The following is a 72089-nucleotide window of genomic DNA, read 5'->3' on the forward strand; positions in this document are numbered from 1 at the left end:
TACCAACAGCCGTAGGGTTTTCTCCAACGCATACTATGCTTGGCCACAGAGAGAAAGAACTACTTTTGTCAGCCTTCTAAATTTATATTTGTCTCAAGAAAAGAATATTTATTAATCTTTCTGTACTTTAAAGGAGCAAATGGCAAACAGGTTTATTTAGCATCTAAGGTTAATTACCGTGCCAGTAAGGAACATGGGAACCTAAGAACTGCCAGATCAGATCAAAACAATGTGTTTTCTGGCCTCATTATTCTCTTAGAGTCTTATTCTAGTCTATTCAAAGAATCCTGTGAAAAAGCTCACATACAAGCAAATACAGTAAATACGGAAGTCTTCAAGGCAGGTTTTCTTCCTAACATTCAACTAGTCATTGACTTACGAAATTTTTAGGGAAAAAATTTTCATTTCTCATTTTATTTTCCTTTGAATTTAACTTGAACTCCTTTAGAACAAAGGAATAAAGCATTCAAACTTAAGATCATGGCACTTGTTTCAGTGTTTGTTTTTTAATGTGTTGCTGAATAAATATTAAACTATATGTACCTTAGATCATTTGTGGAAAACAACACTGTTAAGAAAGTGTTTGTCTATCAGCCTGTTCAATAGATATGTGCAACACATGCTGCTTCACCTTGTCAATATGAGACTGGAACTGAATTTTTGTCTATTTGTATTAAATAACATGTACATTGTTCACAGTCTGGGGACTTGTCAAGGAAATGCCATTTATCGGATTAATATTTTCATAGTCAGGTCCCCCTGTTCCTGTGCTAAAACTGTGATTAAATTCTTAAACCAAAATCAGCATAAGTATTAACAGGTTTTGCATTATGACTGTCTTAGTTTTATATGCATATAGGAAAAATTCTGCATAAATATAGCACTTACAGATTTGATGCAAGGTTAAGTTAGCTTTCATCACACATAATGTTATTGGAAACACATTTCCTCCAACAGATTTACATCTCTGCACATAAGACAGTTTTGACAGTTTAATGAAAGAACCAGTGTTACAAGTGAGGAGCACTTTTAGTGTGTCACATCAACACCTTTAAATTTCCTTTGAACTGGAAAAAATCTTGCACCAAAGTAATGTCTAGCACTGAACTTTTTGCTCTAGACCATAGGTTATTACTTTGTGCAGAGACTTCTGTGTTTGTAATGAAATTCATTTGCTCTCTACCAGTCAGAGGAAAAACAATTACCTTTGATGTGTACATATTGGTCAATAAATCTGCTTCTAACGCTTTCATTTCCTCTTCTGAATCTGGGAATAAACCAGAAACATATGTTTATTATTTCATCATAAATTATGAACATTTCAAATTAGCATACAGAATTTAGATATATCACTTAGTTTTGAAAACTAACTGAATAAAACCCAAACAAATGAACAAACATTTTTGATAAAAACACAGCAGAGCGATCTACTGTGAGGAGTCTTCAGGCAGCAATGACACTATGCTAAAATAGATACTATCTTTTTAAAGCATGATCAAACTTACTGAAGTGAATGAATCAATTCAGTAATCTCTCTTCAGTGCAGCCCTTTCAGTAAACAAAACTGCTGAAATACTCTTCATTCAAAACTCAGTATGGGTTTCATAATTGCTATTTGTCACCTCTATTTACTTTGAAGATTTTGTATATTTATTTTCAAATAATATCTACTTAAGTAGCAGCTAAGTATTTACGTGAATGGCAGTTGTGATTACAGTACAGGATTTAGTCTCAATTATTGTTGGTTAAATTAAAAATATATTTACTGATATGAGGGAATTAGCTTCATCAGTTTGTGATACAAGCTTTTGACAATGCATACACCAAAAGAAAGTATTCTAACTTCAGATTTTTTTTACTAGTTTAATTGACCTTTAATAGCTCAGCAGACTTGCAAGATCTGTGATTTAATGAATAGGTTATAAATTGCTTTAGAAAAACAGCCACAAACTTTTCTACCTTGTGCTGTACAGAAGCAGAAGGAAGATTTGGCCTTGAAAATGTAGAAACAATCACAGCGCAAAGATAATATACAAACAAATCAGATAAGGCTTCAGACAAAACAGAGTTCTACACGGCTTTTAGCTTTCCTGGAATATCAGCAGTCCAAAGCCAAATGATACACTTTCTTATACTTTAAACCAAACTAAATCATAATCAATTCCATATTCATAGAAGTCATGGAATCATAGAATGGTTAGGGTTGGAAAGGACCGTAAGATCATCTAGTTGCAACCCTACCCTACCAGGGTCAGGGATGCCTCACCCAAGACTTATGTCACCCAAGGCTTTGTCCAACCTGGCCTTGAACACTGCCAGGGATGGAGCATTTATCACTTCTTTGGGCAACCTGTTCCAGTGCCTTACCACTCTCACAGTAAAGAACTTCTTATACCTAACCTGAACTTCCCCTGTTTAAGCCCACAGAATCATTGGATAAATTCTGCCTATGCCTTCATTCTGATAGCACAGAAAGCCAACCATTATATTGCTCTTAAAAACCAATCATGATCAATCTTAATCTTAGCACCACGATGTTTCTTCTTTGGGGAATTTTTCCAAAGTTTCAGTTATTATTCACCTTCTTCTAATTTTAAGCCGAATTTATTTCTAATTACAAATTTATTAATGGTTTGTACGTAACTTCCTTCACCATAAGTGATGTCTTTCTAATTGCGATATTTACCCAACTCATGTATTTTTGGAGAGCAATCACAGCCCTTTCTCAGCTCAGATTTTTAGGGTGTGCTTATGCAGCGATTACCAGATAAATACAAGATCATTCTGCCTTTTAGAAAAAAAAAACATTCCCTGGAAAACCAATAAATACTTCACTGAATGGCTATGCACAGGGCTACTAAACTCTCACCTGTTCTCCTCTTTTGTAATAGCACTGTATTCCCTAGCTCATCAGAGTGGCCCTCCTCTGTATCTGCTCTGATCTGAAGACAGCAAAGCATAATACAGCTTGGATCAGAAGCATCAGTACTTAACTACCTTAATGCTTACCATTAGCTACAGGAAGTAGCTCTCATGCATTTTTTTACTTTTTTTTTTTTTATGGTTGAAAAAAATTAGTATCTCATAAAAAAAACAAACAAAAAGGTCAAGTCTTTTATCTCATTAGACATTTTCAATCACTGTGCTTCTGTTAAAAGGAAAATTAAATAGGTTACTTCTACTGCTCCCTAAGCTATTGCATTTTGTACTGTTGCACGGCTTCTCATTATTTAGATCATCAAAAACTTCTTGGCATTATGCTGACCTTCCTCTGTAGTGATGCTCCTGGTCACCGTTGCATTACCAGCACACCACATTCATTCACTTTTATTTTTTACACTGAAGTTGTTATTGAAAACATTAAATAAGGCTGGTTTGTAGATCAGTATTACAGCAAGCCATTAGCAACTAATCTCCACATTAATGCCTTTCAGTCCTTTCAGCACTACTGGTTGTCAGCATTACCTAATATCTTAACTGCTTTACCATCAGCAAAAGTTCTGCTGGCAACACAAGGTCACCTCAGCTGAATTTCAACTAGTGGTAGCAGCAGCTCCTGTGAATGGTGTCACACTGTGACAGCATCATGATTTGTGGTGTCCTGGGTCATACCAGCTGAGGACAATGAAAGTACTGGTCTGCTTAGCACCTGTTTTTTCATGTTCCATAGAGGATGGAAGGTACCTTCAATACACCATCAAGGTAGGAAGACAGCTGCAGATGTGGTAGATAAGAATTTAAAAACATTTCAGTTGAGAAAAGAACTCTGGAAGACATTATTTAAGAGGCTGGTCAAGATCCCTCGAGTGAAGAATAAAGCAAAGCTTGGAGGAGAAGGGAACACATTCAGGCAATTCAGGAGTGAAAGAGGCAGATAAGGAGTAAAGGCATAAAAAGAGCAGACTCTCAAGACTCTTAGAGAGAAATGTAAAAAAGTCTGGTTATTATTGCTCATATTAGAGGGAAAGACACGGTTTGATGTCCTCTTGAGTAACTTGTTATTGATAAGATATACAGCTTCTATTAATATGTTCTACAGGAATAGTTACATTTTACAGTTACACACTTTCCCCTAAAGGCAAACATTTTCAAAAGAAAATTAAAATGTATTATCATTTTCTTTATGACATAACTGTCCATATTTGTCAAAATTGATTTGGCCCTTCCACACAAGCTTCTCTATGGCATTTCTTATTTGAATATAAAATTTCATTTTCAAACAAATAAACCACTATGGCAATTACACCTACAATTTTGTTTCTGGGTGTTTTTATAAGCCTATTTTAATTTCACCTGTTTTGGTTTTTGGTTGGTTGGTTGTTTTTTTTGTTCGGTTTTTGGTTTTTTTTACCTGCTTAAAAAGCTTTAAACATGGGCAGAAAATAATATTAAGTCTTGTCACTAAAATCACCAGCTCTCTACAATATACAGAATGATTGTTTAAACTGTGATAAAATGTAGGTATTATGTGTGTTACACTTTTTTTTTTTTGCAGGGGAATACAAATTTCAAACTTTCATCTAATGTGCAGATTAGGAATTTAGAGTCCTCCTGACCACTGAGGCTGAAAAACCTAAGGTATTGTAAATTTACTCCTTAAATTTCATGGAGTTAGAAAATAAAGTAATTTGCAAGTTAGTTAAAATGGGATTTTAAAGCCCATTCTGCTTCATATCTGTGTGTGTGCACCTGTTTAATCCCACCATACCTATTTTTAGTTGTAAAGTCAGGGCATAAATGACACACTCTTAGCTGTGTCATTTTCCAAAGGAGCAGGCAATGTGTTTTAATGTATGGTTCTCTTATTTTTTTTTTTTTTTAAGGTTTCTAAAGCAATTGCTCTGAGATCAGAAATGCATTTACATTAACCTTCCTATTGTGTAATCTGCATCTGATTCATCATTTTTTGTCATAATTTCAGATCAGTTGCTAGCATTTTTTTCCCCAGGATACGAAAATTGTATTTCTGTTTCTGGAAGTTGACTAAAGTGCGTATATAGTTGGATTGGATTATGGTAGCTATTCATATGAGTTGCTGAAATTATAATTTCTAGGGCAGTTTGGAAATGCATGGTATTCAATAAATCGCAAATGAACCGACATAAGCGAGCAGATGGTCTAAACTGACTTATATTTCCCATGTCTAGTCTACCCATGGTACAGATGCTGTGAGGAGGAACGGTGTAGCTGAAGGGAGAAAGTATGACAGGTATATAAAAAAGCGATGCTGACCAGAGCCGGTTACCAGGGCCAGCTCCGTGGCGCCTAGAGGGCACAACCGCTGCAGCCCGAACCGATTTCACCTGCCTTTCCCAAGTCCCTGTGGAGACTGCGGAGCGGCTCAGTGCGCATCAGCCGGGGGGTCTTCGGAGGGCGAAGCGGGACGCTTACCTGAGCAGAAGCTGCAGGAGGCCAAGGCCAGCAGCATGACACACAACAGCTGGGTTCTCATCCTTGCGGCGCCGCCCTCTAGAAAGTAAAGTCCATAAATCCTGGGGAGAGACGAAGAGAGAGAGAAAGACAGACAGACAGACCGACAGACTGAACGACCGACCGACAGAGCAGCGCCGCTTCGCTCCGCGTCCTCTTGCACACGCGCTGGCGGGCGGCTGCAGGCACCAGACGGGGCACCCAGACCCTTTCCCAACTATATAAGCCGCGAGGTGATGTCACGACGATGCCGACATCTCCTCCTGATGAAGCTCCCTCCCTCCTCCACACCCCTCATGCCCCCCCGCCCCCATCTCTCCCGCTGCCCCTTCCCCGCCTCTCCGCTCCCGCTACCGCCGACGCCACTCACCGCCTGACGCATGCGGAGCCCCGCATCTCCAGCCGCGGGAGGCGGCTGGAACCGGCTTTTCCCGAAAGGGAGTTATCCTCTGATCTGGAAAAGCCCCGAAATAAGATATCATGAGTATTAGTGTTATTAAAAAAAAAAGTTACCGCCGACTGGTGGGACCCCTGACGCGCGCTGTGTCCGCGGTCCTCCTGCGGCCGCCGTCTGATGTGCTTTGTCTGTGATTTGTCTTAGCTTTCCCTGCAGCGAGGGCAGAAACGGGGAGAGAATGACACAGCGGGCTTGGGCATGGGTGTTAAACAGGGGTTGGGCAGGGGAGTGTGGGCCATGGTATAACTCTAGGCATGGGCAGAGGGATTACATCGGGCACGAGCAGCCGGGAAAAAAGACTACATAGAGAAGTCTGTATGTGAAAGAGCGATGGAGAAAGATAACGGGAAAGACACTTGGCAGAGATTTTTCATAGATGCAGAAGAGAATTCTGATACCCGGCAGGGCGAGACTTCTATTACTTGGTAAGAAAGCTTGCCAGAAGCCAGCAGCTAGGGTTTCAAGAGAGCAAGCGCTCCTGAGCAACATTTCTCCTGACATGCACTTTCTCGGCTGATTTTTACAATAAATACCTTTCCTTAAATGACCAGCAAAGAGCAGAGTTCGTGAACAGCACCCAGAGCTCAAGACCACGGAAAACACGCAGGGCACGGGGGGCGGGAGGCAGCTCGCAGGGGCGCGGAGTGGGCGCGCACTGCTGTGGCAGGGGGAGCGGGGTCCCCTGTTTCCCCATCGCACGCCCTCCGCACACACGGCTCTGCTGCCTTCTACATCTCATATCATGAGGCGTAAAAAAAACCAGCAGTGATCCGAAGTGGAGGGTCGGGCAGGGTAATCTTTGACGTCTGAGTGTATAAACGTAACGCTGAAGACTCGCTCGCATCAGCCTCCATCAAGCTACTGCTTTTACTGCCTTTTTTTACTGTCTTTTACTCAGATAACGGACAAATGCTCCATCTGTTGAACGCAGATACTACAATGCGGAATATTTTGATCTGCGTGAATACATTTGAGGACGGATACACATGCCACACAGAGCAGGAACGCATTCCGTGAATGGCAGAGTTTGTTGGCGTGGATGTTCTCTTCACTGCAGAAAGTTTCCTTTAAAACGCAAAGGGCAATGACGACCGCTGCTTTCCTCCCATACCCTCTGCTCACGTCCATGAGACTGAAAAGGTGCCGCAGAAACAGAAAAAACGCAGGTTTTTTTTCCAAAATCCTGGAACACTTGGTGAGAAAAGTTCAATCAATTGGATTCCCTTTTCCCTGAATCAACTTCGTCAAAATTTGAATTTGAATTTTGTTTTGGTTTATGATTAAATAAATGCAAAAGGAAATGAAGTTGAGTGTGTTCCGCTGGTGTTGGCTGTTTTAAGAACAGAGTTTTGCATACAGTTGGTAACACATTTTTCTGTCCTACTAAGAGACAAATTAGAAACAACCAAACAGACAAATAAACTAAGACCCCAAAACACATTTATCACATTGTATGGGCTGTGCTAGTCTGCCAGAAATTTTCAGCTATTACTCATCTGCCTTAGCACGGAGGTTAGATAGCCACTCACACTCCCCTCTAGTCCCATTTTCTATTATTTCCATGATATAGAAAGACCAATCTGCAGCTGATTTTGCCCAGTGGGTGTTCTGCAGTTCAGAAAGCTCTATGAATGAGAATCATATTTCATAGATATTTTCTAGTGCCTACTCTCTGTCACAGATTTCTTCAGTAGTGTAATTGCCCATATTCTTATATAACTGGAATTTATTGGAATGAAGTTTTATTTTTTCCTCAGGAAGAGAGTAATTGTAATTTTGCTACCATTAAAATCTGTGATTACTTAATTGTTGCTTTTTTTTCTTTATGCTGAGATACTAATAATTAGTGATTTCTAGAGGATGAAGGTATAGTAAGATATAGGCATAATCTTTGTAATAATTGCTGTGTTTTCTCCTTTTTCTGGAAAATGAAAAGGCAGAAACTTTAGTGTTAAAAATCTCTGTTTTCTTATCACTTTGAACCTTCTTGACATACTATCTTCAAGTCCCCTGATCAGGCACAGCTGAGCTTCAACAATTACATTTTTTTCTCAATAGAACTCTTCTCTTTCTCAGATGCTTCTTTCCTTACTTCTTCTACCTTTTTCCTGCATCTAGCTTCTACTGCTCCATTAAGAATTGCATATTAGGAATTTTAACCATTTCAACAATTAATTCCCTAAATCACCTTAACTTCCTCAAAACATCTTCTTATCACATTTTGCATTGGGATCCAGAGAAGCTTCTTAAGAAACTCACCCCCCACTCCACCCCGCTGTTTGAGGATCTGTCTCTCTCTTTTTAACTATTCCTTAACTAAAGAAAACATTTATAATTGTTCATTAGTGTCTGTCAGCTTGGGAAACAGTTTGTCTTTACTTGCCCTCAACATGTGATTTAAACAGCCTGTCCAGGACTATAAATCAGCTCCATTCACAACTGTGAGGCATCTGAAGACGATGAAACAATCAGGCAAATGGCAGATTCAAGAAAGAACAGATACAGAGACCTCAATTTACTTTGCCACTGGAACATAAAACTACCATCATAATATATGGATGACACCAACCACAAAAGCCATAATCACCAAGAAGGAGAAAACCATTCTGCTAATGATCCAGCAATAGAAGGTACTAGAGACTATAATAAAGAACAGTCATGTCCCATTTAGCAGTCTTATGCCTTGGAAACAGAAATATCCACATTAATCATGAATGAAAGGTCATCAAGGTGTTCAGTCCTGTCATTAAATAGATTTTTTGTGTATTTTTGTATTTTTTTGGCAAACATTGCAGTAGTTATACAAGTATGGAAACTGGAAGAGGAAGGGAAGTATGGAAACTAGAGGTGGTCAGCGAGACAAAATTTCACACAGCAAACTGGCTCAGGATGCTCACTCACAATCTCAAATTCAAATTTAGTTGTGATGAAGCTGCTTTGCACCTACAGTAGTTTGGCGATCAGCAGTTTAAATTAACAAACTGGGCAGAAAACTGGTGTCTCAAATCAATTTATATCATGTCAGGTCAAGAGATAAAAAGCTTAAACAAAGCAGCAGGTCAGACAGGGAAGGGTATTTAAAACACATTTAAAGCATAAAGCACAGTCAAATGCTGCAGATTGTATTTCCAAGACATTGTGAGCTTTCAGCATCTCTTTCTCTAAGCTTAAAATATGTCTAGGGATTTTTATTCTGTTTGGCCATGACAATGACGCTTAAAAATTGATGGTGCATTCAACTGCTGAAGGTCTTGGAGATCACCTGTGCTGCAGAGAATAACAGAAAAAAAATCAAAATCAAAAAAGGAGATGATGTTTATCATTCTGGATAATTCTTAAGCAAGTAAAACATTAAGCAACCACTCTGCTTCAAACCCAATCTCCTTTAGCTGTTCTGTGACTATTTTTCAGATTTGTGAGGTTGTGCACTTTAAGGAAACCTTGAGGAGTCAAGTGAATAAGAGCTTACTGCTGCAATAAAAACCCAAACACATTATTATCTGAATTAGAAATATTTCTTTATATGCAGCAAATCTATGCCATACTTCGTAAGCAGCTGCAAATCAGCAGAAACTTCTTAGACATCTAATGAGCTATTTATTTATGTTTTAAAGTTCCAGAGTTTGAAACTGTGAAAGTGACATTCTGTGTAGCCTATATATATGAGGTCTACATGCATGGCAGATCTTTATTTCTTTATGCATTAATATTAATAACATCTCATTACCCCAGGGGATTACGATTTTCAAAGCACAGAAAATTTTAAAGTAACATCTCACCAGACTGATCTGAAGTATCCTTTCTTCTTTTGAACTCTGCTTTGGTTTTTGGTTTGGTTTTGGGATTTTTTTTTTGTTTTTTTGTTTGTTTTTTCTCCATTGAAGCACAGCCCTTTCAGGACTTTGAGATTCTCTAACCCTTCTCATGAAAAAATAGATTCTATATTTCCATTATTATAAGGAAAACACAACATGTATGCAGCTACAGTTAAAACCACTAAAAATGTGAACCTTTTTATCTATACATAAAACTCTTGGGAAACTGTTTAGGGAAAGCAATTTTGGATAAAAACAGCCACAAGGGAAGAATCTTCCCTCCTACTGCTAATCTGCATTTTCCTTCTGTTTTGTTTTTTGGTTTTTTTTTTTTGGTTGGTTGGTTGGTTGGTTGTTTTTTTGCTATTACTAGAATCCTCCTGTCTGAGAAAGCAAACACTGCAGTTAGAAGTGCCACCACAGTGTGTCATGGGAGTTATGCTTTGGGCACCTCCTCCTTACCTTCACCTCTCAGCAACGCATTCTCAGGCCAGACTGCATAATTCCCATTTTTCTAATTATGTATTTTCCCCAAATACCCAAGTTAATCAATTTTTCATTTCTCTCCAGTGAGCTGTGAATATTTTAATTCAAGTTGCAGGTTATAATATACAATGGACATGGGTGAAAAACCCGATACAACTTTGTTGAAGATTGCATATTCATGTAATCTACTGTTCATCAGAGTGATCATGCTTTGAAATTCCACGTTAAAGAGATGAAATAGTTACAAGATGCAAAATTATTGTTTTGATAGTGTTACTCTTGGACTGATCAGATTATCTACAGTTCCTGAAAGAGCAAAATGAAATTGATCTGAATTCAGGGGGGTGACTGTCTTTTTCCCATGATATTCAGTTTTTGTCTGGAATTATTCTTCATTTTTCCCTGGAACATAGTAACTGAAGACATGCAGTATGCACTGTTATATTACACTGGTTTAAGTATGTACTGTAAGTAGGAACCGGACTCCACATTGTGAAACTCTTGAAATCAATCTATTTTGTCATTCATACTGCCTTCACAAATTTCTTAAAAAATTGTGCAGTTTCCCTGTACCCAAGGGACAGTTTCACTTTTACTGTTATTCTAGTTATTCAGAATCACACAGCCATGAAAAATTTTGAGTTAAAAATACTAAGGAATATTTCTTCTGTACACAGTAGAGATGCAACATGTTCTTATTACTGTAAATCAGTGAGATTATTCTGAGACCTTCATCTTGTCCAGACATGATTTTTTTTACCAGGAGTCCTTAAGAGGTTTCCTAACAACCAGTAACCTCTTTTTTAATTTTTTTTATTTAATAAAAGGGGGCTTCAAGAGTCAAGTTGTTCTACTGTGGAATCAGTACATTGTAGAATCAGAGAATCACAGAATAACCAAAAGGTTAAGGTTGGAAAAGACCTTAAGATCATCTAGTTCTAACCCCGCTGCCACTGGCAGGGGGCCTCCCCCTAGACCAGGTTGCTGAAGGTCCTGTCCAACCTGGCCTTGAACACTGCCAGGGGTGGAGCATTCACAGCCTTCCTGGGCAGCCCACTGTAGCACTTCACCACTCTCACAATGAAGAATTTCTTCCTTATGTCCAACCTAAATCTCCCCTGTTTAAGTCTGAACCCATTACCCCTTGTCCTAGAAGAAAAGACTAAGAATCACTCTGTTATATTGTAGAAGTGTTTCCCTTATTTGATTTGTTATTTTTCTTTCTGCAGAAAATTTCATTAAGCAGTGCAGAAACACTGGTTTAAAAATTATTCTTCATATGCAAGGTGCTTAGTTTGATCATTTATGAGTAGACCATTTAAAAATCATTATTAATTTGATTGTTTTTTATTTAGGAGTAAACCTCAGAAGCAAAATACGAATTCAAAGAGCTGTGGTTTCAGTACTGTTCCAGAATGCACATTCCAAATAACACACCCCTTTTGCAGCTTCCAGCCTTTTTACCTTTAGATGGAAAGCATCTGTATAATTTGCACATCTGTTTGCATGCATAGCATTTAAGAAATTCCTTGGAGATTGAAGCACAGGCATCCCAATAGAGACAGACAAAGTGGTAATAAGAATTCATGTTACAACAGCAAATACAGGCAACCAATCTTTTACAGCATAAGCAAAAACATAACTGACAAAGAAAGCACCCTTTTTGAAAAATAAAATAAGGCTTTGCATCTGAAGAATATTTTACATTTGCACAACACTTTTCAATTTCAGTGCTTTACAAGCATTAATTAACTATATCCATGTCTGAACTAGAATACAGCTTATAAATACACACTGCACTGAAAAAAAACCCTGTTTGTCATCTGTGGCAGCCTATGCCAGCCTTCTGTTTACTGGTAAGGCTTATCACAGGGAATGCTGAAGAGCTGCAGTCTTTACCTTTAAACCCTTATCAAAATCATCCAGAGCAGTGCATCTCCTGAACAGGTGTCATGACAGTAGTTCCACGTCTGTGGTCACCATCCATATCACAATGGCAATAAGCCTCGGTTTACTCACTCCCCTCTCTCTCCCCCCTCTTCCTCCCAACAGAAATAAGTTAGACCGACAAGAGAACAATAGTGATGTTACCACTGCAGTTAGATTCAGCGAGCACAGAGCACTCACACCCCAGATTAACACGGTGATGTCAGCCATACCTTGTGCTGTAGACATGATCTCAGCTTCAAACCACCCCCCTGGTGCATTGATTTGTGCTACTGGAGTCATGTTTAATTGAGACCCAGAGGGGACTGTTTTCTAATCACTTGATGATGTAGCCCCAATCCTGCAAACACCTCCATACATGCCTGATTTTAAGAAAATGAGTATCATGACTCAAATGCTAAAACTTAAGCTTGTCTGTATCTGCAAGTTTCGTGTACCCACACTGAGGAACATGAATTGTTGATTTAAACAGTAACACCTGGATTGCAGCTCTTGATTTTAGTGAGATACCTGTGGAATACTTTGGGCATCAACTCAAAATACTAGCAGTCAAAGACCACAGGTAGGTTTGAAAAGCATTACATTTACTGGTGGTGCCTTGTAACATTTCACATTGTTGATTTGGGTAAAACTGAAAATTTTGAAAATCAGGAATAAATATTTACAGCAAAAGAAACTTCAATTTCTTCCTCTTTTGTTTCTCATTGTCCTCAGTTTCTCCTGGATGTACAAAATGCTTCAGCTCTGTTCACTGGTAACTGTCAGGACAGCTTGATAGTCACTGTTAGGGCTAACAAGTGTCAAGGCTAACAAGTAAAGGACAGTTTTGCCTAGACATAGCTGCAATGGTCTCTCTCCTTAAGGCCATATCTTCATAAGCAAGATAAAACACTGGAAGTGAACCTCTCTGCCTCTATTTCAACAAATATGCCTTAAGGGAAAACGTCTACACAGACAAGGTCCCTCTGCTGTGCGAACAACCAGCTGAGATCTTAATGCAAAAAGAATATTGTTAGATAGAATCCCTAAAGAGCTAAAGGGTATTAGAAGGTGTGCAGGAGTTAAAAAACTTAGCAAAACCATGTTATCTATGGCAGGCATACAAAGGCAAAGCAAGTATATGTAGTTCCTATTCTCTACAATCTCAAGCCATAGAAGAAGGACGAGCACCACAGACCAGCGATTCAGTTCAAGTGGCAGATGCATTTGATTAACTCTCTTTCAGTGTTCTCAGATATTCAGCTCTTACTAGAATCATAGAACCATATAATTGTTTAGGTTGGAAAACAACTTTAAGATCATTGCATCCAACCATAAACCTAGCATTGCTAGGTCTGCCACTTGTCCTTAAGAGCCACATCTACACATCTTTTTAAAACCTCCAGGGATGGTGACTCAACCACTTCCCTGGACAGCTTGTTCCAGTGCTGGAAAATCCTTTCAGTGAAGATATTTTTCCCAATATCCAGTCTAAAGCTTCCCTGATGCAACTTGAGGCCTATCACTTGTTATGTGGGAGAAGAGACCAACCCCCACCTCACTCCAACCTCCTTTCAGGTAGTTGTAGAGAGCAATAAGGTCCCGCCTTGAACTTCTTCTTCTCCAGGCTAAACAATACCAGTTCCCTCAACTGCACGTCATAAAACTTGTGCTCTAGGTCCTTCACCAGCTTTGTTGCTCTTTGGACACACTACAGCACCTAAGTGACTTTCTTGTAGTAAGGGGGCCAAAAATAAATACAGTATTCAAAATGTAGCTTCACCAGTGCCAAGTATACTTAGTAGAGAACACAGGACAACACTAAGCAACTCCAAAGTTTCTCAGAAACATAAACATTAGAGATAAGGAGTTGGCTATTTTTTACACATCTGTTTATAGAAGGTAATTCAGATTGCTGACTTCATCAGCCTTTGATCAGTGATCCTGTACACTTTCTTTTTGTGGAATTTGTGTCTTGCAGTTGTGTTTTGAAATGCTTACAGAGTGCAAACACCAGCACCATCATAATATAGTCTACAGCCCTTGCACCAGGACCAAATTCAAGATGTGTTTCTAACAGTAATTTTCCCTATGAAGGAGAGAATAGGACACGGACACTTCTCTGCCACACATAACAACCATTTCATCTCCCCCTAGCCACTACACACTGCTGCTAGATGTCAATCATATTTGTAGTGCTGAACCTGTGCTTTTGTGTATACAATTCAATGGCAGCAGTTTCTTGCCATATCATACCATTTGTGGTTATGAAGCTGACTCTACACCAGTCAGCTGGCTGTACACCAGTCAGCTGGCTATATACCAGTACCAGTCATAGATTTGTGCACCCAGCCAACTAGATCTTTTTTCAGTAAGGTCTTCACAGCCAGTCACAGCTTACACAGTAAGCCTATCCTTATATATTAAAATCAGCAGGAGTTAGTTGTCTAAACAACTTTGTGGATTTGGACTGAGGTGATGATAAACGAAGGCCTCTATTCCTTTTTATTAGATAACTATATTTCCTTTATATTGCTTCAGGAATTAGGATGCTAGCAGCTTAGGATGGAGAAGAAACCAGTGGAGCACATTCCTTTTATTCTCTAGAGTTCAAGTGCCCAGACCTCTGGTAACTTTCTTGCTGAAATAATAATTAAATTAGTTGGGAAAAAAAAGACAAGAGGCATGAAATAGTTTCACAGGAACAATTGTTTACAAGGAGGCAAGTCTCCTTTGTGAGGAACTATACCCCAGTTCAATACAAGATAACATCTTCAGGGGAAGATGTGAATCTTGACATATGTATATCTGCTATGTAAACTGGCTCATCCTGCTGCTTCTTTTTTGGTCTGTCAGATGCAAGCATGTATCCCACATGGCTTTCTGCCCTTTGAAAATCATCCTGATACTAGCTGGTCTGGAATGCCATCACTGGCACCTCTGCCAGAAACATTCAGGCATGTAAAATCCTCCCAAACCTTTCATTAGATAACTATGTTCTTTTTTTTGGAACGAATGCCAAATCTGTGATAGAGCAAATGTGTCTTAGATTTCTGAAGGACTCACATCGTTTTGATTGTATTATTATATTTGAAATAGACAAAAACACTAGAAAATACAATAAAAATATTCTGCCCCATCTTGATAGTAAGCTCAATGCAGTTTTACCTTTTTATTTTTTTTCTTTCATTTCTGTGTTTTAAATTGGTCCGATTTGAATTGCTTTATTCTGAAGTTAACACCAGGTTTATTCTTAAGTTAATATTCTGTGCAATAAATCTGCTTCCCAGCTAGGATGAAAGGAAGCAGTTCTTTTGGATATGAATTACTGAACAGTCTCAAGAGTTTTGAGTCAGGTTTTTTCATCTAAGGGAGACAAAACACTTGTGATATCCCAGAGATTGGTCTTTCCTAACACATTTCCAATTGTTCATTTGTGTAAGAAGGCCTTGATCAGAAAAACTCCCACTGGCTGCAATGCAAAAGCTTCAAAAAAGCACACAGAAATGTGAATTTAATTGTCTCCAGGTATTACATCATATGCCGATTCCTACCCTTCTGATTTTATTTTTTTTTTTATAAGAAATTGAGTGAGAGAAAGATTTAGAAGCTGTTTCAACCCAGAATTTTCATCTGTTGCGTATTAGATTTCTTATTCTTCATGATGTCCTAATTTCCTTCAAAAGCAATTCATGAGCTGGCAGTGTGCCAGTATAAGATTATGAAACAGCAGTGTTCTGCCACTGTGTAATTATTTGTGATAGCTTCCATGTTCCCCTGGATGAGATGAGATGAGATGGTGGTGGAGGGGTGTAAGCATTTGTTTCTGTCCTTCATGCAAATAGGCTCCAGGGATGGAGTTATTCTGTCATTTACGTAGTAGGGTTTGAGTACTTTTCATGCATGGCTGGAATTTAGCAAGGGGTGAGGGCTTGTATCTTAATGTGTGTCTGGCCCACATGTAAGCAGACATCTGGAGAAGATCTCTCTGCGCAGGAAGACGAGAACAGGCATGCTGGAAGCATACATCAGGAAAACAGTATCTAGGATTTTGGTGTAAAGTTGAAAAGTGATAGGCTTAATGGGTGCAGGTACTGACAGGATCTCAGGGACTAACATTAAAGAATATTAGAACTCCTTCTGTAATGACTGCAGCAGTGCACACCTCCAGGGGGCATTTCTTTCATATGTTTGCCTCTAAGATGTTCTCATTCAGCAGACAGGAGCACACTCAGAGGCTTGATTCTTTCTGAAAATAATTTTCAGTTGCAAAGGTCAGTTCTTCTAAATACTGTAAAATCTACTTAAATTACTTAAAAACATAGTTCTTTTGAAATATAAAATAATGTAACAAGACTAAAGAATGAGCCAGTTGATCCAGCTCAGTTGAACAAGAGACTTCTGAAATACAGCCACAAGAAAAATAAAATATTACCTCTTTATATGCATGTATTTGAGGAATCAAACCTTGCCATGAGCATGTCAACAGTTTAATTCCAGTGAGAATGCATCACTCCGTTAAGAAGCAGTTTTAAATACAGCATTCAGAAAAAGAGGTAAACTCCACATATATGGCATGAATATTCATTATCTCGGAGGCTGTGTGGTGGATACATGGTCCTTCGCCTTCTTAAAGCTTACATGATGAGAATTTGAGTAGGAACAGGAGGAAAAATAATGCAATTTTCCAGTTTGTGGTCTGAAACTGTTTCTTTTCCTACTGTGTGAACCAAGATCTTGGGACAGTCTTAACTAAATGTAAACCTCAGAAACCTGTGAAATATTAAATAAATGGGACCTTATCATTTCAGACCAAAAGGTGTACAATTAATATTCCCTTTATTGATCACATAGTGGAGTGCAGACCATATCATCATTAATGGAGGTTTAAAGGCAGGGGGACTGTTCTGAGAATATTTCCATAGGTTCTTCCTGTATCTCTTTGTTTTCTATGTGCTTAAAAACCTTCAAATCATTGAAGATAATATTATCAATTGCTTATCTACAGATCTTATGCTCATCTTTTCTTATTGAGTGCTGCAAGGACTGTCATTGCTTACCCTTGGATGTAGGCAGCATAATAGCAAGAATCTTTTTTCAGAGCATAGGAGTAAGTGATAATATATTATGCAAATTTAGCATATGTCTTTTGAAAGAAAAAAATGCTATATATATAGCAATAAACCATATATTTTATTAAAATATATTAATATATATTAGTATATTACAGTATTATATTATTATAAAATATATTACTAATATATATTATTGATAAAGCAATAAAAGATCTATTTTATTAAAGATGTTTAGAGCCCTATATTATATTTGTATCAGGAAAGTTTTTTTTGTAATATTTTTAAGTAAGACAGTGGGAGGGTTTTGTGTCATTTCAACTTCTAAACCCTTCCAGTAATAGATGTTTCTTTGGTGTACCTGGTGTGTTTCCAAGTGTGTCTGTCACGCAAGGATGCAGTTTGAGCTAGGGCTCCTAGGGGTATGCTCAGATCAGTTTTAAGTTTTGAAATAAATCCTCTACACCAGTTATTGGTGATTTAGGTATAGTACTTTGGGATGCAGAAGTTCATCTAAACTGCTCTCTCGGACTGAGATGGCACAATAGTCAGAGCTGTTACTAAGTCAGGCACACCAAAGAATATAACCATTACTGCAGCATGCTGCAAAAACTGTTATGAAAAATAATAAAATTATGTTTCACAAGAGGATTTTTTTTTTTAAGGATGATAATAGATCATTTAATCCTGTGCCATTTCCATGATTATTGTGCTAATCTGTAGCAGCTAAGAATTTAGTTCATGTTTCTTAACATATTTTAATCAAAATTGCATAATGAAGAAAAAGGGTCTGCTAGAGAGATGAAGAAAAGACACAAGCAGAGGAGTAAATGTGAGGTAGTCTTTTTGTCTCCAGATAATCATGAATTCAAGGATTTTGAGAGCTGAAAGCTAATTTGGACCATTATATTTAATAGACTCTGAAACAGAAGGATGTTCTTTCATAAACCTTGATGCTCACTTAATTTGCTTCAACCTCTTTATTGCAGACTGTTCAAGCACCTAACTGACAAGCATTTACAACATTATGGAAAGAGTGGGAACACATAAGGGAGGAGGGTGTTGGAAACTGAGAAAATGGTAAATGCAGTCACAGGATATCGTCTCTAATGAAAGCAAGGAGAGAAAAAGATACAGAGGTGGATTAAAAATGTCCTGACTGGAACAGTCATGTGCAGACAAAGAATATGACTCCACACCTGGGGAGCTGCTCTTTTCCTATGCTTAGGAGTACTTGGGGCTTGTAGAATACAAAAACATTTGCAAATAGTTCTGTATTTGCAATGCTGAATAAAATCCTACTTACAGGAGGACAAGCTGCCTGTTTTGTTTAGTGCTGTATTAAAGTGCAGGAAAATCTTTACATGGAAGTCCTCTATGGACGTCACAACAGCTGAGGTGATGCTACATCTGGACCCAATTTGCAAGTCAAAAGTAACCTGTGAGGTTTACTGTACTTCAGGCTATACCAGTAGCTAGCGAGATGTAGAGGAAGTAAGGGAAAAAGAGGTTTGAGAAACACCTGGACTGATGTGATAAAAAATGAAGAACCCAGTAATTTTTGTGACCTTTATTGGCCACTTTTGTTCTCCCTGACATCTGCAGTCAGAGGGCAGTTGTGTCATTTACTTACAAGTACAATCTTTTTGTGTGTGTGTTTATTTTAACTTTGCTGTCTGATTATTTCTTTCAGCAGGCCCTTGTACTTACACTGTGAGAAGGAACTGTTTCCGATTTATTTTCTCCATGATACAGATTATTGTAGAACTCATAATAATCAGATACTCACTTTTCTGCATGTTCAAGTGTCTTATCTACTTAATTTCTCCTCTTATTAACTCATTATGTATATTAACTCTATCTTGCTGTCATTTACTCTCCCTTCTATACCCTCTTCCCCCACCATATCCTTTTTCAGATGGGCTACCTGGGGTATTCAAAATTTAGGCTCAGAATGAAGCTTACAATGGCATAATGAGCTTTTCCTCTTCATTCTGTATTCTTTTCTCATTAATTGTTAACTCTGTTTTTTTGTTTGTTTGGTTGGTTGGTTGGTTGGTCGGTTTTGGTTTCGATTTTACCAGTACAGAACACTGACCTAAGGCCTCGCTTGAACTGCTCCAATTAAATTACATTTACTGAGATGTGACAGTTAAAGTTTTGTTTATATTTTATGCTCAGGGATATTACTCTGCATTCATGAGCAACCTTCACTTCCAAATTATCAACAGCTACTAGTCTTCTGAGTCCCTTCTGTAAATCTTCTTGAGTAAATTGAGCAGCACAAATCCACACCTCTCTGATGATGGATCACCCAGTTTCTTGCTTTTTAATCATTATAATCCCAGCACTGACCTTTCCCTTTTACTCTATTGGACCATCTAGACTAGTGTTTGCATCCATATACTTGGCTGCACTTAAAGCAAACATAAATACTTATAATGCTTTCAAATGAGGGAGCCAAGGTATCAGAAGGAGCCTATGCACAGTAATCAAGAGCAAAAAAATGGGCAAATTTTCCTGTTCTTAAGTTATCTTTTACTACTGCCAGAATGAGTTTACACAATGTGGCTGAACCAATCTGGCTGCTTAGGGCTGCTCAGATGAGACATCTTCCTTCCACATCTCTCTGCCCACATTCTTGGCTACATGGTCCTGTTTCTCCACACACGCCACAGTCCTGCCAATTGTCTGGCACCTCAGTAAGCCAATTTAACTAGTTAGCCTAACAAAAGGCTGCTTATTTACTTTCCTGTGTCAGGTCCATTTTCCATCTGTTTAAAAAGTTGAATTATGTGAGCACAACCAGACCTGGCACAAGGAAAGGCTCAGGAGTCTGTGGGAGAGGAATGACACCTCCCCATCTTTAAGGACAGCAAGCTATTAGATAAGATGAAATAATTTCATGTAAACCCACTCTTAGAATAGGTCTCACTGAGCTAGCAAGCTGCCCTACCACACAGACAAATTCCAAGTTCTCCTTTCACTTCGCTTCCGCTCTTTCATTCTCTTAGCTCTGCTTATAGTTCAACTCCTACCTTGCACCAGCTCTGGAAATCACAGTCTGACTGATCTTGTCTGATTCGGAGGTAAGCCAAGTCACCTCATCAATCAGTCCAAAACAGAAGTAACAAACTTTTGTTGCCGGGTTGGAATTTGAATGAATTACATCAGCTTACCAGGAAATCAGATGGGATCCCAGAGACTTAGCAAGGTAGGCACTGGAACCAAGTGGCAGGTAAGAAAGGAAAGGAGAGAGCAGTAGCACACTGTTGCATGTAAGAAGTGAATTTCAAACTATACCCATAGACTGATATGATTAAAGCTGGGGTTTAAAGCATTACTATGCTCCAGTATTTTTGCCAAAGAGATGTATACAACACCCAGCATGAGCTGCTTTGGAAGATGGAAAATGAAACATTTCAGTTTATTAACTTTAAGCCTTCTGATTAAGCACGCAGGGTTTCAGTCCAGATTTATTGTTCAGTAAGCTTACCCAGGTGGCAGGTTATACTCTGGCGTTTATAATTCTATTTCTTTCTCCTTTAAATACTAGAGTGAATTGTTGACACATTTTTTCTGATGAGCTCAATTTCGGTACGTATGTATTTTATTCAATATTTTCAAAAACTAAGTCCTGCAAACAAAGCTATCTTCCATTAATTCATTACTCCTCTTAGGGGGAAGATACGGTGTCAGAGAACAGTTTGAACAATTTGGCTGAGCTTATCAGATCACATATGAAAAATGCCATGTTACCAGCTATTTGCCCTCTCTATTTTTGCATGAAGAAAGCATAATTAGAAAGTGACCACCCTCAGAACATGAGCAGTGGTTGCTTTTTACATCCATGCATGGCATGCTGGGAAGTGCCAGGACCCTGGTCTGGAATGTTGGCCCAATATTACTGGAAGATCAGAGCTGGAGTTTAAAGAAAACTGAGGACGTGTACATACAGATACAGATAATTTGAGGCACTTTGGAAGTTTAAGGGCAAGCAAACTGAACTGTTGTGTCAACACTGCCTACAAAATTAACCTGTCCCTCTGAAATCTTCTGCTACTATTCCTACTCTATTTAGAGACTGTTTGGAATGGAAATTCATGTCTCTTCTATTACTGAGAGAATTATCTGTGGGCTTTTGTCTTTTTTTATTGTGTTTTTTGTTTGTTTTTATGTATGAATAAACTCTGTAAATCTTTTTGCCCCTTATGATAATTTTGTTTGGGTTCTGAAGATTAGTTGAGTACCAACTGAAACAGCCTCTATTCAATAATTTAGGATATACAAAATGTCCTTTGGTCTTGTTTTTAGCAAAGAGCAATGTTCCTCGTTCTTAAGAGTCTCTCTTTTGTTAATTTGTAAGACTTTATCATGCATCCGGTTACTTTCTTCCTGGCTTTGGTTAGCCTAATTGTGAAAGTACATAGACTAAAAGCCTTCTTCTCTTCTTCAGCTCTGGGGAAAATGTCTGCTGGAGTCTTTCCTACAATTCTTTGACTAGCTACATGAATGTAGCCAGCATTTTGACTTACTTGTGCAGAAGGACCTGTTTCCCATATTACCTATCTTTGATTGAAAATGATTTTGCATTTGCTAGTAGAAGAGGAACAATTTGCATGGCATTTTAATATTTAAATAAAATAAAATGGTGAGATGACTATTCAGAAGTAATAAAACCAGCTACAAATATTTTCAAGATCCCTTTACTTTCATAATGAAAACTTAATATTATTCTGTAGATAAAGCTATTCCATTTTACCTCTGTCAATAAAAATAGTTATTTGAATACTAATTATTCTAGGAAATTCTACACTGATTTGATTTTTATGCCAAACATACCTTGAACAACTCCTAGGGACCAAAAAATTTTACCAGTCCTTTAGATATAAAGAAAAACTATTCTGTGGCATATATAACCTGATCCAACGCAAAAGAAAAGACTTCTGTGGATTTAATCTGCTTGGTTTTATGTTTATAATGCCAGAATCAGACTACGTAAAATCCACCCTGTCAGCAGGATAAGAAATCTGAAAGTTGTTTCTCTTCAGCTTCCCTATTTTTGTGTTGTTTGGATGATTAGCCAAACCAGGCTTGTTAAGAGGCTCCGGTCCCTCTCTTTGTAGTTACGACTCAGGGAATTTAGAGGCGTGGGACTGAACTGAAAATATGTTGGGTATTCCCAGAGCAGTTAGTAATAGGTAAACCATGGAATGGGCCTTTGCTTTGTTTTCTTCAGGCTGCTGTGACTATCTTGACTGAGGGAGGAAAGGGGAATTTTAAGAAGAGAAAAAAGTCTTTTTTTCAGATAAGCCCTTACTCTGATAGGTTCCTGTTTAACCACCCCCTTTGGTTAATAAAACAGTTCCCTATTGTGCTGCACCTTTGGGCGGCCACATAAATAATTTGCCCTGTAATATCTGAGAAACAAGGCGGCGGGAGTGGGGGAATGATTTACATCTAACATGTACCTGTTGTATTAACTGCAAAAAGTAGAGGGATAGGGTGGACTAGAACTGGGAACTTCCCACCCACCTGCCGACCCCGGGACCTTCAACCACCGGAACCAATCAGCCTTTGGGGTACCATGGCTTCGTTTTCCCCTGCTCCTCTCCACTCTGGAGGACGGAGGATTTAAAAAGAAGGAAGGGGAAAAAAAAAGGGGGGGGGACGACCCGACTTTTTTCCATCAAAAAGTTTTCCTTTCGGAAGCTTTACTCCAAATCTTTTGTTCCCAGGGGGTTGCAGTGAACAGGAACTGTAGTGTGCGTTCATTTCCCTTCTGGCGAAGCCAACTTAAAATAATAACAAAAAAGTCCTGCAACATTACAGCATGAACTGCGCTTTTCGCGTTGCTGCCTCGCTCCCTCTCTGCTAGGCCACGCTTATAAGCTTTTCTGAGGTGCTTTTAGTCTGGAAGGCTTTTCATGCAAATAGCTCGTTTACTTAAAAACCCAGGGAGGGTAGAGGGACCACAGCGGTCTGACTTTTTCCTTTCATCTTCCCATTACTTGTCCCAACACCTTGTAAAGACGTACTGAAAAGGCAGGTTATTGTGAATTAAGAACTGGTGCGACAACTGTAGCTTGCCCTTCATTAACGCTGATGTGGAGCTGAACGACTTGACCTGAAGTGGCTGGAGCCTCCCGGGGAAAGTTTTCAGTCCTTTTGTTGTGTGTTTTTTACCGAGTTCCCCACCGGAGCAAAACCTCCTTCTTTCCCATTTGCTGGCTGGTGCCCTGAGGGTGACGAGGCTGAAAGTTTAGCAAGTTCTGTGCATAACTTCACATCACAGGAGCAAGTGCGTATCCCCCCCCCCCCCCCCCCCCCCTTCTTTTTCCTGCTCCTAAACGCCTCCTTCAAGTTTGCAGCTGGGCAGGACTCCAAAGGTGCAGCAGCAGCAGCAACAAGCCGGAGTTCAAAGTTAGCAGTAAATTGCACAACTTCCAGCTCATCGCTACGCTCAGTGACTATTAAGAAGCTGGAAGGCGCTCAGGGGAAAAAAAAAAAAAAAGTAGGGGAGAAGGGAACACCCTCGAATTGTTTGGGGATCGTTGATGTTATGCTTCTACCGCCGGGATCATGGCTCCCTTTGGAAGGAATTTATTAAAAGCCCGTCATAAAAACAGGTAAAGTGTGTGGGTACGTGGAGGAAAAGGAAGGGTGGTGTGGGATGGATTTCTTTTTAAACTTTTCTTTTGGGGGAGGGGGGTGTTGAGGGGAGCATGTGTTTCTCCGTACCCACGCCACTCCCGGGAGCTGTAACTTCGGGGCTCACCTGTGAGGGGGGTCGGCGTCTACGGGGGCAGGAGACGCTCCCCCCCATCCTACTCCCTCCCTGGACCTGTCTCTTCCCTCTTCTCTCTGGCTCTTTTGAATCCTGGGCAGTATTTTCAGTAAGGGGACGGTAGCTTTTCCTGACTTTCAACCTCCCCAGTCTAAACCAATACGATCACTGGAAGCCCCCCGTGTAACCAGGTGAGTGAGACTCGGCCGGGGCTGGGAGATAAGGCCCGTGGCGCCGGTGTGCGGGTCCTGCCTGTGGCGGCAAGCGTGGGTAGCCGGGGGTCACCTGAAGCCCCTCATTCGCCCTGCAGAAAAGCTTCCCCGGTTTCTCCCGGGAGGGCCCCGGCGGGCAGAGCTCCGGGCCCCTCGCTGTCCCCTTCCCCTCCCCCCCACAGTTCCTGGGAGGGAGAGCCGCAGCCTGCAACCCTTTAGGATCAGCCCCTTAGCTCGTCCGCTGGCTATCAGCCTGGGAGGTAGGAGAGCATGGTCTTCAGGCGTGGGCTGGGGGGGTGCTTTTTGTTTTGGTTAGCTTTAAGTGTGAGCTGGACTTGCCTGCCTACGGGTTTTTGCCTAGGAAAATAGTCGGGGTGACAGCTGTGGTCCGTGGGTTGGCTCCTGCGAAGTTACTTTACGGGGACTTGCCGTGTTTGCTTTCACATGCCACGCACAGCGACTGGAAAAAGAAGAAGAGGGGTTATGTAATCATTTTAAGTGCTAGGATGGCACGAGATGTTTTAAGAGTAAATGTTCTTGGAGTGAGGTAAGTTTGCTTGGACCCTGGGGAATTTACAAAGCCATACCCACCTAGCTTAGGTTTAACTGATGGTCCCTGAGATTTTGATTCAGAGAGAAACTCAGAAATCGCTCATAATCTCTTCCCCACTTTGACTGGTGCTCTCCACTGGAATTTAGTTCGTATTTAAGGGTATGCAATAGAAAATGTTTTCCAGAGGGAATATAATTTGACCCTAAAAGGTCTTGTAAAAATGTCCTGGTTTTTTTTCAGGTTTGGCTTTTGATTTTCCCATTAGATATGATGGAAGTTATTCGGGGGGGGTGGGGTGGGGTGGTGGATGTTATGAAAATATTAACATACTATATGGAATACAAATCAGAAGGACTGATTTATGTTCAGTCAAGGTTTAAAAAACAGGGTACTATTTAAGAAGTTTTAATGTAGGTTACTGATTAAACTGTTTTGTTAATGTGTCAGGAAAGCTTTGATGTGCTTCTCGTGGCCATTTGATGTTTAGAAGATCTGGAAAGGTGGACATGAACTTTTACATAAAATTACTTTTACACAGAGACATAAATTTATTAGTATTAAAATAGAAATTTTGCTACTGCTATCAGTTACATGAATAACTGTGTTAACTCACAAAGCAGAGTTCCACTTTGTTCAACAGTGAAACTGTTTCTCTTTTGGACGTGTAAAATATCTTCATAGTAATTGCATCAATCTCACTGTGTTTGCTGATGTGACATTTTTTCCTCAGGAGAAATGTCATAATCCAAAGCTTTAAATGGGCAATAAAAATTAAAATAACAAAGGAACCATTACTGTGAACATCTAGCACTTTCTTCTCATTTCACGCTCCTCCCCCACCCGTCTCCCCCCACCCCCCAAAAAATATATTAATACCTCTAATGGCAGAGGGGAGAGGTGGTGTGGCTGTAACAAGGGCCTGAAATGCTTGTGACTCCAGAAACGGGGGTGTAGAGGGTCAAGAACAATGCAAACTACATAATTCATAAGATGCGTTATTATCTATTCAAATATTTAAATTTTTGTGTATTTAATATTAGCTCGATACTGAATTTTAAGAATTAAACTTTGCTTATGTAGTTAGTTAAAGGGTCTTGTAATAGGACTGAAGAGCTACGCAAGAGCTCTTTTTTTTCATTATAATTTTATCTTTGTGAACTTATTTGAAACCTTGAAAAGGAATTCAAGTAAGTTTAAAATCCTTGGCTGTGTTTAGAGCAGTAGTTGGAGAATCAGAATTTCTGGCTCATTACCTTCTGTTAGTTTACTTACTGGTTGCAAGGAACCAAAAAGGGATATACATATGTCTTTAATCTGCTGTTCTGTTTATTAGGTCTAGCACTTGTCCATCTTTTTGGAGAAACTCAGGTTTTTTGGTTTTCACTGAAAATTTTAAATTACTATTTGGTACATGCAAATTTAACTCCTGTGAGTTATAAGCAAATGAGGGATAAAATCTGTTTACTGGAGGAGGACATAAAGCTAAGTCAAGGCAACAAAGGTTGTTGAAGGCGTTATAGTCATTTGCTCAGATAACTAGATGACACCTGTGTAATTAATGTTTCTCTTGCAGCATTGCCAGAGGTTTCAGATCAGAACCCTGTTTTGCAGTAGACTCTTCATATCCAGATAATAAAATGTCAGTCTCTCCCTCTAAGAGTTTAAATGAAGATATTACTCTTAAGTGCATCAGTGTGTATGAGATACTTGAGCAAGTGGTAGATGATGTAGCTGTGATTCCACTAGCCTTTAGAGAAAGAAGCTGAAATTAAACACCAGAAAGACAAAACCTATGCTGCACTGTTTCTAGTATTTGAAAAATCTTTGGTGGGTGTTACTCTCCTGGGTTGCTGAAATCTTCTTCATGCAGAGAGATAGCACAAGGCCTAGGTAACCTTGTAACATTGTAAGACCTGATTTGATTTCAGAAGGGAAGCCACTAGGAATGTGTTCTCAACCTATTTTTCTTGGTCAGAAAGGGAATGACAGATACCTTCTTTGAGAGCTATTCTTTGAGCTCCTACAACAACCAGAAATAATCAGTCCCCAGAGCGTGTATGTGCTTGTTAATGTGTCCCTTGGAGAACAATACACCCAAAGGTAGCAAGGCCATGCCCCACCCACCTACGAATCCAAATATGCTCATGCAGGGACAGGCTGTACCTTCTAAGGCAATAAAGGAAAAAGGACAGTTTCCTGCAGGAGTAAGCCTCCATAACATTAATAAACTCAAGGTGATTTATTCTGCTTGGTTTTTGGAAGAGAGGAATGATCAGCTCACATCACACTTTGGAAGTGTGGTGATGTGAGGAAATGCTCAGCCCAAGATTAGTTAAGTAGCACTGAGTTCTTTGCAGATATGGTCTAGTATTGATCTAACACATTGCACTGCGCAGAGACAGAACAGCTCCCTATCCATACATGAGAAACAAATACAAAGCATTTATACTTGCACTGTTTGTGCATCAGGGTTTCACATTGTGCACAATTTTCCTGGTTGCTAAGTAGAACAGGAATTTATACCCCATTGATTTTCTGTAAAATTAGGACTTCTTTGCTCTTGGGTGCTAGATTTGGTTACTTCTGAGAATGAGTCTTTAGGTTCATTTAAATACTTTAAAGGTTACCCAACATCTCAAGGATATCTAGATTCACCATTGTCATATCTGCCCAGTGATATCACACCAAGCAAGCTATTTTTTCCATTGAGGACATGTCCTTGGATTTTTCACATTAACCTTACCTAAATTTGTAAAAGCTGTACTGTTCCATACAAGTGATAGCCAGAGAGGTAGAAAAATGAAAGGGAGAGGATTCCAATAATTCAATAATCTGTCTTCTTCAGATAGGTGTTGTCCTTGATGCTGTAGGGTTGTCCTATTAGATGCAGATAGCTTGTGAAACAGTTTTTACCCATGTAATTCATGCTGGTCCTAAGTTTACCATAATCATTTGTATGCTCTGTTGACATACAGCACTTCTGAACCCAAGGTACTGTTTGATGATGAAATAATTGTGTTACAAATCTGTTGTTATTAAAATGTATTTATTGCTTTTGCTTTTCCTTTCTGGTTGTGTGTGGGTTTTGTTACTTTTTTGGGTTTTTTTTTGTTTGTTTGTTTCTTTGTTTGTTTTGGTGGTCTTTTTTTTTCCCCACCTTTTACTGACAAATTGTCATTGCCACAGCAGTTAGCGTAGTGTTTCTGTATAGGAGGCAAAGGTTTACTTTGCCTACTCTTTATTCTGCCTCTCTTGAATCAACTCATTTCTGGTTCAGTGGCAGAACTGAACCAGAATTGGATATTATATGGCAGAAAGACCATATAATATCCATTCATATGTACAGATACAGAGGTATAAAGGGAGTTTTTCCTGTCCTGGCAGAGGCCCCTCCCCAGTGAGAAAAACATTCAATTCTCTGAGTTTTTATATTACAGTGCAGGGTAGTGAATTAGATTAGAGACTTCATCTATCTGATACTGACCTTGCATTATCATGTTCCCTCCCCTCCTCCCTCCCTCTTGCCAGTAATTTCTCATCACACCTAGTTAGCACAGTGATTTGAGTGTCACTCTGAACATCTCTACTGCTTTACGGTTGAGTACTGCTGTACATTTTAAGCCTTGGTGAAGCAAAACTGAAAATGCTCAGCATTTAGGTTTTGACTGCAAAGCTCTTGGAGATCAGCTGCTTATCTGAATGAACTGTGTATGACCTACACTGTAAGTCTCATGGGATCGTATGAGATGTCTAATACTTCTCCTGTGGAATGAGCATACCTGGATAAAAGTCTGTATGAAGCTATAAAGGTGCTTTTTGATTCAAGACTACCAGGCATTTGGTATGTATGTTGGAGGGGGTAGCTAAAAGCTTACTTAGAATCAGTGGTGCTGAGTCAAACTTTTAGATTTGAAAGATGGTGCCTTTTTGGAAATGGTGGAACGCATTCTTCTCCATAGTTTTTCCTTGAGTGTGAGGTATATTAGTGAACTATCAAAGAAGTTGTTCCTTTTGAGCCAGAGTTCATACACTACAATTTATTTTCTGGTCTGGCTTGTTAGTTTTGTCTCAGGGGTCAAAATGGTTGCATACATTTTCTTATAATCTTTGTATATATTTGTTCACTTCCAGGAAGAGCTTTTCGTCTAGCAAAACACTAACCTTATTTCTAAAGAGTTAATTATCTACTATTCCAGGAGGGCAGACAGCAATTTCATTCCAAAGAAGTAAATAAAATGAGTAATAGATGTGTGTAATACTACACCATCTAAGGAAAGAGCATTACTTAGGTTAAGTTGAAGCTAATCTGAAACACTAAGGCAGTGTAGAGTCAGGCTGAGAAGATATATTTCAGACACAGAAGCGTGTTTATAGTGATGCAAAGGGAAAATCTTGCTGGTCAGTCATGAATACCTATTTTACTGATGAATAATTAGCATTTTACATGCAGAGAAAAGGCTCAGACATTGTTAAATCTGTAATGATTTCAGTAGAGAGATGTAAGTTTTCAGATGTGTTTTTTTTTTTAAAGTCTAATAACTTTAGTAAAGTCATAAAAAAATAAGAATTTAATAAAAGTCAGTGATAATCACAGAGCAATACCTCCTGATTGACCTATGCTCAGAAAATCTTTTTTATTTTATATAATGAATAATGAAAATGTGAAGTTATAGTCCTAAACATCTTTATTTGCAAGCAATAACATCATCCATGCTGTATAAGCCTTAATTAATTCACCTGACTTCTGTATTCAGTATATAGATAAATCCTTATTAATGGTGACAGAAAGGATGATGCAAGATAAAGTTTTTGTTTGAGACGACACGCTAAGAGAAGCCTAGAAGCTTGGACGTGTTGGTACCCAGTTGTGTGCATAGGTAACTGAGCTGTTATTGTCACTTCTGTTGTTTCTTAGATGTCTTATGATAACTCTCAAGATGGTGAATTTTTGTTTTCTGCAGTGTTACTGTGCCAGCAATTCCCCAAGTATCACAGAGGCCACAACAGATAAGAGTCAAATGGTTTCAGGGTGAACAGAAAGAGTGACCAACCAAATGGAATTAGAGGGGAAAATAAATTACTAAATTTATTTGTGTAGCAAAGGTCAGAAACATCCTCTACAGAATGTAGGTACTGTAGTTCAGTGTAATTTTCAGGTAGGTACGACAGTGTATTACAAACAAATGTCATGCAGAATTATCTGAAAGTTTCTATGAGATCCCTTTGCATCTGGTCTTTTTTTCTTCAGCAGCTATTGCATGCCTATGTCTCCCATTAGAAAAAAATTAGAACTGATAGCAGTACATTTTTAATGCAAATTCTGGTGATGTCATTTTATCGTCCATGGCTGTAATTTTTCCATGGACCTGCAAAATTCTTGTAATAAGAATGAGACATTTTCATGAATTATTTCTCATGCTTATGTGTAACACATAAATATAAAAATCAAGGGCTAATTAGTGATTTTTAGAAGCTGCATTTTTTGAGCAGCCTTGTCCAAAAGAAAACTTTTTTGAACACCTTTCTGGAACTTGCCTCAAATAGACACCAGAATGAGCCACTAGTTGCCTTTTCCTGTCTTGACCTATCCACAAATGCGCTTAAGGTGCACGTGTTGTAATAGTGATAATGATACCGACTTGTTTCTGACCTCAGACAACCGATAAGCATAGTTAGTTTTCCTTAGCTGTAATTTGGGTGATAATATTTACACGCCTCAGGAAAATAAGTAAGGCATGACTAAACAGTGTAGAGTCTGTAGAAGTGTAGAGTATGAAAGCCAGTGAGTGAGAGAGGTGTAAGTAAAATCTGGGAGTTCCTTGTTTCTAGTTTTTGTACAGTCCACTAGAGTTGGCTGCCATGCAGGAAAATGATAATATGCTGTGGATTGTTTAGGTTTAATGTCACATGATTCACTGAGTAATTTTAAATGGTCTAAAATTTTTCATGATGTTAAAAACAGCTTGTGAGAAGGCTGGTAACCTCACAGAAAGGGAAAGAAAAAAAAAGTTGTGTATCTTACCATATTTTGAGGTGGTTTTGTGAAGTAAGCATAAGGGAAGTTAACTTTTGAAACCAAAAATCAGTAAGGAAGGTTTACACTGATGATGACAGTAAAGTTGTCATGTAATTATATTTTGAATGCTTTGAAGTTAAGTCTTGATGTTTTGTGGAGAGGAATAAAAGACACTAAACTTGAAAGAAAATTTTCCAGTGCAAGTTGGGCATGCCTTTCAGATGCAATCTATTTTAAAATATGTTTCTTTTTCTCCGGCTTTTTCCTATTTCACTCTCACTCCTGTCTGCCTGAGTACAGGTTTGCCTTTGCCAAGTTGAAGCATTTCATTTGTAGCTTAGATGCTTGCTAGACATATTTTTTTTGAGCATTAGCATTAGAAGAAACCAGGCTACCAGTTTATTTCTTATGTTGTAATCTCAGAGGTGATAAAAAAAATCTGTTTTCCTGGGTTGGTCTTTATCTTTTAAATCAGTATTTTTTGGTTGGTTTGTTTGCTTGCTTTTCCACATTCAGCTGCAGAGTAATGATAGGAGAAATATATATATATATATATTATACCAGAGGGTAGATATTTGCTGTGAATGAAACACATAAATATAATTAATCTATTTTGAGGGTCAAAACTCTCACTGTGATTAAGTTGTTTTCCTTATTCTCCACCCCGTCTGTTCTCAGTCATTATGGTACAGAATTCTGAGTTATGTATTTCCCATTATAGTGAAAAATATGATCAGTTGTGTTGAAAAGCACAAATATTTATTTTGTTCTCCTTTTAATAATGCACAATTAACAAAACAAAATAAACATGCAAAAACATAGCATTCTCATGTTTGGGACAAAACCAGGTTTATAAAAATGTAATAATCTATTAGGCTAAGTTTTGTTTTGGTTAGGTATATATATGTTTACCTTACTTTAACATGTAAGGATGTGTAACCTCAGTGGAATAATGTAGTCGAGTGAAGACTACTAATTTTTAAGAGAGTCTGTCCTTTGGTCTTAAACCTGCAATTTGCTCTGTGTTAATAGATTCCTTCATCCATGTGGAACACCTGACTTTGCTTTCCCCAGCCTCCTCCAAATTCAAAAGGATTATTTCTACAGAGGGTTTTTTCCACTGTGAAAGCACTTTTAAACTACAGAATTTTTCAGAGCAATGATTGGGGCACTGTTTTTATGACACAAAGTATGCCTTATTTGGCACAGAAAGTTAGCAGATTCTGTTCATTAATCAAAGAGGGATAATATGCCGATTTTCAGCTGATCTTGTTTCTGTTGGCTTCATAATTGGTAAATTGGTGTTCTGAACTTTTGCTTCACTTGGACATTTCTCTGTACTGATTGTGAGGTACTAAGTATACTGTTTGACTTGGTTATTACCTCTGTCTCTCAGGGCCACTCTGTTCTTAATATCCTGTTTTACTGAAAAGCTGTACAAATCCCGATTTCTGACAATAATTTAGGATTTGTATTGACTTTATTGCACTTTCCCAGCCTTCTGATACTTTAAGGTCTAGGTAGGTAGCTAATCATGTTTGTTTAGCCATGAAATCCACTACAGGTGTCAGACAAAAGATCTGGGTTATTTTTGGAACTGCAGTTGTGGATGTTCACAGTACTTGCTCTTACTGCCACCCATACTGTTCAGAAGATTCAGGTACACAGAAGTCAAGCTTCATCTTACTCAACTTGAGCCATTGAAAATACAGGTATCTAGTCATCTGGGTACTCTTTGTAGTTAATGGATACATCTAAACACTTCCAGAGGGCAATTCATTCAGTCTTAGACAGGCTTTCAGTATGGGATTAGTCACCCTTTTGGAGGTGCCTATCTTATGCCACTTGATTACAGAGGAAGGTCAGAAAATTATCTTTGACTACACATCTGCCTTTTAAATAGCTTAAGGTAAATGACATGTGCTCCACCCCAGTCACTTTCAAAGGGAAGATCTTCATGGAGCATGCTCAGACTTTGTAGAGCACCTAATTAAACATCTTTTGTACCATTCATTTCAGAAACTAAAAAGGGAACAGTGGAGAGCTGAATTACAGGTGGATAATGTATGATTAAGGGAGACTCACCTTAATAGCATGGATGTTTTCCCTGCCCTGCCACAAAATTCCTATGTGATGTTGGGCAAGTCACATAAACCACAGTTTACAAAAGTGGTTACTCACTGCGTGTTCTTCATTTGCTAATTCAGTGTCCAGTAATCTGTTTTGCACTACGACTGACGAAAGGAAGTTTATGGATGTCCTGCTTTGGACATCTCTATAGGTATCAATTTAGTTAGCTGGAATGGGAATTTAAACAAGTGGATAGCTTTGGCCCAAATCTTTCTGAGCTTTGGTTTGTGTAAGGGAGTTCTCTCCCTGCAAGAGTGTGTGTGGAGATAAATTCAGTAATGTGTCAGCTTCTGAAGCAACAGAATATCTGGTGGTAAAAGGCACGCAGCAGAAGATTAAATTAAAGCGATGGGTAAGGGGTATAAAAGGTAATACCATATGTAGGGGAGATGAAAAATGGACACACACTGAACAAATCTAAGTAATAAGGACTAGCTTTATGAAGGAGACTTTGGTACCTAAATGTCATTGTAGGCGCCTAATACAAGCTTTAAAAACTCCTGACATTCACAAAAGTATGATTAAAAGCTGAGGAAGTAACATTTTTACTGGCAGCACTCCCAAGCTACCTATATTCCCAGCATGTACTAAATGGTCCTGAAAATCTTGCAGTCATGTGTATCCCTCACACTTTACCAAAATTAAGAAAAAGACAGTCTTTCAGCTTTTTCAGCTGAATGAGATCCCATCTAATAGCCCTCTTCAGAGCATGTGCAACAGCACACAAAGTGCAGCTAGGTGCTCTGGTGGCCAGAACACCCCTGTGAGATGCCCACACTGGCATCCTGAGTATGTCCTGTCAAGTTATTTTAAACTAAAATCCTCTTGATATTTCCTGTTGTAGCTATTCCATTTTGTGCTGGCTTGTATGAGTTACAGTAATCCAGAAAAAGTTAAGGATTCATGCTGAAGTCCTCAGTGGGAGAAGAGGATCCAGTTTTTGATAGCTGTTCTAATTTAATATTGTATTTTTTACGCAGTGAACATCTGAATGTAGTCTTAACAGTACCTAAGTCTTGCCCTTTTGTTCATGTTTCTCAATAATTTATGTCATTTCCTGCTGAACTTGCTGATATCAGCAAATCCTGTCATTAGGAGCTGAACTCTTCTTGCTTTATGTGGAAGTTTAGGTGTCCAAGAGGGCAACGGGGAGGACACCTGAAAATTGCAACACTTGGTATCTACAATACCTCAGCATCTTCTGTGGCTCTGGCAAAACTGCCTATTGCCTCATGTACACATTCAACTGAGGCAGAGGTCCAGTGTAATACAGAGAGCACACCTTGGTTTGGATACACTGAATGAAATTAATTTTTATTGAACCAAGTAGCATAGAATGCTTTAACACCAGTGCTTGAAATCTTTGAGTAATTGACTGCAACTTAAGCATATTTCTTTCTGCTGAAGCATTTGTGTATGGTAGGCATATATTTAGTGTGTAAATGAATATGTGACAGTTTGTGTTGTGTGATCATATAATGTGTTTGTATAGCACATAAGATACACTGTCACATACCTTATTATAGATCTAACCTGTATCATCTACATGTGAAGTACAATAAAATATATTGTACTTTATGCAAGCAAGAACCCCCCCAAATCATAGTATATAGAAACAGTATGTGCAGAAATAGCCCCTTCCATAGACTGCATATTTATATATATGTATATACATATATATGCTTCTACATTTTACAGCACTGGGTACATACAAGGGTGCTTTAAAAGTCAGAAGTGAAAAACAGAATGTGAACATGTCACAGAAGAATGCTAAATATGTATATTTTTCCAAACATCACAGTTGTTTGCATGGCAGAAGGAAAAATGTCTTCATTCAGCTGTCACTGTGGTATCCATTCAGCCTATGAAGTATCTTGTTAGAAGTAAACTGCCTTTTTATCCTCCTTGAGTATGAAGTCATCTGAATTGCTTATATGTTGAAAGGATACCCACATTTGGATATGTGAAGTAAAAAAACCATGGGATTAATTTGAATGTTGACTCAGTCTGACTTTCTGTGAACTAAAGGCAACAAGTAGTTTGCAATGTCTTTCTGGTGTCGCAGCCCTTTTGGCATCATCACCATCCTGCCATAGATGCGTCTTGCAAAACTGTCCCCATTGTTTTTTGGGCCTGCCTTGTTCTTTGGCCACAGACACCTGGCCTTGTTTGGTGTCAGCTATGCCCACTGCAGGGTTTTGGCTCACTTGTGCTACCACTCTTCATCACAAATCTTTCGCCAGAGATTATGGTCCTTTCAGCCGCATCAACCTTTTGAATGATTTCTTTTTAAACTGTTCAGTCACATTCACGTGTTATCTTAGATGGTTTAACAAGGTACTTACTTTTATAGTCTCATTCATCATGACTTGTGGTTTGGAGATCAGACTAGCAGCTCAGATCTAGTGATGGACAACTGACATGGCTAAGAGCCTTTTCAGGTGACCCTAGCTGGAAACTCATTTTGTACTCATTATCTCTGTTCTAGAAGAGTTTGGAGGCTTAAGTCATGACCATTTAAATATTTTAATGTTCACATGACTTTTTATTTGAGTCATGGAATGTCTTTCCTCTGCAGACAGCTTCCTTCATCTTCTCACAGCTAAAAGTTATGTGTGTATTCTACTGGATGCCATTCTCTGTATAGAGATACACTATACTACACTTTCTTCTTTGCATTACTCCAGTGAATTTCCCATTACTCTTGGTCTTTATGATCCAACATTAACCTTGCTTCCAGACAGCAATTCCTTCCTTCTTGCCTTCCGTACCTGTATTGCTCAGCTGGCTAGAACTAGTTTTGCAAGCTCCTGTGCCTTTTTTAACATATCCATTGCTAGTGTAAAGCACAGTCAGTAAAGTTAACAATTTATTTCATTTGTTCAGTAGCTTCTTCAGAGAGGATGTGGTGGTATTTCAGAGACGCTATCAGCTTGTGTCTGACTAACTTCATATTGAAGCATGCATTGATAAGCAATTTTCGAAAATTACTTGAAAGCATAAAAGCATAAGCTGCACAAATCTCTCACATTGTCAATGGACACTAAAATGCTTCGGATTTCTTTTTTTAAAATTTATGTCCATTCCTCTTGTTAGCATAATTATGTGTCTAGTACTCAATTTAGCTCCTTAGTATGAAAATTGTTTAAGAGTCCACTTCATCATCTCATCATCTTTTCCTTTCAGCTCTTCAAATACTGCAAGTAATGGAACACATTTGTCACTGAATTATCTTTTAGAAAATTTGAGGGAGAAATTTTTTTTTTTTTAAGAAAGGGCTGTAAATGAGGTCTTGATAGAAGCCATTTTGAGGGGGCATCTTCGATATAATTTAATGAAGGCAAATTAAACAGGGAAGATCATACAGTATGATTTCAAAGTGGGGTGGTTCACTTTCTGTAAAATTTATTGCAATAAATAGAGAAGAAAATGAAAGCCCCCCCTGCCTTTCTCACTCCTGGAAAACTGTAAAGTGATAAACTAGGATTTATGATATAGAAAAGAAGCTATTTTGAAAAATCATTAGAGGTAAAGAAGTTAAGAAAAGGTGATGCTTGGTGAGCTGGCTGAAGAGATCTAAAGGCTTGTTGTTGCACTGAAAGTAGTCCTAAGCTCCCTTTCCAGGCTCCTGGCCATTCTGCCATTTCTTTTGCGCTGGTACTGTTCTCACTCAAAACTGTAGAACCCAACTCAGGGAGCACTACTCACTGCTCAATAAACAATTTTATTTTCATTTTTGTTTTCTTGGTTATATTGCTGCCATTTTATCAAGCTTGAAACCCTCTGGATAAACTAGCAGAGCTGGCACAAACAAGAGGAAGGGAATGCCTAAATTTCTTCATTATGTTTTAAATCATAAAATTGATAACCTATAATACTAGAATTAGCAGTAAAAGAAATGTATTCAGGATAATCACCTAGTTACGGCAGTAATTTTGTAGATAATCTTATGTATTTTTGGATGGGTCTGGTGAGCATTGGGGTGTTTAAAAAACAGAAGATAAAAATACTGCTCCTACAACGTTCCTTTTCTGAATCATGAAATAATGTGTCCAAACTCTGAAATTCACTGCAGGGTGCTGTGAGAGCAGCTACATAAATAGTTACAGTAGGTAGCCATCAGGAAAAGAGTATAAGGAAGGGATGCTTCTCTGAGCAAAGCAGCTTGAGGATTCATGAAAAGAAACCAAGTCTTATCTGGACTTTCTTTCCTGTCATTGGGAATGAGGTTAACACCTCCCTCACATGGAGCCACGAGGAGTAGAGAAGAGGTACACTGAATTGTTTGAGCCATGCACTATGTATAAGGATTCATAAGAAGGTAACCATCCCAGACTCCTTTTTCCCAAGGAGTATTGGAAAAGTGGCACAAAATCTTACTATTTCCTTGTTTGTGTCTTGCTTCGTTATTCAGCCTTATTGTCACTGGTCTAAGTAAAGTATGCTTTGTTCGTGTTTTGGCAGTCCAGCCCCAACCTCAGAATGCTTTGTGTCTATTTTTTCATTGAGCAATATGTCAACAAACCCAGAGGAGGGAAATAGTGTATGTTTGCTTTTCAACAAAAGCTGAACTGAATTTCATGCAACAACAGCAACAACAAAAATCCTGCTTTCAACTCTTGGAATTCCCCTCAGTTCCTTGATCTTAAAAGGTCATGAACAACCAGGGTGTTTCTAAAAGGCAGTTATAAAAATTCTAATGGGAGAAGTTAGATAAACCAAATTTCTATTAGCTCTAATAGCAGTTCTAACTATTGTTTAAAAGCCTATGTTATAAATGAGCTATAAATGATTCTGCTTCCTCTATTATTGAAAATAATGGAATTTTAGAGATGTTCTGTAAATTATTAATAGGAGCCCCGTAAAGTTTGGGTAATATAACCGGTGCTTAAATATGCATAGGTATTTACACACAAAAATATAGAAAATTGTATTTTTGCAATGTACCAAAATTCATGTGATAAATAAAAACTACCACTGGTATCTTCATTTTTCCAAGTAGCAAGAGCTGCCTGCTGCCCACAGTCAACATGCAGCTTTTGCTATATTGATATTCCTAAAGTTTGCATGTTGCTTCCTAACACAGGAATTTGAAAATACCCACCTTCCTGTACCTCCCATCATGGTCTAAATAGTTATTGCCACTGAATACGTCAGTGTTTATTTTGGCTCTGGAGGTTTTCCTGGGTCTTTCACTCCTGTATCACAGCTGTTTCCTCAGTAGCAGTTGCAATATACCCATCAAAGCATGTTTTCCCAGTAAAGCAAATTGTTATTGTTGCTCATCTTGTGAAAATATTTGGTGGGCAGCTAGCTCGCTCTTATTCTCAAATCTCCACTGTGTCAGGGCACCTGAAATAGAGACCTGATACAGTGAACATGTTACCTGTCACATTGTTTTGTGTACACAGCACACCTGCTGAGGTTACTCACTGCAATTCCAGACATTTTTTGACTAGTATCCTCTTACCAACATTATGACTTTGAATATACAGTGGAGAAATGATTGTCTGACAGTAAGGCAGATTTAAAGCGTAGATGTAGTTTATAGAGAATGTGAACCCTTAGGGAAAGAGGCAAGACAGGAGAAAAGGGCAGGGGCACATGCAGTCCTCATCTAAATGGAGGCTTCAGCGTTTGCACTTGCCTGTAGGTTGTTTGGGAGCATAAATATGATACAGGGTAGAGCTAATAAGTGAAGGAGAGGAGTTAGTGGCCTTTTGATGACTTCTGCTGAAAATCTGCGTTCGGACTTTGCAAATGAGATTTTGCAAGACAGTATCAGCCACTGAGAATGTCATGTCAGTATTAAATGGGTGGCCAGAGGGGTGTTCAAGATAATCCACCATAACTATCACTTTTATCTGGTGAGCAAGGTTTATAATTCTTCTTACAATGTCTTTTATTTCTTTCTTTCTGTTAGTACAACATTGAGTTAGTTGAAATTCTTATCTTCTACATAGTACAAATTTTGCTATCTACTTATCAGATGACAGTTATTTCTGCCAGTACTTGCTGATTCTACATGTTGGCTGCTTTTATTTCTTTTAAATCTGCTCTAAGTACTGTCAGGCTTTTTTACCCTTTTTATTTTTCTTAACTATTGGTCCCAGTTCAAGCACCTGTGTCAGAGCAGTACAGTTATTAGAAAGAAGCACATCATTTCCAGTGGGATTTTTACGGAAGTGTGACATTTCAAGTCAGCAAGAACTCTGCCAATTACTTAATTGCAATAAAATAATTATCTTAGAGATTTTTTTTTTAAGCATGTCATACCTTTCATGTTATTTATTCTATGATACAATGGTAATACCCCACTCCAATTAAAAATAATTTAACAGAAATTTGTCTTAGAGCACTATCATTCTCTAAAATGATTGGATGAACAGAAATTTCAACCATAGATCATTGCCAAATTCTAACATACGAAATTTTGCACAGTAGCTAACTGAGGTGATGGTATTCCTCTGCAGAAGGGTTTACAGAGCTAGTTACAGTTTTAAGTGCACAAATGATAATTAATATAGAACATAATTTTCAACAGCTGTTGCTAATTAAAATGTTCCATAAAGGCTTCCTGACAGTATGGCAATCTTGCTCAGTAAAAAATTTATGCATTTAAAAAGGAATTACAAAATGAATTTAAACTTATGTTAGGAGATATGTCTTGTACCTAGCTAGTTAAAATAGAATCATATAATAGCCTTTGTTTAAATTGTTTTCTTGTATCAAAGATATGAAATGTTTCAATTAGAACATCTAAAATACTGTGTATATCTGTATTTTTTAAAAAAAGTCACATAAATATCTAGATGCCTATTTTTAAATAAATACCAATGTACATTTCTGTAAAGGAGGAAGCTTTATCATAGAGTAACATTGAATGGGTACAGAAACAGATGGTAGAGAGAAATCAGTTATTTCTTTTGAAAGAATTATTTTGTTTTCACAAGTTCTGTGGTGTTCTTTTCATGTCATGCTGCAATATTGGGGTTACTCTTATTTTTTTTTTTATACTGAAGGGTTTTATTCTTGCTATAGTCAAAGTACCAGTCCTGCCTTGCTATGGTACTTTTTTTAGCTAGATGTTCTCCTGGCTGTTGTCTGATGCAGAAGGGAAGAAGGAGTTTCTGACACATCATGTGTGAATTTTATGTCCTACGTGGCATGTACATTAAATGTGCCTTCATTAATACTGTTTTCTAGGGATAGGGGAATGGGAATGTAGTTATTTTATAGGCTGTCTTGAATCCCGATGGCTTTTGAGTAATTCCAACTTCACTGCGTCATGAGAGAGTAGATAATTCCTCATTGCTGCCCTGAGAAAACTCAGAAGCGTGTAATCTACTTACGCAGGAGACATACTAAGATTTGGCCTTTATTGCTTTCTGAGAGACTTTGCAGAAGATGACAGAAAATTGAGAAAAAGGTGGATTAAATGTGGATAGTCTGAATAAAGTTAGCATGAACTTTCAATAAGATCCATTTGTGCCTGAAAGGTTGAAATACTTCTGACCTTAGCTTTCATACGGACTGACTATTCTTTATATCTTTAATGTTTAAATTTACTGTCAAAAATCTGTTTGGATCAAATTAAGTTAGAGTCTTTTCCAAGCAAGGGCTGCAATACATGGTACTGTGCAAATTGCACAGATAAAAATCCCACAGAGCCAAAAGCAAAAACATGGTTTGATCTTTTCTTTCAGAATGTTTATCCAGTCTCATATATGCTTTTATTTTAAATATCTATATATAAAACATGATGAGATTTTAAAAAATAATAAAAGCAATCTTACATTATGATTTCTAAATGTAATGTGGTGACTGATAAACTAATTAGCTCTTATGTAGCCTGACATGTAAATGGCAAGAAGCTCTCAAATGACATGTAGCACGTCCTGTGCTATAAATACAGGTTATGTCAAATAAGTATCCCTGTAATATCAGCCTCTCGTTATTTCCAGCAAGTAAATATAATTAAAAACCATAAGATTTCTTTGCTAAGTAGGTATGGCTTGGATCTGAGACACAGCAATAATAAGGTTATTAGCAAGTGCTTAAAACTGGCATGCGTTCTCTGAGCCCTTCTACATAGAAGAAACATTTCTGGGTGCAGAACAAAGAGAAGACCATAGCACAAATACACACTTGTTAAAATCCAAGGGGGCAGATTTACCTGCCCCTGCAGCGTGCTTAAAGACCATGTCCTTGAAAACACCAGATTATTAAATGTTTTTGTGGCAGATCTCTTTTGTTTCCCCAGGATGTTTCATGCCATTGTGTCATAAAGTTTTCCAAAGAGATCAAGTGGCTCAGCAACTGAACATGCTCGGCTCGGAAATTGTTCCCTGCTGTGTGGTATGCCAGGTAGGAGATGAGGCACTGAATGTCTTGGTGAGGAACTAGGAGTATACAGCTTGAGAAAGAAGGGAGAACCTGCTGAGAGGCACAGATGGCACAACCTTGCCTATGTCTGCCTGAAAGTTTCATGTTTCTTAATGTACTTCAGGAAGGCACTGAAGCTGTAGGCAAGGACTTCACTGAAAAGATGCAGTAGGCAGCAGGAGGCTTGTCTCTTGAAGCCTTTTTTTTGGCCTGTTCATCACTAGCCTCTTCTGGTTTTCATTGAAGTGAATTGTTCTGCGTGGTATATTGACACAGTGTAGATGTTTGTTTCTTAGAAGTTTAGAAGAGCTTTGGTCTTCCTCTGGAGAGGTCAGGACAACAGCAGCAAGAGCTCTTGTCAACCAAGGACCCCATTCGTGGCAGCCTGTCAATTATCATCTAATTTGCTGCAGATTAGACTGTTATGTTCAAATGTGCTACTGAGAGGGTTTATGCTATATTTATACAAAAGGGATCTTTTAAGAGTATAAAATTTTATTCATTTTCTGCAGTGAAATGGACTAAATTAGTTATGTGCTAGCATAATACCAGAAAGAATCCTTCTGACATAATAATTAATTACAGATTATTTTAGATGTATTTATTTTTAGATTTTAGATTGGATATAAGGAAGAAGTTCTTTACTGTGAGGGTGGTGAGGCACTGGAATGGGCTGCCCAGGGAAGTTGTGAACGCTCCATCCCTGGCCATGTTCAAGGCCAGATTGGACAGAGCCTTGGGTGACATAATTTAGTGTGAGGTGTCCCTGCCCACGACAGGGTGGTTGGAACTTGGTGATCTTAAGGTCCTTTCAAACCCTAACTGTTCTATGATTCTATGATTCTGTGGTTATGTGCTACTTGCATATGCAATGATGAAAGGAAAAATGGTGACATTATTATACTAAGAAGTACGAGAATATTCCAATCCACAAGCATCTATGGTAACAGATACAGCATTATGGTATCTGATTAACAGTAATTTGTGCATAATAAGTACAATCTTTTCCATCTCTGAAAATTAAGATTCTAAAACATTATTTCCCCAGTAAATTGGTGAAAAAAATGACTAAGGTATTTCACACAAATGGCTTTCTAGCATGAACTCTTTGATGGCAAATTTATAAATTGTTAGCCGTTGTATACATTTTCAAGCAAAGGATTCATGTATTGATTTGTGTGCCATTTTTTTTTCTCCTACAGTTTCCTTATTCCCTATAATTTCAATAAAATCTCAAGTTTTGAATCCCTTTCCTAACACAAAACCTTTCAGTTGAATGCTCGGTTTCATTTTTTTCTTGGGGGTAGTAGGAGTGTGATCAAGGGAGGAGAGTGATCAAGAAATATGATAATGTTGAGAGAGGAATTACATTTCTGTGAAAGTCTACAAAGACTTTGTTACAGTAAAGGGAGAGAAGAGTTTTAGCCATTTTTTTTTTTTTCTCAACAAAGAAAAAATATTCTTTTAGTGTTAGATATTTCAGAAACTCTGTATTAAGTTGCTAAATGTATGGTGTGTACATAATCTAGTCCCAACAGAATGTTTGCTGAAATTACTAAGCAAAAATGAGCATCTTCTAGACATGAAGTAGGGGGATTCTTGTATTTGATTGGCATTATTTATTGTAAAACTATATATAGCGTTTTCAGAAATAAAGTTTTCCAGAAAGTCAAAGATTTACATTTATGATGTGTGGTTTTGTGCTGGACATCCCTTAAAGTTAATGAAAATCAAAAATACCACTTCCAGCATCTAAGGTAGCTCATATTTTGAATTTGTGCAGCATAAGTACATGTTTTTGTTTTGTCTGTGTGTTGCTGGAATGTATTACCTTTCTTCCCCTAGGCCTGAATAATAAATTAACAAAGTGTGTATCTGACATGCAACAATCAGTTTGTGCTGCCTTAATGAAGACTTTGTGTGAGGTCTCTAACATGGTTAGAATGTTTTTTTGGGTTATCATTAAGAGAAGCAAAGAGTAGAAGGCATGAAGCCAACAATCAAAATAAGCAAACAAACAAACAAGACTGGAAATGTACCTTTGATCATTCTTAAGCTTAAATTCCCATCTGTTCCTGAGCAACAAGTGGCACTTGATAAAATTGTATCTTTTTGCAAGGCTTTAAAATCATAGGTGGATAAGTAGAACATTTCAGTGATTGATTCAAAAAGAAGAATGTAAGCCAGAATTGGAAGCTTTAAAGCCTGCTTACAGCAACAGAAAAAATAAAAATAAAAATTAAGAAGTTACGTAGCTAGTTTTGAAGAAGTTGCTGCTGAAACTATTTTACATGAAAGCCAGACATTTAAGCTGGAAACAAACTTTAGCTATTACAGACTCATTAATTGATAGGTTATTTAAATATGATAGTTCTTTTGCTTCCTTTATAAAACCGGTGGATGTGAAGGCCAAGGAATGAGAAAGATGAGAAGCCTGCCTCTTTGTTAAAATAACCATCCAAAAAGCAAATCTCAATGCTGAATATAGTAATTTCCAGTATTGCATCTCAAAAAAAAAAAAAAAAAGAATTGCTATCAATGACCAGCATTTATTCAAAACGAGGAGTTACATACTGCATCGCATCACATCTTCCTTAGTACTGAAATTACTTAATGGATTTCCATATAAATGGTAGTAGTAAATTGAACAGCAAATGGAATAGTCGCTATCGAAACTAAACTGTGAAGAAAGAATGTGTAGGTCCCACATTTAGCTATCTTTAGGAGATCTTATTCTGTCTGAACCATTTTCATCACATTTCTCTCTAACAATGAATAAGAATCTGATTGGATTAGTGTCACCTGTATTTAGCTACATGAAAATGAGCTACTTAGCGGAAAGTGGCCACATAGGTACCTTGTAGTTAATGAAATAAATAAACAGATTCATTTGAGGATTCATCCCAATGATAATAGATGGTTTAGGCTGTGGTGACTTTGTTCTTGGAGGTCCACTCATCTCTAAAGAGAAACTGATGATGAATATGTACTGAAATTGTAACTTTAAGGTGCCTAAGTGAAAGGAATTCCACTTTGTACATGCAGAATCTGCTCTCCACTTCTATGAGGAAAGCACAGCATAATGAAATACATTTCCTAGTATTAACATCTTCTTGTATCTTGAAAGCAAATCTCTAATAGTTGTTATGCTGTGACTGAGACGCTGAAGCTTTATTTTTGTTTGTTACTATCTGAATTAACTATGATTAAAGAATAATACAATGAATTTTACTTAAGAAAGAGGTCTGTGGCAGGCCACATCAGTTTACCATTTTTTAGTGGAAGATGATAAAGGACACTTTAGATTTTCTTTTTTAGAAGGCATTAGAATTCCGTGGCATTGTAAGTTTATAAATGACTTGCTAATGCTTTTTTATTAAAAAGAAAGATCAAAAATTTAATGAGGCTAGTTGTCCTGGGTTCAGCAGTAGCAGTCATTTTTTCTCCTTCTTGGTAGCTGGTGCAGTGCAGTGTTTTGACTTTCAGCTCGGGAACAGAGCTGATAACAAGGATGTTTTGGTTTGGCCAAGGACTTTGTGAGCCTCATGCTCTGCCAGGGAGGAGGGGAAGCCAGGAGGAAGCAGAGACAGGACACCTGACCCAAACTGACCAAAGAGCTATTCCATACCACAGCACGTCATGCCCAGGATGTAACTGGGAGTTAGCCGGAAGGGCTGGGAGACTGCAGGGTTGGAGGAGGTATCTGTCGGAGCTTGGTTGGGCTTGGGGGCCGAGTTATCGGTCAGCTGGTGCTGAGGTGTTGTATTCTCTTCCCTTGTTATTTCCTTTATCATTATTATCATTGGTGGTACCAGTAGTGATTTGTGTTATACCTTAGTTACTAAACTGTTCTTATCTCAACCCATGGGAGTTGCATTCTTTCCAATTCTCCTCTCCATCCCTCCGAGAGCAGGGGGAGGGCAAGAAAGGGGGGGGGAAGTGAGCGAACGAATTACCTGACTGGGTTTAAACCACGACACTAGTGAATGAAAATTAATATGTGTTGCAGCAAACACATAAAAAAATAATGAGAGATTTTGCCCTTTACAGTTCCATTTTGATCCAAGAATTACAGTGATGTTCATAATTCCTTGGGGTTTTTTCTCTCCTTTTCAGTAAAAGGTGACGGTATAAGTACAAATTGTATGTTACATAAGCTATTCATATATATGTATTTATAAATATATACTTTCATGCATAAGCTACTTAATTTCTTTGTGTACCTGCATGTGCACATGTTAGTGCACTACTAGTTATAGATTTCAGTATGTCACATTCACTGTAGACAAAGTAAAGAGGAATCCTTCCCCAAAAAGCTCAATGTAAAGTATGGGTAGGCAGGTGCATTGTAACTGAAGAAATAGAGGGGAGTGACAAACCATGACAGAATATTGAAACAGTAATTCTAAAATGTTATTTTATATCCATGTTGTTTGTGGAAATCCTGTAGAGATTCTTTTACGATAAACGGTGTATTTCCATCAGAGGCTTGCTTAATTCCTGCTGAAGTCTATGGGAATTCCATGTAAAAAGATGGGTATAGCAAAAGTATTTATCAGTACACTAATACTACGGAGTATCTAGAGGTTTTCAGATTTATCTGAAGATTTAAAGGGAGAAACTGGCTTCATAAGAAAGCTTTGCAGGAGCCAAGAGGGAAAGAGCCAGTAAGGTTCTTCTTAACCCACATAATGTTACTCACTGAAAGTATTGACTGGGAGAAAATATGACAATCAAGCAGAAACAGGAATGAGAAAAAAATTGGAAGGGTTTCAGTGTGCAACCAAATTGAGTAGGACTCTTGGAAGAATGCTAAAATACTGAGATAACATGCATTCCCTGAAGCATATTTATTGATTACAAAAAAAAAAAAAAAAAAACCCTCAGGAAAGACACACTCTGAATTTACTGCTTCAAAGTCCTGATCCACTATTTACTATGTTTTTATGCCTTTTCTTTTTTTCTTTTTTTTTGTCCGTACTTTTATAACTTGAAATTCAATGACTGGTAATAAATTTTTGTTTCTAGGTCAGTTACTTATGGTTCACTACTGAACATGGTTTGAGACACTGTACTTTTGAGAATTTGTTTTGCATACTTTATTATGCAAATTTTATTATGCAAATTTATTTGTAAATAATTTTATTACCGGTTAATTTTATTATGCTTAACATGGAACCCAAGTCTGTAGCTTATCTGGCTTTGCTTTGTTTTTTATCTCTGTGCTGTAAAATACTGATTTATTTTACAGTTATAGCTGACTTATGCTGCAGTTGTCTATGTAAGTTTCATTTAACTACCAATCTATCAACAGAAAAAATATTTCTATAGCATCCTGTATTCTGTAAACATAAAACCAGTTACAGATACTGACCTTTTAGCATGTGACATACTTAATAGTAATCTTAGAATCATAGAATAGTTTGGGTTGGAAAGGACCTTAAGATCATCTAGTTCCAACCCCCCTGCCGTGGGCAGGGACACCTCACACTAAACCATGCCACACAAGGTTCTGTCCAACCTGGTCTTGAACACTGCCAGGGATGGAGCATTCACAACCTCCCTGGGCAACCCATTCTAGTGCCTCACCACCCTAACAGTAAAGAACTTCTTCCTTATATCCAATTTAAACTTCCCTTGTTTAAGTTTTAACCCATTACCCTTTGTCTTATCACTACAGTCCCCAGTGAAGAGTTCCTCTCCAGCATCTTTGTAGGCCCCCTTCAGATACTGGAATGTTATTTAATCTGACATCATCTTTGTGCCATTGTGCCATTTTCTATATCTGTGGCTTAAGCTTTACTATTTTGAGAAGTAGTCTATGAAAACATTATTAACCTTATGAACATAAGTTAAAAAAAAAAATTGTAAAATGCTGGACTGTAAGAAGGAGCTATTGAAGTGGAAAAATGATGTCATTACTTAAAGTAATCTAACAAATCACAGATTTTACAGAGGAATGTTCCAAGACCTGAAGCGATGTAGCTGGACAGAGCTCTACTGTGCGATGATACTAATAAACTCACTTCTGTAGATTTTATTAGTATTCATTTGCAGTCTCCTGTCTCCTGACTATTATTGACTCCTGGTCAGAGTGGCACCTAGAGCTGAGTCAATCATAGTTCAATTTATTGGATTGCAGTGTGTGTCATGTTGTGTAATAATTAAGGAAAAGAAACAAGTTGGATTGCTTTAATAATCATAGGGCATAACCCTAATTAAGTAAAGTAAAATTTCTTACTGCTTCTCAGAAGACTAGAAAGGTACTGAAAACAAGTAGTCCTAGAAGCAAATAGTATTGAGCCCTTTGAATATTTTTCTGAATTCTTATTTTCATTCTCTAGCTTTCTCTGTCAGGCTGAGTTAAATCTTATTCATTCAAATGAATTGGAAGTGACACCAGAAATTCAGGAGAAAAATGCATTTTTCCTCAAGGAATTTACTATTTTGTCATTTTAGGAAAGAGGTAAATCAGCAGGTTTGGGCAAGCAGTAAACTATGCATGTGGAGGCTAGAGGACAGGAATATCTTGGACAGGTTCCACAAGGCCACTCTGCCATTGTACGCCCATGGCAGTCCAGTGGACAAACTTAAGAGTTAACTGACATTTGGTCAGCTGAATTGCACTTTAGGCTCCACTGCTTGTGTTAATTAGACAGCTACATTAGTCATAATAGGGTCTTAGACACCAGAAGTTAGATATCTCAATGTATAAAGAAGTACCAGCTGCTGCTAATGTCAGGTTAATAGCACTTTAACTGGATATTTATTTTTTAACATTTTGTGGAATTTCTGTATCATTACAAAGCTTATAAAGTATGTACCTATATATGTATTTTTTAACAGCTGGTATTCCCTCACAGCTCACTGCAGTTCAGGCTTTTTGGTTCTTCAGGAAAAGCAACAAATTTTTTCAGACTTATTAATGAAAAATCACAGTGGAAAACAATGGTGTTTATGCTTGTGTGGGTGCATGTGTGTCAAAAGAGCTTTAGATTTATCCTGTCATTAAGTTTGTTTATCTTAGGTGGTGTTCAATCGTCTTCTCTTAGTCCATCTATGTTCAGTGCATATTTAAAGGCATGATTCTTCCTTTCAGAAGCGTCAGTGATATTAAGATCTTACAAATGTTTGCACAATGTCTGTGTGATGAAAACAGATATGCAGATCTGAAAGTTATGTTATTCAAGGAACAGTCTAGAAAGTAATCCAGATTGCCAAATTTTATCACTTGCTGTTAATACACACTTATAAGAAGCATGCAAAACCTAAACTTGATAAAAGACATTTTGTGTGAGGTTCCCATTCAGCTGGACTAATAATAATAATAAAGCAGTAGCTGAAGTGTTAGTTAATCCAGAAATACTTCTTCATGTAATTTAAACAAGTATATTGTCTTGTACAGTAATACTGGAATTTTTCAATGTGGTAGTCACATCAGAATTACAGTTATTATTTGCACAGTCTGCACTGTTGACATATAATTTATATTTGGTCTTTTCTTGTTTTCCAGGTCTCCCAACAGGGACATGGCTTCAAATGAAAGAGAAATTGTGGTTTGGGTTTGCCAGGAAGAGAAGATCGTATGTGGCCTTACAAAGCGCACAACTTGCGCAGAAGTGATTCAAGCACTGCTTGAGGAACATCAGGCAACATTTGGAGAGAAAAAGGTCCTTTTTGGAAAACCAAGTGATTACTGTATTGTCGAAAAATGGAGAGGCTCAGAGCGAGTACTTCCTCCCTTGACAAAGATCCTGAGACTTTGGAAGGCCTGGGGGGAAGAGCAGTCTAATTTGCATTTTGTGTTGGTAAAGTCAGATGCTTTCCTTTCATTTCCATTGTGGAAGACAGCTGAAGCTAAGGTAGTACAAAATGTAGAAAAACAGTGGGAGCTCAGTCCAGCAAATTACATGAAGATGTTGCCAATAGACAAGCAAAAGAAAATTGTGAGGAAGACTTTCCGGAAACTGGCCAAGCTTAAGCAGGACAGTGTTCAGCAAGAGAGAGATAATATGGAGACACTGATTCATCTGATCATTTCCCAAGACCATACTATTCATCAACAAGTCCTTAGAATGAAGGAACTAGATATGGAAATTGAAAAATGTGAAGCAAAATTCCATCTAGATCGTGTAGCCAATGATGGAGAAAATTACGTGCAGGACTCCTATTTAATGATCAGTCCAGGTGAGGCTGAGCAGCAAGGGAGTAGCCCAGATGATCAAAAAGAGATGCATGACTACTTGAGCAAAAGTGAGGGTATTTTACAGGTTGAAGAGAGACTGAAACATCACAAACAATTAATAGAGAAGCTGTGTGCTGAAATTGAAAGAGAGGTACACGGTATATGCACAGAAAAAAATGGAGATGATGTTCGCACAGAAGGAGCTGCTAATGGTGAACTGGAAAACACAAATTTGGAAAGTGTAAAATGTGAGCTGGAAAAAAGTATGAGAGATGGTCTAAGAATCAACTCATACCTGAGCTGCATTCAGAAAGAACTTACATACAGGGACTCGCTACTTCAAAAGAAGGAAAAAGAATATGAACTTCTTACAGAAGAATTTAATTTACTACATGTTAAAGACAACATTGAAACTAGGGTTCCATCAAATGAAGAACCATCCAAGGGTAGTGTCATGTCCAGTAACAGAATTGCTGTTCCTGACGTTGTTCATAGAGTGACTAATCTGGACATAAATGATACAGACTCTGACACTGGAATCAGCTCTACACACAGTCAGGACTCTGAAATAACTTCAGGGGACATGGTACTGTTGTCAACATAGTTGAAAACAGTCACACATTTATGAAAAGTCATATTTTGGACAATATTTATAAGAATTAATAAACCTTGTCTTGAAAGTTCTCTCCTTCAAAATGTTAATGCACTGCTTTAGCAAAGTATACGTGTCTATTTATGTGCCTTAATAGTATACCTGTGCTAAAATGCATGGGCAGTCTCTTGGGTTGACTGCTAATAGGTGCAAGACTGTTGGCTTTGCTAAATCAGGCCAGACTGTTCAGCCCTTGTAATGTCAATACTCAGTGAAACAGCAGCATTCTGACTGGATTGGAACAAAAGTCTGGACATTTGATATCCGTAATCTTTGTGTCCACTTCTGCATCTCTCTAACTTTTTAGGAATGTGAATTAGAGATTAGATCAAACCAGATAAAGAGCTTGATTTTCTGCTCTGTTCCATTAGCTTTATTCAGCTGGAGTTTCCTGCTATGAAGCTGCTGTAAAGGAATACATAATTGAACATGTAATCTGTTAAAAAATAATTATTAGGATATTGTAGGACAAAAATAATGCATTTATGCTATATATTTAAATTCAGTTTTGAGTTATCAGGATGATATTTTCAATAACATTTAAGTCCCATTTTAAAAAATTATACACAAGTTTTTAATTTCCATTCTCTTTCAGCAGCATTTAACTGCTCCTAAGATACTTAAAACTCCTACTTATCTGCTGTTACCCTGTAGTTGCCCCAGTGATGCTTAAGTCCACATAGTTCCTGCCAGCGGGCATGTCAGAACTGCCTACATCCTGCTTGTGCAAGACGCTCAAAACCCAACCTCACACCTAACCCCAGGGGCATTTTCAGTAAGGCTTTCTCTTGCCTATCTCACCAGTTGGATTCAGTGTCTTAGGTCTCCCCAGATCATGACTACCAAATAAAGCATAACAGAAGGGACAGGCAGCAACCAGACATTTTTGGCTCTGGCTAGACACTGTTTCCCAATAGCCAGGTAGTCACCATTTTCACATAACAGGTAGGTTGTCAGATCCTGCTTACAGGTCAAGTCCTGCTTTTTGGAACAGGAATACGGACCTGTAAATCTTACTTCCTTGGTGAGGACTTCAGGATGCAGCTAAAGCTGATCCACTTTATATAGCTAATTAAATATTGGTGTGTCGTCCCCTTCCCACCCTTCCCCACCCAGGAGAATAAGGAAGGAATTCAAAACATGAGAATTTTACAACTTTGTAGTTCACTTAGGATGTAGTAGTTGATCTCAAATCTTTCTCCAGCATGTTGCTGTTAATCCAAATTGAAGGTGTATTAACAGGTGTTCTCAGTTAGTGAACAGGATTTCTAACTCTGAGCTAGAGACTATGCTAAGAGTACAAGTAATTTCTGAGTGGCCATGTTTATATTTTGCAGATCAATCTGTTTAGTACTTTTTATAAATGAATTGAATGGAGGAATATTTACAATGTTTCTAAATACGGTTTAGCTTTATTAAAATTCAAACAGAATCTGTAATTAAAAGCCTACAAAGTAAATAAATGGACAATACCTAGAAAGTATACATGTAAAATACACTGCTTTCCCTTTCTGTCTTACTTTTCTCTTAAATGTCTGTCAATAATTTGTTTTCTAAAATGATCAAAGTGCTAGGACTGCTGATTAACACATATTTGATGCAAAGGAAAAAAGAAGGCCTTTTCTAAAAAGGCAATTTTTGTGTTTTTTTTTTTTTAAATCCTGTTTATTATAAATAGTTTTTGTTCCAGGAAAATGTGTTAATTGTCTTAATATATTTTGTGGTTTGTTTTTGTCATACAATGCTATTTGAATACTTCAATAATAATATGTCATATTTAGACTTATCAGCTCCTGATGGAGACACATGTATCAAACATATTACCTTACCTTTGTAATAATTTATTAACACAGCTCGGCATGTCTTGAACTTTGTGGTATCACTCTGACAAGTGGTAAGCACAGAGCTCTGTATGTTGAGAGTAGACTAATGCATTCTGAGTTCTTTTGAATTTAGTTAACAGTTACTTCTAATGACTCATTTTTTTTGTATAAATACTTAGAGGATAAAGAATTCAAACAATAATATTCACAGCTTTACAGGCTAGTACAAGACACATGGGGAAACTTTACTCATACTCTATCAAATTTATTTCACTCATAGGAACTTGTACTGGTTCTCATAACTGATCTTTATCCACACTATGTGGCTGATTGTACATCCCCTGCAACATGTAGATCTTAAGAGTATTCCTGTGTTTTAAGAAGAAAATAGGAAAACTAGAGAGTATTTCTTAAAAAGAGAGTATGTCTTAAAAAATAAAATAATATTAAAAAATCCAGAGTTTTGGAGTGTATGTTTGAAGCTTATACTTCAATATCTCAATGAACTTGATTTTTTTTTTTTAGAATTTAGAGGAATGTGCAAGATGATTGAAGACTATGCACTCTTTGTTGTTTATCTGCCTCTACACTTTTCATATACATGTTTGACCTGCTTTTAGGATGCTAAAAGCGTACTTTACGAACATTTATGCCTGGAGAAGAGAGGGCTGCGTGGAGACCTCATAACAGCCTTCCAGTATCTGAAGGGGGCCTATAGGGGTGCTGGAGAGGGACTCTTCATTAGAGACTGTAGTGATAGGACAAGGGGTAATGGGTTAAAACTTAAACAAGGGAAGTTTAGGTTGGATATAAGAAGGAAATTCTTTCCTGTTAGGGTGGTGAGGCACTGGAATAGGTTGCCCAGGGAGGTTGTGAATGCTCCATCCCTGGCAGTGTTCAAGGCCAGGTTGGACAGAGCCTTGTGTGGCAAGGCCTCAGAGCTGAATGCAGTATTCCAGGTGGGGTCTCACACTGAGTATAGAGGGAGAATCACCTTCTCAACCTGCTTTCCTAACCTGATCCCTGAATGCTCAGAAAATTTCTCCCTATTTCTCCATGTCCTTGCTTCCATCTTCTGTAGGTTTCAGTTTTATGCTGGGGGTTGTCCAGGAGCTCATTCCACACAGGCCTCCTGGTAGAAAAGTAGACCAGGTTTCTCAGCGTGAATCCCATGGTCTAAGTAGATGAACCTATGGCTGTGGCACCAGTCCTGTAACCATTTGTTGAATTGCCAGATCCAGCTGTCCCTTTCAAACCGCTTCTCTTTGAGTGGAAGGATTGGTGAAAAAAAACACCTGCACTCCAGTGTCCCTTATGGCTGCTCCCAGGGCTTTGTAATCCTTGTTGATACTCCTCAGACTGCTCCTGGCTGTGTCACTAGTGCCCACATGAAACAACAGCAGCAAATAATAGCCAACTGTACAAGGCTTGGTAATCTCTTCGTGACATCCCTGATGCAAGCCCCTGATGAGCAGCACACCTTCTCAAAGAAGCATGTCAGGTTGGCAAATGGGCACCTTTGTACCTCTCAGAAGAGAGTAACCTACTACTACTGCCAATTGCCTTTTCTTAGTTGTGTTGGTTGTTACATGGAGAGCAGATCAGGTTGCCTTACTCAGCTCCAGTGTACCTCCTGATATGGTGGATCTTTCCTCTTCAGTCTGTAGATTGGCAAAGAGATTCTGCAAGGGCACCTCAAGCTTTGGGGGAAGTCTCTTAAACTACAGGTCCTTGCTGTTGAAAGCTTCAATTCTTCTGCATTGCTGCCCCCCATCCCTTCTGTGTTTGCTGCTGGGGAAGTTTTTGACTGTTTGGCTGGGTGCTCTGGGTCCACTGCAGACTCTGCTTGGAAACGTGTGTCTAACTCAGGTTCCCTGATGTTAACTCTGCCTTCTCACCACCTGCTGCAGCTCAGCCTGCTTGCTTCAGGAGGTCCTCCACATGAGGGAGGTCCTCCACAGGGAGGGCCCAGTTAAGATAGTAAGTCCACAGCAGGTCTGTTGCCTGTCCCTGCCCCAGGAGAAAGGTCTGGGCACTTCCTTCACCCTGAGGTCTGCGCTGCAGCCTCTCCCTTCAGCATCTTCTTCTGTGTGGAGGCATTGGCCATTGCTGGTGTAGATCCTGCAGACCGCCAGCTGGAGCTGCAGCCTTTGCTCTCAGACAAGTGTCTACAGTTCTGTCTTGAGGGTCAGGTGTGGTGAGTGGCTTTGACCTGTGCAGACGGTCACAGAATGGTGTCTGATTACTGGGTTACATGGACTCTCCACTCAGCCAGTGGAGTATCCCTCCTGCAAAGAGGTGCCACATGAACTGCTGCACCAGCTGTGGCTGATGCATCAAGGCGGGTTTGCCCACTCTGGTGGCAGTGCTCCTGCTTTGTTCATCACAGTGAAAGTTCCTGATGACAGGAAAAAGGGTAATATAACCCCCATTTTCAAGAAGGGGAAAATGGATGACACAGGAAATTACAGACCAGTCAGTCTCACCTCTATGCCCTGCAAAAGCTTGGAGCAGATTCTCCTGGAAGGCATGCTAAGGCACATGAAAAACAGCAAGGTGGCTGGTGACAGCCAGCATGGCTTCACTAAGGGGAAATCCTGACTGACCAGTTTGGTAGCCTTCTATGGTGGAGCTACAGAACTGATGGACAGGGGTAGAGCAGTTGACATCTTCTGCAGGGACTTGTGCAAAGTGTTTGACACTGTTCCACATGATATCCTTCCTTGTCTCTACACTGGAGAGATATCAATTTGATAGATGGACCACTCAGTGGATAAAGAACTGACTGGATGGCCGCACACAAAGAGTTGTGGTCAATGGCTCAATGTCCAGCTGGAGACCAGCAATGAGTGGTGTCCCTCAGGGACTGGTGTTGGGACTGATCTTGTTCAACATCTTTGTTGGTGACATGGACAGTGGGATTGAGTGCACCCTCAGCAAGTTTCCTGATGACACCAAGCTGTGTGGTTTGGTTGATATGCTGGAGGGAAGGAATGCCATCCAGAGGGACCCTGACATGCTTGTGAGGTGGGCTGATGACAACCTTATGAAGTTTAACCATGCCAAGTGCAAGGTCGTACACCTGGGTCAGAGCAATCCCAGGCACAGCTACAGGCTGGGCAGAGAAGAGATTCAGAGCAGCCCTGTGGAGAAGGACTTGGGAATGTTGGTCCATGAGAAAATGAACATGAGCCGGCAGTGTGCGCTTGCAGCCCAGAAAGCCAAGCGTATCCTGGGCTGCATCAAAAAGAGCATGACCAGCAGGTCAAAGGAGGTGATCCTGCTCCTCTGGTCTCATGAGACCTCACTTGCAGTATTGTGTGCAGTTCTGGTGTCTTCAACATAAAAAGGACATGGAACTGTTGGAGCAGGTCCAGAGGATGATCAGGGGACTGGAGCACCTCCCGTATGAAGACAGGCTGAGGAAGTTGTGGCTGTTCAGCCTGGAGAAGAGAAGGCTGCGTGGAGACCTCAGTGCAGCCTTCCAGTATCTGAAGGAGCTTTACAAGGATGCTGGGGAGGGACTCTTCATTAGGGACTGTAGTGATAGAACAAGGGTTAACAGGCTCAAACTTAAATGGGAGAAGCTCAAATTGGATATAAGGAGGAAGTTCTTTACTGTTAGGGTGGTGAGGCACTGGAATAGGTTGCCCAGGGAAGTTGTGAATGCTCCATCCCTGGTAGTGTTCAAGGCCAGGCTGGACAGAGCCTTGGGTGAGATGATTTAGTGTGAGGTGTCCCTGCCCATGGCACGGGGGTTGGTACTTGATGTTCTTAAGGTTCTTTCCAACCCCAACTATTCTATGATTCTATGAAAGGAATATCATGGCGAGTAGGGGCAAAGTCAGCCTGTATAATGACAGTCTTGGGTGGGATAGGTTAGTCCCTAATACGAATCTAGGCAGACATCATCAGTGACTGTCACCCAGGCTTACAGTGCTGAAATGAAGAGACTTGCCTAATACAAAGTTCTTTGGATCCCGCATAGTTATATAGTCTCACATATATATATATTTATAAACAATATAACTAACAATTTCCAGGGAAGACAGTGTATACCCCAATCTCATGTTTCTGCCTGACTTTATTATATACTTTTACAAATTTGATGAAAGCAGATGAGTCAGTTTAATTACCTGCTTCAGTTCCTTGATGACTCTTTCAAATATAAACCATAATTATTATTTGGTTACATATAGATTTACAGTATTTAACATCCATTTATATCCTTAAAAATTACAATGTAATTACAGAATGTTTTTCTTTTTTTTTTTTTTCCTTCAAAATTTAGCAATCCCCAGGAACTTTTATCACTTCAGACTTATGGATTGTATAGTTGTCTTCAGATTGTGCATTCAGGGATTGCTGCACCAGATGACTTGTGCTCCATATGTATGTATATTCATATTGCTAACACAGGCTATTTGATTATATCATACTAACAGAAATACACAGAGAGCTTCAACTTGCAGCTTTAGACTGCTAAGATTAATAGGCTTTACTTTTCTCTACATTGCCAGTTATCATCATTTGTTAGTTTCTTTTATCTACAACTGTGTAAAGCCATAAATAGATGTAAAAAAATAGTATTACAAAATCATTATAATTTGAATTTCTAATTGCCTAATGTTGTTAACCTTTTGTCAAAGATTTAGATCCATGCATCTAATTCAGCAAAGTACTGATGTCTCTGACTTCCAGCAAATAGTAATTTGAATGACCCTTTATGTGATTGTATTGGGTTTGCGTGGCTAGGTGTTGGTGATGAGGGGGCTACAGGGGTGGCTTCTGTGAGAAGCTGATGGAAGCTTCCCCCATGTCCAATAGAGCCAATGCCAGCTGGCTGCAAGAGGAGACCCACTGTTGGCCAAGGCTGAGCCCATCAGTGACAGTGGTAGAGCCTTGGAGATTACATAGTTAAGAAGGGGGAAAAGTTGCTGCATGGGAGCAATTGAACCCAGAGAGAAGAGTGAGATGTAAGAGCTCTGCAGTTACCAAGGTCAGTGAAGAACAAGGAGAAGGTGCTCCAGATGCTGGAGCAGAGATTCCCCCGCAGCCTGTGGTGCAGCCCATGGTGAAGGCAGGCTGTGCACCTGCAGCACATGTTGGTCTGTGGTGGAGCAGTTCTCCACTTGCAGCCTGTGGAGGACCCCATGTTGGAGCAGGAGGATGCCTGAAGGAGGCTGTGACCCTGTGGGCAGCCTGTGCTGGAGCAGGCTTTTCACAGGACCTGTGGCCCCATGGAGAGAGGAGCCCATGCTGGAGCAGGTTTACTGGCAGGACTCGTGACCTTGTGGAAGGGACCACAAGAAGAGCTTCAGCCCATCGGAAGGACTCAAGTTGGAGAAATTTGTGGAGAACTGTCCCCTGTGAGAGGGACCCTCCATGCTGGAGCAGGGGAAGAGTGTGAAAGTTCTCCCCTGAGGAGGAAGGAGTGGCAGAGACAATGTGTGATGAACTGAACATAGACCCTATTCCCCATCATGCTGTATCACTTGCACAAAAGAGGTAGAGAAATAGGGAGTGAGGTTGAGCTTAGGAAGAAGAGAGAGGTGTGGAAAGGGTGTTTTAAGGTTTTGTTTTATTTCTTATTACCCTACCCTGGTTTGATTGGTAATGCATTACATTAATTTCCCTGAGTCGAGTCTGTTTTGCCCATAATGGTAATGGATGAGTGATCTCTGTCCATGTCCTTGTGCCAACCCAGTACCTTTCATATGTTCTCTCCCCATGCAGCTGAGGAGGGCAGTGATAGAGCAGCTTTGGTGGGCACCTGGTGTCCAGGCATGGTCAAACTGCTACATGATGCATATTACATTTAATAATATGTGAGCATTCCTTGATAAATTCTGGTGACTGTTCATTCTGTTAAAAAAAAAAACAAAAACCCAAACCTAAAACAACAATCATTTATTATTTTCCATTTTTATCTATGAAGCACTGGTTTTGAAAAAAATTTCTTTGGTAATAATAAATATTTTCATTAACAACGCAGGTGGAATATGCACTTAAGAACAGAAGATGCTAATACAAAGGGCATTTTTCTAAACCTGCCTTAGACATTCTCTTCCTGTCTCACCAGTTTAGTTAGCTTGAACTGAATATAAAGGACTCTTTTCTTCCAACAGTATCATGCTCATAGTGATTACACATATAATATTTTTCTTTTCATAAAGCCATGGTGTTTATCCTTCTGGGTATTTTACTACATCATTTAAAAGACAACAAGGTTATTTGGGATATTGTAATTTTCGAAAATAAACATGTTTGCTGTCTTTCTCAGGGCTCCATCTGACAACAGAAACTCACTTAAAAAGAAACAAACTACATTTTTAGTGTCCATAATACAATAATTTTTCTATCTATTAAAACTGTTATTTTCTTCCTGAAACGTATTTCAAATAGTATAGTTATTTTTAGTATTATATTGTCTTTTTGATATAGTATTTTGTGGAGCACAATACTCTCATTCCGAAGTTTTTTGGATTTTGGTTGTTTTTTTGTTTTGTTTTGTTTTTAATTTAGCAAGCAACTCAGAATATATTATATTATGTCAAAATCTCATAATCCTTTCTTAAACAAAACTGTCCATGACTGCACTGTCCATGTTGTCCATATTGTCTTCCAAAGAGCAGACTGATGGCATATGAAATACAGTCATCAGGTTTTTATTTCTAATACTTAACAGACTGTAATATTTAGTTAATATGCCTTACATCAAACATTGCTTTTCAGACAGATGATCACAGACTGATTTTCTGGAATCAGATTTGTAGCTGCCTTGCATCTCCGACAGATCAGGTCTAACTGGAGTCCAGTCACTAATTTCAATGGAAGCTGTTAATAATGTTTTACAAAAATTCAGGTTTAATTCAGGAAACATTCCCAAATCAGAACCTATAGTTACTGTTTTGGCACTTTTCCTGAATTATTAAGTAAGTGCTTACATTTCATGCAACATTAATTTTTTGTGTGTAAAAAAAAACAAATCAAAAAGATCTCAAAAATCAAATATGACTAGAATTTATATCCATTTTGTGTCTTATTCATGTGAAATTTGAGGGGGTTTCCATCAAAGATTCATTTAAAACCTGAATGATCATTCCATTTAAAAAAATATTTGCATTAAGAATTTTTGACCATGCTACCTTTGTCAGTGAAATCCCATATACAGGTATGAAAATGTCATCTTTGTGCATGCAAATGCAAGGTTTTGCTTATGCAATGACTATATGCAGATTTGGCTTGACTAGCCTGTTAGTTGAGATTTTAATTCACCTGAATATTTGAAAACTTAACTTGTTATATTTAATCCATTCACTGACATCCATTTTTCAGGAAATAATAAATATTTCTGGGAAAGAAGAATAATTTTGTAAAGAATAATGCAGAGATCATCTTGCTAGGCCCCAGTTAAGATAAAGTAAAAAGCCCAGATGGTACAAAAAGTTCACTGTCAGCTAGAAGTTCAATTTAACTGTACAAAGTATCAAGGCTGGATAGATCATATAATATTAATTTTGGAGAAAGTCATGCAGTTATTTGCTATCATAAAAGAATGTGTGTGGAACCACAATGCAAAGCATTAGAGGACTATACAAGACAGAAAAGTATCTGAGCACTTTGCAAGTGCATTCCTGAGAACACTACATTGGAAAATCTGTTACAGATCGTAGGGAGAAAGAGAATTATTTTAATGAGGAAGTAACTGTTAATTCCTGACTATCTGTATTCATAGTTTTTGCTAGGCATAGAGAAGTACCTTTTGATATAGAGAGTTTTGTTGTTCTTGACCTAGAAGTAGTGTGGACTCCTTTTGTATTAGATCACAGCAACAGAAAAATAAACAGTGTTCATGTTAATTTTAATTCTTCTGCAGGTTGCCACAAATTGTGTGAATGTAAAACTTATTTGACTATTCTTTCCCCTTCTGATTTAATTCAGCTCCATAATTTACCTTCTGTATTTGCAACTCCATGCAACTACCATTATGTTCCTATCTGCACTTTTTTGAGTTATTCACTGGTTAGTTCAGATTTTATTTATTTTTTTCAGCATCAAATATTACACTCTCTAAAGTTCGTTCCTTTTTGCTCAGATCAGCTGTATTTGAAGTTCTTATTTCTGAGTACATGTACTTGTTTAAAACTGCAGATTTTGTAGGTGCCACTTATATTTTACTTTGCTTAAATATCTATAAAACAGATATGCATACTTTCATGGGGTAGGAGGTTACTGCTAAAATCCCAGTTCACCAAGTTTAATATCCTCTTAAGAATTTGCGTATAGTAAATTGCCGTCATTTTTGCTCTTCTTTATGTAAGAAAAAGTTTAAGTGGATCAGAAGATGCTTTTATGTAATAGGATTGTCTTGATTAAAATATTTCCTACATTATTTAGATTTGCACTGAATTCTAACAAGAGAGGAGTTATTAAAAAAAATAAAATCTGAACTGGTATTTCTTTTCTGGTATTTTCATGTCAAACAGGGCCAGTTCAATCATAAACCCAAGACTATACTGCACAGTCACATTTTTGAATAATAGATTAACAATACATGGATTAGCTACTGTTCACTAAACTGTTTTGATGTGTTTAACGCTGAGAGCTTGGAACAGTTGTTTTTAAACTGTTACTGATGATGACCCCAAGAGGCATAGTCTTCCTCTTAACATTTACCATTTTCAGGATTGCATATTTTTGCCATCTGGATGACTATTTTATTATGCAAACACTTTTGTTCTGTAAATTTGAACCCTCCCTTTCTTTGGGAAGGGCATTGTATTAAGCAGATATTTAGCTATTTTTCATTTCTTTTTTTTTGCAAAAGTGGGATGTTATAAGCAAATTTTAGCTCGTGTTGAACAAAGACTAAAATTGTATTATTCCTTTCTGTACAGATTGCCCACTTGCGTACTCTTGCTGCTTTCATTGTTCTTTTCCAAGACATATTTCATATATTTGATTTGGATTTCTAAAATTACAGGATGAGAGTGTTTGTAGTTAAGTCAATATTTGAGCTATGCAACATAGGCATTTAAAGAAAGGCCACATCCTGTGCTTGTGTAACTGTTTCATTGCTGTAAAATACCATAAGATTCAGGAAAGAGAAATTATTTATATGTGACTACAGGGTAGAAGCAGAGCCATCTCACAGTCTCTGCTGTAACACAAGTATTCTGCAATTGCATCTTGGTGAAGATGGCAAGAGAATGCTTTATAAACTGTAATTTCATAAGCTGATTTCTCAAATCTTGTGATTATGTGGAACTCTGCTTTCACTAGGAGAAGTGAAGGGAATAAACTTCCTGTTCTAGCTTTGCAGAAGACTGCCTGAAAAGTCATTGACATGTAATTTTTGCTTAAACACAAGAAGCTAGTTCAAAACCAACAGATATTTATGATCTGTAAGCTAAATTTATGGTCAGGAGGTCTTGATAATGTCTTTTAATTCTTGGGATGGTAAAACTGTAGATTTAGATCAGATTTTCCTCAAAAAAATTGTTCACACCTGAATTTACTGTACCACAACAGAACCTCAGATTAGCATCTAAGAAAAGTATGCAAGAGAAGCATCCATCAAAATAGCGTTCTGGCATGTGAGAAATTACTTTTACTCCATCACTGGAATCTCCTCTATATTGTAAACAAACTTCATTAAATTTTCCTCAAGAATATGTTACACTGCTTATATTGAATGACTGATACAGTAGTTCAAATTTATGCTATAAGTAAATTCAGTGGAATAAACCAAGGAAAAAATACTCTTACCTGTTTTCTAAAAGTAGGTTAATATCCTTGTATTTCCACAAAACAGCAATCAGTTTGATGTGATTCAAAGTTAGTTTTTCACTGGTTTATAGTATTCTAGTCATATATAGTATATATGACTTCCTTCTTCTTTTTTAAACATACTGCATTTTTTATACACTACTGGATTAACTAATCTTTTATGTTACTAAGCAATAATCTTAGAGTTTGTATCTGTACTTTTTTAATTAACATTTACTTTTCCTTCTTTTTAGTCTATGACTCTCACAAAATAGCTTTTTGACCCATAATCAGTGCACAAAACTTTAGATGTGTCTGTTAGTGCAGTTACTACATTATTGAGATAGGCTTTGTATCAATACTTAGAAAAATGTATTTATAAAGCAAATACATGATTTTGCTAATTACAGTATAAGTTGATACTGACAATGGAAAATCACCAACATAAAGAGCATAAGGAAACTGTAGGATTTCATTGTGGGAAAGGTTGAGGGTTTGTTCCTTTTTTTTAGTTTTTGGTTTTGTTTTTTTTTTGTGGGTTTTTTTGTGTTTTGTTTTTTTTTTAATCAAAAGAGTATGGAAATATGCTGGGAATGGACTTGCTATGACTTGTGCATTTATATGTATCTTCCTCCAATTTCAAGTTTCCCTGTTGAAACACTAATATTTCTGGTATTCACCATGCTGACACTCTCATACTCCACAATCTCATGTGCCTGATGCAGTCAGGCAGGCTTAGATATGACCAGTTGCATTTGGTACTTGAGATCCCAGCGTGATTTATGCAGAAGTCGGTAAGTTTATGCTTGGCAGATGCTTGGATCACAAGGCAGATAATTCTGAGTGTCGCAACTGAATTGTGCTACCATAGTTTTTCTCCTAACACATAATTTTATATGGGTAAAAAGCACCATCATCACGTAATCCACAGTCTGTTACATCCTATGACATACCAGATAATTCATGTCTTTCTTTTTTGTGTCCTGGGACAACTTTTGTGAGGCCTGAGAGAGGAATGAATTTAAGCATGATGTAGCATGAAATAGGATAAAAATAAAGTAAGGATTGAACTGGAGTCAACCATAATCTAAACCCCTTAAAACACAGTTATAAAAGTCTATCAGAGTCAAGGACATGTGCACAGATATAAAGTAAAATATTTTGCTCCTTGTGGGTGTGACAAAATCTCGGGCCATACTGACCTGTATCATATGGCAGCCCTGTATTTGTTTCTGGTTCAAAATGAAAATAAGAAACAACTGTTCTGCAGTGATGGTTACCATCCTTTGCCAAGGAAGAAGGAAATTCATCATCTCCAGGATTCCTTAAATTGATACAGGATGTTTTTATGCTGAGGTAAACCGCAAGTTATTGGGCTTGACAGAATTCACTTACATTTTGGAGGAAGATGGTATGTTCCACTACAAGAATTTTTGGTGAAAGTTTATGGACTGTGTTAGGCAAAGATCAAATCAGATCATCCTTATGTCTTAAAATCTACCCTTAAAATTTACAGTTGCTCATAAACAAAACCTTCTCAGAAAATGGTGACGGGAAAGAGAAGAGCTGAAACACTAATCTAAAATGTTCTTCTCATAATGAGCACCAGTGTTACCAAAATGGGCAAATCTTGTTCTGGAATTATTTTGTTCCCAGACTTGTTTGTAATCACAGCCTAACTGAACATTTCATACACAGAAAAAAACAAACTTTGAGTAATGGTTTCTCTTCTGACAGTTTAAAGAAGTGTTGCCTACACCTCCACAGTGTACATCTCTCATGTCAAGCCATGTAGAGGTTTACCTGCCTGTGCAGTAACTGTTTAAGCTAACAAAGATATAGTGTGTTCTTACATGTGAGAAACAAGGCTCAGAATGACTGAGTCACTCAAAGTTGTGAAGTTTCTGTCAGAGCCAGGGAATAAACAGAATTAGGCATGGGTCTATCATGCTACTAATGCTGGAACTTTCTATCTATTTTCTACCACCCAGTCTCATCATGCACTTTACTGAAAAAGAAAAGAAACAGAAACACTCTAAGGAACTACACTGACAAAGCACCGTCAACATAGTAAACCTTTCCTACTTCTTCTTTCAGAAACTGTGATACTATGCAGTGCTCGAAGAGTGGGAGTACTCTGTGTGCAGCACCTGACAACAGAAGAAAAGATGGGGAGAATGGATGCATGCAAAGGGAGGCTAATCTGACATAAATAAAGAGAGAAAGCAATTTCTGATCAGTGCAAAACATGGAGAAGGGAAATACCATAGCCCAAAGGCATTAATTCTATTTTCTGCTTTAGCTTTTAGTTATATGCGACATTCCTTTTAGGATGAATTTTAAATTTCCAAATTAATTCAACTTTAATTCTTAATTTTCCATTGATTAATTCAGTTTAGGCTTGGACAGTTCTGCTGCATGTGCACGTATGAGGTAAAATTCTAAAACTTGTTCTTGATTTTTTTCTCAGGGTTAAAATCTTAGCTGGTTTAGGCTACTTTCTATCATAATTGAGTCAAAACTCTTTAACCCATTCCTATAAAACTATAGCTGCAAAGATGACTTCTGCATTTTTTTGTTTATATATTCATTGTAAATCACGAAGCACGCAAACAGAAATGCTGTAATTATGTTAGATTTGCACTGCTAGTTACATAGTTTCGTAAATTTTCAGAACCTGTTTGCAAGATTAAGGAATAAGAGGTACATTACATGTACTTGGAAAAAATGTCAGAAACATGAGAACAGTGTCACAGATCTTGGCATTGGCATGATCTTGGTATTGACATATACCCTTTTAAATCACAAACTATTGATGTGCTCACTTAAGCTCACATAGAAAAAAGAAACTTTGTGCCAGCAAGGGAAAAAGAGGTTTTCCCATCTTTTTCATAATGTTTCCAGAAGTTTATACACAATGAGCCCTTCAGATGACCCCACCCCAGAAAACTGTAGGAAAAACATTCTTCCATCCCTTCTCCCTTTCCTTCCAGCTATCTCGACATCACAAGCTTGTCATGGCTGGAAAGGCATCTAAGGTGTATTTCAGAAGAACAGTAACTGAAAACTGACCTCTACTAAGAAAAATGGCAGAAAAATGGTTAAAAACTTTAAAAAGTTATAAAGAGAGAAATCTGGGATGTTTGATAACCTCCATTCACAAAAACGTGAAATTTGAACACCCCCAAAAATTGTGCTTTGAGATAACTGATGGGACTATGGGTAATACAAGTTAGGCTTGAGAAGGATCAATCACTCAATGTTTTAAACAAAAATATTCTGTCTTACATGGTGTTCCTCATTTATGGCTTGAAAAGCATTTTATGAAAATTATTTTACTAGTAGTGATTTAACTGGAACTCATTTAGCGTCAGTATCTGATCTCACTTTCTTGGTCTTCTCTACTGATATTTCTAATATCTGCACTGAAAGCAAAAAGCCTGTAGTTAAAAGAGGCAAAGTGAAGCAAAGCAAAGTAAAAGCTTTTACACCAAAGTATCACTTCCTTGAAATCAAGAAGCAGGTGTTAAGCAGAGTCTACCTATCTTTAAGTTATCAGAACTTCATTGAGACAGCAGGTTTTAGTAACCACTGGTGTGCAATTTCTGTTTATGCCAGTGTACTGAACCACAGCTCTTCATGTATTGTTCAGTTTCTAGCACACAAAAAATTCAATGCAATGCCCGCTCAGTAGAAGAGATATTCAGTAAAATTGCATTTTACCCTGATTGACAAAAGTAAGATGAAGGATCTCATTTAAGGTGTGAGATCACACTAAGTAGAAATGCTCCTGTGCATTCTTCAGCTTTAGTTTCAGAAAAGGCATCAGCTAATAAAATTCATATGGTCCTATATGAGACATCATCTAATTGCTGCACTCCATATGTTGTAATGGAAATTGGATAATTTACTGCATAACAAAGCTGATAACTATTGGTGCAAATATGCTTTTTTGATAGTGGCCTCCAGAAAGTAATTTTTCAGATACCTTTATATTAAAGTTATTTGAAAACAGACTGCTTTCCCACAGAAATGTGTGGATCTCTGAATATACACACCCATGCTGAGAAGCAAATTACATGTGAAAGCGTAAGAACATCTGCAATTCAAGCTCAGTTTTTTTCCTTAAATAAATAGCTATTTCACATGGAATTGCATGACTTTCCTCTCTAGTAAGTTAAACACACCTTTCCTCACCTAACTTGGCAAATGATACAATATTCTTGGGATCAGACAAGTAGAGACCAAAAGAAGAACTGGAATTGCTGCTTTGATAGTCTCTCAAAGCCTAGATGTACTTGGAAAACATACCATGAGGCCTGCGAAAGCCAGGAGGCATTGAAAAAAAGGAAGAATTGCTCAAGGGTTGTCAAGATGGAAATAGTGATCTGATGTCACATAGCTGGCAGGGAACTTGTTACACTTAGTTCTCAAATAGGCAGGGCTGAATCTTCAGCAAACATTATGCTGCATCTTAAAGCTATTTCAAGGCTGATACAGCAAATGCAGTCATGATGAATGCTATATGACGCTACTAGCATCAAGAAGCAATTTCTCTGTTATTCTGTGTGAAAGCATCACACGTTTGTGCAGGATGCAAAACAAAGCTCTTCCAGTTTAGAATGAGAGTGGCCGTTCACATCCAAAAATTTGTGTCATTTGCAGACCTATCGTATGGATTTTTTTACTACAAATGGAAAACTCTGGTAAATTTTTTCCCTTTATTTTTCTTCAATAATGAGTGCTTTTTATTTGCATAGACTTTTTTTTTTATACATGTCAGAAAATTTGTGTGTGGCTTAGAAGTTTAAAATTTTGCAGAAACATTGACAGAGAAGTCATACATAGAAAACCATTGCTGTCAGGCAAAAGAATTAAGGAGCATAAGGTATTTTATAAATAAATTAAAGGGAGGAGGTGCTAGAGAGAAAAGTGGTCCCTAAAAAACAATTCAAAACTAATTATGGCAATGTAGAGTTCTAAGAAAAAAAACTTTTACAAGTGAATGAAGTAAAAATGGCAAGATACCAAAAAATACTCTTTCAAGTCTGTCTAACCTCTTCTGTTGCTACTCCTTTTAGACATACTCATCTCATAGAAGGAAACTGTTTAATAACAAGGAACTTTGCAAAGGTTTCTTTAACAAAGTCTGCATCAGTTATAACCCAGACATTCAGCAGAGCATGCCTCTGTTGGGAATGGCTTTTGAACCACAAAGAAAAAATGACAAGGAGAGGTGAGGGAAGATGCCAATAGTGAAATTAGTGAAATCCCCACCATACTCTCCTGCTAGAATACTGGAGATGAAGGGAGAATAAATAAGTTGCACATAGATTTTGAAGGGAGAATAAATAATTTGCACATAGGTTTATTTCTTTAAAAATAGACTCCCTCAGCTCACAAGAGCCTGAGAAACTGTGAGACTTCTGTGTAATGTGGCTGGCAGTGCCTCTGGTTCAGAGGAAGAAGAATCACTCTAGTTTCTTTCTGTAGCTCGAGCTGGCATTTCTGTATGCATGGAGTCTAATACCTGCACCACAACTGATCACGGGCCCCAGGAAGTCTGTGCATTAACTACTGTTTAAGTACGGTATAGACCAACTCTTAGCTTTAGAGCATATCATAGCTTCCTCATGCCAAAGGTGCCATTGCACAAAAATTTTCTGTTTTTATGGTCATTTTGCAAAAGCGACAGGGTTTTTACCAAATGTGCAGAAGCTGTGCAACAGCCTTTTTATGATATTTGTAGAACTGCTTAGTTTCACACTGCAAATGATGTGCTGCATGTATGAGTTAGGAATGGCATGTAGGATTCACTTAGAGTTGTCTGTCTTATGATGCATCATCTGGGGCACGGTTAGGAGTTTCCTGCTGTGGCAACAAACGACATTTGGTCTGTCACTGCTTCTAAATATAAAAGAATCTCATGGCTTTTGTTATCACCATAGAATCACATCTAAAAACATTTTCAAAGCAAAAGCAAGAGACAAAGTTACTAGTGTTAGAGTCATTGCCACCTGTGACCATGACTGGGTCTATTAAGCAGTGACTCCAGGGGACATGTTCTGAAAACTTTCTCTCATATATTAGCTGAACAGAAAAAAAACATTGTTCAAGTGCCTGCTAAGAGCTTCCTTTTGTAGATTTGTACTAGGGAACCATTCGACCCACAGAAGTGTGGGATGTATTCATAAACATGTTTGCAGACATGCAAAAATTATGTGTAGGTTTACATTAGGGAGGACGAATGAGAAAAAAGAAAAAAGGTAAAAGGAGAATGACTGAGTTTTAACATAACATGCATCAGCAATTTAATTACATCTGACCATTTCAGTAACAGCTTTTAGAAAAGCTCTTCTAACAATTTTAATCCTGGGATTTTACAACATCTTATGAAATATTTTACTATTATTATTTCCAAGGTAAAACAGCAGAAGAAGAAAATGAAATTGGCTAAGATCACTTAGCCAGTCAGTGGTAGAGTCAATTTTTTTAATGAGATCACTGAGTCCTAGAATAGTGCTCTGTCCGTTATTGTCTAACAGTTCCCATTTAGGTGAGTGAATGAAAATATTCACAGTAACAGTTATTGCTGGGACTAGAGGTTTTAACTCTGCCTTCTTTCTGGAAGAATTTTGTCTTCTAATCCAGAAACATGGTTAATGGCAAACAGAATAATAGCTCTTCTTTTTTTTCTTTTTTTTTTTATTTCTGGGATTATGAAAAATAATAAAGAGTTGTCTGCAAGCAAACCCAGGATTTCAGGATTTCAAACATGAAAATTTTTTGGGTGTTGTTTTTTTTTTGTTGTTTTGTTTTGTTTGGTTGCTTTTTTTTTTTAAGTAAAATAATTTTGCATATTTTTAGCAATTTATGGTATTTCTATCAAAACAAAAATAAATATGGAGTTGCCTTTTGCCTTTGTTGATATGCAACTACTGTATATAGAAAAAGATTTGTAACTTTTAAAGTGACATTGCCCCTCATATAATGGACTTAATTCTTCAATTATTAACATTTGGGGTACTGAAATAGCTTCCTATTTTTTTTCATATTTTTTGTTTTTTCTTCATGGAGATTGCAGAGGCATAGCTTTAATTTTAAAATATACTATCCAAGAATACTTTAGAATTATATAATTTAACTGTGATTTTAAGCAGTCAAACGTCAGCACAAGTTTTCTTTCACAAGAAGAATTCACTTCTTTTGACTTCATGTATTATAATATGCAGGTACCAATCACATTAACATATGCTGTTTTTCAGGAAGACCATCCTTTATGCAGTGCAAAAAAAGTTCTTGTCACATAATGGACTGCTGTTTCAAGTGTTATTATCTTTTGTTCCCTTCGTGTTCTTCTGCTCTATGCATTGAACACTATTCTGACATCAAGAAAACATTAATTCCTGTCTGGATTTCATTGTGGGAGGCATCCATGGACTCAAAGACACAAAAAATGCACAAAGACTTACAAATTTCTCAGAAGAGGGGAAGCTGAAGCAGAAGGAGCGTAAGGTTAAACATTTCCATGAGTATTACATATTTAACAAGAATTCTTTAGCACTTGACTCATGGCATTAAAGTACAGCCTTGATGACAAATACGAGTTCAGTCCTAGCTTCTATTGATTTCATTTAGATTTCAATGAGTCTTCAGGATGCCCCTTAATTAGACATTCAAATCTTATTAGAAAGAGTGGTCCAGCTTGAGCAGGAGAAAATGCAGCTGCAGCACTACAACCACATGTGATGAATAGCACAGGGATCAGGGATAACATGGGATGGTACTGTTTGTCAACAAGGCCTATCAATCTTCCTATGGAATCTATGTCTGTTTAGGAGTCAAGGAATGCAAAATCAGTAGCTGTCCTTGAAACGCTTGTTTCATCATCATGTCAGAATCTGATCTGTCAACCAGCTGCTTAGTTCTTTTGTATATGGTGGGCTCCCAGGGTTTCTAAAGAAAAAAAAAACACAAACCTAACCAAATGAAAAAAATTCAATGCAACCCCATCAAATCTTTAGCTACTTTAGGATTAGATGCTACAATGTATATTAAAAAAAAAATAAGAAAAGAAAAAAAGAAATAGAAATAGAATAGAAATAAGAAAGCCACATTTGCTTTATCCACTGTGTCGCTGAAGAAGGGTCCTGGCTTGACACAGTCCCTGCTGATCCTTAGGTATTTTCTCTTTCCATTGTCTTAAAAGCATGTATATCTGTTCCTTGATCTTCATAGTGGTTCATGCTCCCAGTTTCTTGCTGTTGCTTCCTTTTTTTCTAGTCTTCTCTTTTCTGCCGTCTCTGGGAAACTTTTTCCTTGTCCGTGATCTAAGGAGCAACCTCTTTTCTTCCTGAGGAGTTGACCTGACCCTCTAACACTGTGATAGGGAAGATAACATGCAAGTTGGAAGCAAATGAATCAGACACACATTTTTCTTCAGTGTCAGGTAGGAACTTCAAGAAATAATCTGGGTTATGATCCAAAAATTCAGTTCTCTATTATTTTCCTGAGGTTTCCTATTTGGTTTGAAAACAGTCTGTTGTTTTGTTGTTGGTCTCTCTTTAATGTATCATTCCTATTCCTCACCAGAAAAAGTTTAGTTAGCAGCATGAATTGTTTGGTCACAAGCAGACAATTTCCTAGCTCTGTCTCTAAATCTGATATTTCGCAGGTGAAATAATGCTGTTTTATTAGGTAAGTCAGAAGACAGGTAAAATATTTTTGAAGAAGAAAAGGGGAAAAATGAAGTTCTGTGTTGTGGTTTTGTATCGACACCTGTATGGGTGATCGGAGTTGTAATATTTCTATGCCTCATTTAAGCCAATGAAATAAAAGGTAGGATTTAAGCTTATCAAAGCTAATGAAGTCAAAGGAATAATTATTTTTATCCTCTGCATGGACAAGCCTTGGAGGAGAATGAGCAGTTTCACTAGTGGCTTTTATGGTTATTTGCCCACAGAAAGAATGAACAATGAGATTACAGAGCTCAGGGCTCTGCTCCAAGCTCCAGAGAAGGTGGTGCTGCAGCAGCACAAGTTGCTTCAGCATTATAGCCCATTCTCATGTTCCATCTTTTCTAATCTAATACCTGTTTCCCAGTTCTGCATCTTTCCTGCTCATGTTTTCTTATGCCAGTCACATTGCTCTATCCATAATATTTTATTCCCAGCACCTCAGGGTTGGATTTTTTAATGTATATTTCTTGATTCTGTCTTTTAACTTTTCCTTGTAGTCCTAGGTTACTTTTGCCTCCTGCAGTTCAAGTTTCCTCTTCCAGACATTCTCAACTCGACTCACATTCGTTTCCCTGTTCCAGTCTTCTTGCTCAGTCAGTCCTAGCTCTTGAAAAGACCTGAATTGTATTGTTTGGAGTTTTCCAGAAGAATTCAGCCTAAGGCAGACATGAAGCATATGGAATTCCAGCCTAAATGGTTAAAGTCTGGCAAAGTTTTATACAACATAAAAGCAAGTTTTTAATAATAAGCAGTGCTACTAGCCAAATCTGTATAAATCCTAATCTGGCTCCCTTTGAAGTCAAAGGTAAAAGTCCCAATGGAGCCATTAATGTTAAAACTGTGTAATACAGTAAAGCAAGTAAGTACCTGCTTAAAGTGCTTTTGTGGAACATAAGCAATTAAAAATGAGAAAGTACCTTTAGTTACTATACACATGAATGTATTATTTGCATTTACTACTTTCACTTCCGTTTTATGAAAATATCCAATGACATGTGTGAAATTTCTCTTTGAAATTTCTCACTGAATAATGTAGTTACATATGCTGTACTTCCAAACTCATGGAAAATGAAGAAAGCTTGTATACTGATGTTTCTGCATATAACACTCTAAATGCCTTTCCACTACACTTTAAAATGTACTGTTCTTTGTTGTGGCTGTATTGGGTAGCAGCATTTCAATTTGTAAGTATTTTGAGCATGTGTTCAAAGTAGCATGGGAGAGAGGAATGTGATCTTTTGCCTTTGTTTTCATTTGTTATTCCAAATAACATGAAAGATTCTTTCATGTTTTTCCTATGGAGTACAATGCTTTTGAAATTCTCATACAGAGTAGGTTAGAGTCTTGTAGCCTTTGGCAGTATGTCCAGGGTGCAAGGCCTCACAGAAAAAACAAATTTAAAGAAAATAATTGATGATATGGAAAAAGAAAAAAAAAGGGCAGTGGCAGTGTTGTAAGGTTGTGACACATGGACTCTTCATACTTCAAAACACAGGCAGACCTGTATAGGTCTCATGGATTACGTATATGCAGAGTCTTCTTCTGAGGAGCAATCCCTCAACCCTACAATCCTCTGTACACCTCCTATTTCCTAAACTGTAACTCAGAGGCCACGGACACTAGCAGTCAAAATTTCCCCTTTTTAATGCAG

The 72089-nt window shown here is 38.0% G+C and overlaps 2 protein-coding genes across 5 annotated transcripts in view; one reads left to right on the forward strand and one right to left on the reverse strand.

Annotated features, from left to right (window-relative positions):
• The window catches only part of NTS (neurotensin), a 14595-nt gene extending 9002 nt beyond the window's left edge, over positions 1 to 5593 (reverse strand). The window contains exons 1-2 of the mRNA XM_061454665.1: positions 5392 to 5593; positions 1206 to 1267 (exon numbers count right to left, since the gene is read on the reverse strand). Coding sequence (XP_061310649.1) covers positions 1206 to 1267; positions 5392 to 5452 — 123 coding nt within the window. The 5' untranslated portion in view covers positions 5453 to 5593. The remainder of the gene's footprint in view (positions 1 to 1205; positions 1268 to 5391) is intronic.
• A 17927-nt stretch (positions 5594 to 23520) lies between these two features.
• On the forward strand, positions 23521 to 51721 carry RASSF9 (Ras association domain family member 9). 4 transcript variants are annotated; one of them, XM_061454668.1, is made up of 2 exons: positions 23521 to 23828; positions 48783 to 51721. In XM_061454668.1, exon 2 carries the CDS (start codon positions 48799 to 48801, stop codon positions 50056 to 50058), a length of 1260 nt encoding a protein of 419 aa, XP_061310652.1. In that variant the 5' UTR covers positions 23521 to 23828; positions 48783 to 48798; the 3' UTR covers positions 50059 to 51721. The 4 variants fall into 4 exon arrangements, with proteins under 4 accessions (XP_061310652.1, XP_061310650.1, XP_061310654.1 ...); XM_061454666.1 differs by having other exon boundaries at positions 23522 to 23815; XM_061454670.1 differs by lacking the exon at positions 23521 to 23828 and adding an exon at positions 24011 to 24164.
• Positions 51722 to 72089: the final 20368 nt, after the last annotated feature.

Source organism: Pezoporus flaviventris, unplaced genomic scaffold (assembly GCF_033815535.1).
Source record: "Pezoporus flaviventris isolate CSIRO_AGI_PZ_B2104156 unplaced genomic scaffold, CSIRO_AGI_Pfla_v1 ptg000016l, whole genome shotgun sequence".
NCBI lineage: Eukaryota > Metazoa > Chordata > Aves > Psittaciformes > Psittacidae > Pezoporus > Pezoporus flaviventris.

Coding starts and splice junctions, on each gene's coding strand:
- RASSF9 (XM_061454666.1), top strand. CDS start 23,769: ATGGCTCCCTTTGGAAGGAATTTATTAAAAGCCCGTCATAAAAACAG. Junction 23,816..48,782: donor AAAGCCCGTCATAAAAACAG/GTAAAGTGTGTG, acceptor CTTGTTTTCCAG/GTCTCCCAACAGGGACATGG.